The 72089-nt window shown below is 41.9% G+C and overlaps 2 protein-coding genes across 2 annotated transcripts in view; both read right to left on the minus strand.

The window, feature by feature from the left end:
- The window catches only part of REELD1 (reeler domain containing 1), a gene marked incomplete at its 3' end in the record, with an annotated part of 11775 nt that extends 4296 nt beyond the window's left edge, over window positions 1-7479 (minus strand). Inside the window, 4 exon segments of the mRNA XM_082837679.1 lie at window positions 2333-2549; window positions 4342-4385; window positions 4388-4543; window positions 7269-7479. Coding sequence (XP_082693805.1) covers window positions 2333-2549; window positions 4342-4385; window positions 4388-4543; window positions 7269-7476 — 625 coding nt within the window. The 5' untranslated portion in view covers window positions 7477-7479.
- A 21696-nt stretch (window positions 7480-29175) lies between these two features.
- On the minus strand, window positions 29176-54704 carry LSM6 (LSM6 homolog, U6 small nuclear RNA and mRNA degradation associated). The gene is made up of 4 exons (XM_082838023.1): window positions 54633-54704; window positions 41320-41435; window positions 32905-33018; window positions 29176-30396 (listed from the first exon to the last, which is right to left on the minus strand). Exons 2-4 carry the CDS (start codon window positions 41411-41413, stop codon window positions 30362-30364), a joined length of 243 nt encoding a protein of 80 aa, XP_082694149.1. The 5' UTR covers window positions 41414-41435; window positions 54633-54704; the 3' UTR covers window positions 29176-30361.
- Between the last annotated feature and the right edge of the window lie 17385 nt (window positions 54705-72089).

Below are 72089 nucleotides of genomic sequence, written 5' to 3' on the forward strand. Positions count from 1 at the left end.
TGGTACAGATGCGACGTGCGCTACGTGTTTACCACGATGATGAGTAAGGCGACCACAATGTTGTTCACAAAAAGGTGCTGACAGAAGTTTCTCTGGCCAGGGCTGCAGCTGGGTTGGACTGAATTCTTTCTTTCTCTCTCTCTCTCTCTCTTTTTTTTTTTTTTGTGACACTTTGTTCTAATGTCTTCATTACTCAAAAATACCAAGATTGAAGTGAAAAATAAAGAAGGCTTACACAGACATGCAGAATTTAGCAAAACTTCTGACAGTTTTAACTCCTGCCTGAACTCTAAATGCTTCAGACACTCTGCAGACCCACTGCGTGCTGGGCATCATTCCAGGCGCTGGGGATGCAGAAGTGATGCCGATTGCTAACTGTTGTTTCTGAAGTCAAAATCTAGGAGACAGACTCCTAGATGCCTAACCTTATAAATCGCAGTGTGATGAGAGCTTCAATACCAGAGCTGAAGAAAGCAATTACAGGGCTTCCCTGGTGGCGCAGTGGTTGAGAGTCCGCCTGCCGATGCAGGGGACACGGGTTCATGCCCCGGTCCGGGAGGATCACACATGCCGCGGAGCGTCTGGGCCCGTGAGCCATGGCCGGTGAGCCTGCGCGTCCGGAGCCTGTGCTCCGCAACGGGGGAGGCCACAGCAGTGAGAGGCCCGCGTACCGCAAAAAAAAAAAAAAAAGAAAAAAAAAGAAAGCAATTACATTTGCCTACCAAGAAGTAAGAGTAAAAGGCTCACAAAGGAGATATTTGAATCGCTCCTGGAAAGGTAAATAGTTCATCATGAGGAACAGTTCCATTTAAGGAAATGTCAGAAGGCAAAACATGGAGATATAAAAGTAGGTCATGCCTAGTGCGGTTGGGTAGGACCCCAAAGTGTTCCAAGGCTCTGCTGGAAAATAAGTTTGAGAGTTACAATACACTATCCTCCCAATGGGACAATTTGTCACTCACGTTTGCCAACTGAAGTCTTCTTACACTTAAAAAATCCATTTAACTTTGTTAGATGACACCTCCCCCAATGTGTGCGCGTGTACACACACACACACACACACACACACACACATTCGTTTTTCCCTTGGGAAGCGCTGGGGTTTGTGTAGAGGAATGGGTAAGAAAAGAGGCAGGGGCCAAGGGGAGGAGTGTGAGTAGCATGATGAGGGGCCCACTCTGTAGCTGCTCAGATTGGAGTCCGCCACCCCCCAGGGAACAAGGTGCCAGCAGGGTCCACCATCTGAGAGACATTACAGTATCAACGGGACCCATCTTCCTGAAGCCTCACTAATATTCATATTCATCTTAAAACAAACATGCCTGGGATCCGAATGCAACATTCACATGATTTATAACATGAAACAGGAGACTTCAAACCCATGTTGGATTTGCAGGGTCTTCTTAAGGCCACCCTCTCAGACCCTGAGACCTTTTCTCTGCTGGGCAATGTGGAGAAAACAAAGGTTTTGGTCACAGGCAGGGATGGAGGGTGGCCCAGGGTTGGTTCTGAGCCTGGGTCTGCTAGACTAGCAAAGTCAAGGATTCATATCGGATCCCGGCCTCACCCTGTTAGCCCGGAAAGGAAAGTGGAATTGAATGGATCAAAGGTTGGATCCTCTGTGCAGGTGATTGGATGCCTTTACGAAGGCATCTGTTCAGAGCACCTAACTAGATATAAATAACGAAAATGAGTTCCATTTCACCAGGAATTTTCTGGTGGATCAGACATTCTCTAGCTGGTTAGGGTTTTTTTCATTATCTGTTTTTGTTTGTTTGTTTTCTCAGAAGTTCATGGGCCAATGGAATCTAAAGTCCCTTGGTGAGCCAGGGAAAACACCCGTTCCCATCGAAACAGCCTCTCGTTCCTCATTCTGTTCTACAACCCAGGCTGCAAAGAGCCATCTACCTACCTCGGAAAGTAACAATCAAAACTGGATGAACTTACATAAAAGAAGAAAAAAGGGTTATTTCTTTCTGGTGCTGCCTGTGCAGCCTCAGGGGTCTGGGGAAAACAGCTGAAATATCGTGGTGATTTGTTAAGTGTGGGAGTGGGGGAAGGTGGTTGGCTAATTTTTTGGTTTTGCAGCTCAGTTCCAATGCTTCGTGGCCCAACTTCACCTGTGAGGTTGAGCCGGACAGAGTGTGTTTGCCGCAGCGAACCCTGAACTTGCAAGAGTCTCCCCGACCCACACCCATGGCTGTGGGATCACATCCCCAGGAACTGTTGACACTCCCAAGGCAGGTGTCTATTGGTTGGGTCCCAGGAACAGGAAACTGGCTAGAGTCACTCTTAAGTGAAAATTAGTAACTGTGAAAATAATGCTGCCAACCAGGCTGGTGAATGCAGCGGCAAGCTACGCCTGGGGCGGTTCCTTCCGTGCCCTCCGGCCTCTGCCCAGGGGCTGGCATAGGTGAGCCAGGCTCCACGTGGCTGTCGGAACTAGCTCTACTGTGTGTCTGTTGAGACACGACAGATGATTCGATCCTCGTCCAGTAAACGAAATATGACTGGACCACTGATAAACGGTGGAGAAAGAGAGCAGAGGGCTTCGAGGATTTAGTTTCCCTTAAATCGTACCTCGGGCCGTCCTGATAGAAAGGAGAGAACAAACAAAACGATAAAGAAGAGCCCAAGTCTACATGGATAGAACTTAGAGAGAGACGATTGTGTTACTCTCTCGGGTGACTATAGGAGACAATAGGTACAAATCAATTACCCTCCCGAATAAATGCAATCATTAAGAATCTCCTTTTGACTAAGAGGTGTCTTCTAGAACCGTGGACTCAAAAGGTTTCATCTTCAACTGTGATCATTCGCCAGTACTGGTATGTCATGAATTGAATTACACCCTTCATTGAAAATTTTAGAAATCTGTTATAAAATCGTATAATCCTATTGGAATTGTAAATGCTATTGAAAATGAGAGGTAAATCATTCATATTCTAAATAATATTTTGAATACATAATGCCTTTCTTCAGTAAAAATCATTTGCACCAACATGATCTCATTCATCCTCCCCCAAATTTCACCGAAGTAGGGATTATTGGCAAGTACCATTTTTCTCACTGTAAGTATTCAGAAGGCAGTTATAAAAATGTGATGAATTTAGCTGAGATCACCCAGAGAGTTAAGGGGCAAGTAAAAGTCATGGTTTGTTGTCATGTCAAGGTTATGGTGGGAAAGGATCCTGGGAGGTGAGAGAATGTAGGAGGACTTGAGAGATGCTTCTGACCAGTGACTCAGCTCCTTTTTCTGCCAAAGGGAGATAACAGTCTCTGAACTACTTCTTCTGTAGCACAGAGCAGCTATGACAGTAAATCTAAAAACACAAACGGAGGGGCTTTGAGGAATAAAAGTAACGTACAGATTGAAGGCCTTCAGGCACCACACAACCCTTGCATTGGAACCAAAGTCCTGGCAGGAGCCAGTTACACCAACAGTCGAGTGGGTCCTGGCCTTTCCAGATGGGCAAAGTCGTCAGGGCACAGTGTTGTCCTCCTTGTTTGTCCTTCCTGCTGTTTTAGGCCACCAGGAATGGATGGAAGGAAAGAGGACCCTGAGGGACAGGGGATGTACACCTCATCTCTCATGTTCCCCAGTGCAGAAGGGACAACCATGGGGTCTGGATGTCTCCACACTTGGGCACAACCTCCCTCTTCTGTATATGAGGGTGTAGGGGAAAGAAATAGAGGAATACATACCCTTTCCTAAAAACAAAAAAAAAAAAAAAAAGAAGTTCGCTTTCTTGGTACATGTGAGTGAAAAGAAGGACAAAGCCGCGGTCTCATTTTGAGGAACGATGATGCTTACAGTTACCGGGAACTGGTCCACGCAGTTGGCATATACTGGCTCCTTCGTCCTTATGCAACACTACGAGGTGGGTGCTGTCATGACCACACCCATCTGGGGGACAATAAGCTGAAGCACAGAGCCCTCAGTGGCTCTGCCCAGGCCCAGGAAGTGTCCACTGTCTGCCTGCTTCTGTCTCTCTCTTTCTGGGCTCTCTCCCGACTCTCCCACCAGCAGCTCTTTTGTCCCCTACTGAGAATTTCCTGGAGAGATTGGCCAAGGTTCATCTGTGCGCAGGGAGGAGGGACATCACACATTCCTGGACCATGGATAACAGCACAGAGGGGAGTTGGGACAATTTTTTTTTAGTCCCCCCCGTAGAGACACTCTAGTTGGGGCAGCCCCAGTGACCCTGTCCTTGTTATAAGGTGGAGGGTGGGAGGTAGGAAACGAGAAGAAAGGGAGGAGAAGCTCCCTGTCTTCAAAGTGGAAGCTCAGTTACCAAGAACCAGAACTTGACTCTCTTATAGGAACCTGACGTCCCTTACGGGGTGGGCGGGGGCCCGCCACTCAAATGACAGATTTCTCTTCCAGACTTGTCCACGTGGGTGACTGTGTCAGCCTCTTCAAAACAAGCCATCGGTTTGGAATGAGGAGGAATGAAAACAAAAGTGTCAGCTATCTGATGATCAGACTCCCTTTGGGCCTGAAGTAGAAAGCCCATGAAATCACGACTGCCCCTCACAGCCGCTTCCACAGAAAACATCCACTCAAGGTCAACAGACTTGAGGCAGTTCCACTTGATGACTTTACATGCGTATTTTCAAAATGAAAAGCTTAGGACCAGCCCAGTCCCCCAAAAGTACGCAATTCATTAGGGAAAAAAAAAAGGTTGAAGTGCTATTTCACACCCAAAATAAATTCCATTTGTAAAGATGGAATATAAAAGATATGTAAAAATGAAATACAAAAGAAGTAGAAACAAGTTTGGCTTTTTTTTTCCATTGTTTTTGTTTTGGGTTTTTTTTTTTGCTTTTGTTTTTGTTTTAATATTGGAGTTAGGAATGCCTCTTAAGCAAATTCAGTAGCCATAAAGGAAAAGATGATTTCTTAAAATTCTCAATATAGAAGAAATAACAAACGATAAAATGAGAAAGGTATTTGTAAGATACAACAGACAAATATACAAAGAGTTATGGTGAATTAACAAAAAGATAGCCAAACTGAAAATTATCAATAGACACAAACAGAAAATAAACAAGTTCAATCATAATTTTTAAAACAATTATAAATAAGACACTATTTTATACCTATCATGTTAACAAATTTCAAAATGTGTAATTATAACCAGTATTGATAGGCCAACAGAAAAACTAGGGCACTCATTCAGTAGTACTGGAACTTAAACTATGCAACTCTTTGAGGGGTAACCCGACAATATTTTCCATTTTTTTTTATTCCTCACACTAATCAGTAGAAAAAAATGATTGGATAAAACCATATACAGAGGGTAAATTTCATTTCCATTTATCGCTTCTAATTCCCATCAAAAGAGTTAGCATACATCAAAAAGGAATGGAGCCAACAGTGTTGATGTGTTTGAGTTCACTGTAGCTATTAAATAGATACTTTCCAGTCTACGCTTAGCTACCATCTTCAACATCAGTAGCTTTCTTTTTTAACTTTATATTTTATATTGGAGTATAGTTGATTAACAATGTTGTGTTAGTTTCAGGATGGAGGAGGAGTATTTATTGGTTGAGGGTAGCCCCCCCAGGGGTGTATATGTCTATGTATAACTGAATCACCTCAGTAGCTTTCTTTCTTTTTTTTTCTATCTTTTTTCTTATTGGAGTATAATTGCTTTACAATGTTGTGTTAGCTTCTGCTGTACAACGAAGTGAATCAGCTCTATGTATACATATACCCGCTCCCTCTTGGACCTCCCTCCCACCCCCTGCCATCCCACCCCTCTAGGTCATCACAGAGCACTGAGCTGCGCTCCCTTCACTATGTACCACCGGTTCCCACTAGCTATCTGTTTTACAAATGGTGGTGTACATATTTCAATCCCAATCTCCCAATTCATCCCACCCTCCGCTTCCCCCACTGTGTCCACCTGCCCGTTCTCTACGTTCACCTCTCTATTCCTGCCCTGCAAATTGGTTCATCTGCACCATTTTTCTAGATTCCACATATATGCGTTAATATACGATACTTGTTTTTCTCTTTCTGACTTCCTTCACTCTGCATGAGTAGCTGTCTTTCCTGCTTTATCCAGCTGGCATCTTGGGAGCTTGGTCCAAGGTGGGCAGGTGTGACTCTGAAGTGTGTGTATGCGTGTTGGGAGGTGGGATGGATGGTGGAAACACCCCTGGGGGGATACCCTCAACCAATAAATACCCCTCCTCCATCCTCCCAAGGGATGATTCACAGGTGTGTTTCCCGTGGTTTCTCAGAGGGTCCCCACTGGAATTGGGCCCCAGTGCGTTGCCCACGGCAGTAACCCACTCTATTTGACACCTCATTAGTGTTTCGTTATTCCCTGTCACCCTTCCCCCTCTCTCTCATCTATGCTTCCTGGATCACTCCCCAAATAAACCACCTGCACTCAAGTTCTCGCTCTGAATTTGTAGGCACCTGAACTAAAATAGCAGGCAATGCTCTTTTCACTCCTCAAATAATTTTAGTTTTAAATAAGGAGGAAAAAAGTCTATTTCTCACACATCCTTGATATGTGATGTTTGTTCAGGGTAACTATATTTATACCTTATAATAAAGACAAAATAAGTTTTTATTATAAGGCCATTTGTGCCTTCTTCTCTTATAAAGATTAATACCAATATAGAGATTAGTTATATCGTTTTCATGATACAAATATTTCATGCTTCATAGCTACAGCTAGGGATCATCATACTAAGTGAAATAAGTCAGAAAGAGAAAGACAAACACCATATGATATCACTTACATGTAGAATCTAAAATAGGGCACAAATGAACCTATCTACGAAAGAGAAACAGACTCACAGACATAGAGAACAGACTTGTGGTGGCCACGGAGGAGGGGGGTGTGGGGAGGGATGGATTGGGAGTTTGGGGTTAGCAGACGCAAACTATTACATATAGAATGGATAAACAACAAGGTCCTACTGTATAGCACAGGGAACTCTATTCAATATCCTGTGATAAACCATAATGGAAAAGAATATTAAAAAAGAAGGTATATATATGTACAACTGAATCACTTTGCTGTACAGCAGATATTAATACAGCATTGTAAATCCACTATGCTTCGATAAAAAAATTTTTTTTAAACCCACAAATATTTCAGGCTTATTTTTGGCTGCATAATTTCTTCTTAGGATTAAGCCCAACTTTAGCCCAGGAAACTCCTACCTGGGACAAACACAACTTGGAATTTGTCACTATGGCCCAGGGGCTCCTGGGGGTCTCTCAAAGCCTCTCCCATACATACCCGAAGCCGTGTCACCCGGTGAGTCGGAAGAGCTGCCAGTGAGAATGGTGATGTGGGGGGTCCTGGGGTGCTGAGGCTGGGCTGGAATGTGCTTGGGCTGCATGTCCACACAGGCCATGGAGCCGGTCCCATGGGAAAAGGTAGAGGAGCTGGATGCCGGGCAGAGAGCGGCACAAGGCCAGCCTGCGAGGGCAGCGGGGACCCTCATCCTGCCCTCTCCTGTGCCCCGAGAAACAGCAGCTTCAATGCAGATGCTATTGAGGAAAACAATACGACGTCCTTCTGAATGTGCCTGACCTGGATCCCACACCGCCTTTAAACCTGAAATACCTTTGGTATCACCTCCCCAGATTGTAAGCACTCAAGGTCAAGATCAAAAAGATGTGCCGCGTTACTATACATAAAACAGATGACCAACAAGGACCTACTGTAATAGCATGGGGAATTGCACTCAACATTTTGTAATAACCTATAAAGGAAATAATCTGAATAAAAATAGATGTATATGTATAACTGAATCACTGTGCTGTACACCTGAAACTAACACAACACTGTAAATCAACTATACTTCTGTTAAAAAAAAAGTATATCTCTTTAAAATGGCATTTAAAAAAACAAAAAAAAAATCAATGTGGAAATGATCAATAAATATAGCTAGAACATCTTTTAACTAAAAGGAATTTCAATTGAATTAAAGTTTAAATGTGAAAAATGAAACCACAAGAAAAAAAAAATGTGCCAGACTGTAGGAAGTATTTCATTTCTAAACCCTTTTTTTTTAAACCTCTCTTCTTGTAATCTTTTTGTAAGAATGTTTCTTTTTAAAGAGAGGCTATACTAATTACATCAAAGAAAAAAGACCAGAAAATGTTTGAATCCTAATGTGGACTCCTTACAAACTGCCTGATATCCAAGGACAACGTGAGCTGTAATATATTATTGCTGAAATGAGACACCCAATATTCCAATATGGGCAGGCAGCCTGACATATGGTGACTTGGTTTATCTCTCTAATTGCAGATTACAGAGTTAACTGCTCCGTATCTTCTGCCAACTATCAGTTATTTAGAGGAGACTGCTAAATTTGCAAGGCTTCCATAGCTCCTGTCCTTTCTCCTGTTGATGATTTTTAATTATTTCACTCCTTTCTCACAGAGAAAGTTATACCCAAGCCCATCCTCTCTATACATTGTTAAATATACTGGGGGGGGGGGGGGGAAGCCCACAAAAAAACTGGCTCAGAAATAGAATAAAATGTTTGGGCAAAACAACATTTATAGAGTAAATATTTTTGTTTACACCTCCGATGCCCATCCACAGAAAGAATTAAAAGTTGATTGTCAAAGAAGTTCACAGATGAAAGTAAAGTGAGAAATAGCAAATAAGACAGATGAAAAGCTCTCTGAGTAAAAATTCAGGACGAGTGGGCATTTTTTAAAAATAACTGTTTGTTTTTATAGTCCTATGTACATGTATTTTAAAAGTTCTGCTGATACTGTGATCTAAGGAGCAATGCAGAGCAACAACAGCTCTCCTCTCTAATAAGCTGGTTTTAAAAGGTACAAATAAAATGGAAACATTTGGTGAAGTTAGCTATGAAAGCAGTAGACTAAGGAGGTAAACCGTACAACCAAAGCATCGTGTCGTCTACTGCCATCCTATCTGCACACACCCTCGCCACCTTTACACTGACCAGACACAGGGGGCCAGAGTGCGATGGGAATCTCTTGGACTCGTCCTAAGGGTCCTCAGACAATACCTTTCTCTGCTAGGTTTGTTCTCCATAAGGCAGTAAAAGCCAAAACCCCTACGCCACAAGGGGCCGCTCCTACGATTTCCAGACGCGTTAGAAGATGATGAACAAGGATCTGTAAAAGCCTATTCTCAGCTGAGGAGACCCGGGGCCCTTCTCGTCTCCTTTCAGAGGGGCCACATAGACAGCCCCGGGGGGCCCTTGTGGATGGCGGAAGCTGGTCTCCTCCTCACAGAGGCAGCTTGAACACAGATGCCTACGGAGGAAGCGGGGTGAGGGCCACATGCCGCAGATCACCACCGAAGCCATACATTTCATCCCCCCCCCCCCTTAGATCTCGAAGTTTCTTACCCACCGGCACTTTGTTGTCTACCTGAACCAGAAACAACATCCACTTACCGAGGAATACACTTTCCTCCAGGATTGATGCAACAGTTTCCACTGTCAGAGCTGCAGAGACACATCCTTTCAACAAGTCCTTTCTTCCCCCTTCAGTAGCTCCTCCAATGGGCAGGATAACAGCTGTTCCCGCTAACCCTCAGCATCCCCAGGAACTTTTCTTCGGAGTCCACATCCAGCCTTAATCGCACTGGTTTCTTTAAGATCAGAGACACATCCTCATGTACAGTTTCCACATCATCATTGTTCAAACCTGTGTGAAGAGCTAGAAAGAACTGGGACTGGTTTTGCATACGACTTCCTTCGGCATTCTCAGCAGGAGCCGGACGCCTTCATCCTGGTCCCCCTGCCACGGGGAGAATGATCGAATCAAACAAATCTCAGAGATCTCTGCTTCTGGGTCAACGTGGGCTGAAGAAGTTGTCCCGGGTGAAGTGGGATTGAGGTCGTGGCCAGGGTGCAATGTTTGGTACAAAAATGTCCCACATAGCACACTCCCTCCCCATCAGTCGCACTTAAGCTGGAATTCACACCTGCGCATGCGCACAAAGATCGTTGGAGACGACCCTAGCGCAGAGCCGTAGATCGGCGGATCTCAAAGTGGGATCCCCAGAGCACAACACTGGCCTCGCCTGGAAACTTGTTAGAAGTGCGAATTCTTAGACCTCACTCCAGACCCGCTGAAAAAGAAACTCTGGAGTGGGACCGTGCAATCTGTGACTCAGGTGATTCTGACATGAGCATAATTTGAGAAGCTCCCCAGGTTTCTTTCCAGACCTGTGAAATCAGACTGTGCAGGAAAGAGTTCTGGAAATCCATATTTTTACTACACACCCAGGAGGCAGGAGATTCTTTGACTAGGCAAGTTAGGCAAACACTGAGTTGAAGAGTCACCACCAAACCTCTAGAGGCTCCATCCCACCTGGAGGTTTATTAATAAAGAGTCAGGCTTCTGAAAAGACACTGGACTCACTACAAGCATCATGCATGCATATGGGTTATCTGAACTCTAACTTGGTGTTAGGCACTTACTTAGTCGAAAATGAAGATGAATCAGACACGAATCCCAATCCACAGATATAGCAAAACGGAGGAGACTCACAAGGCTACGGAGTGCATGGTTCTATTTTATAACATTCTGAAAAAGGCAAAATTGTAGAACAGAAACAGGTCAGTGGTGGCCAGGGGCTGGGGTCAGTGGGGAGGGGTGACTCCGAAGGGCAGCAGGAGAGAACCTTCTGGGGGATGGAACTACTGTGAATCTGAATCAATTGTGGTGGTAGTTACACAACTGTACCACCTTGTTAAAACTCACAGACTGTGTACCAAAAAAAGTGGATTTTACTGTACGTACATTAAACAAGTAGAATAAGCAAAAACGAACGTGACAAATTTACACAAGTCACTATTAGGCAAATGACACGTGGGATTCCAGAAAGGACTTATGAGATTAACTCTAGGAGAGCCCAACATCCCTGTGGACCTTACATTTGAACTGCACCTTAAACAGTGAGCAAAATTTTTCCTGCCAACAAAGAATGGAGAACATTCTAGAATAAGAAGGATGTACTGAATACTGTTTATTGCCTCTCCTGACTACATCCTGTTGTAGAGTCTCACTGTTCAAAGTGTGGTCCATGGACCAGAAGCACCAGTGTCACCTGCGAGCCTGTGAGAAATGCAGAGCCACTGAGTCGGTTTCTGCATTTTCACAGGCTTCCCAGAGAACCTGCCAGATCTCAGCCCTTGGCAGAGACCCTTTATACTGTATGACGTTGCCCCCTCCCTACCATGACTGATTGGTCAGAGGCAGTCACTTTACCCAAGATAAGTCAATCACTGATGGGGAAGCAACCAACCAGGCTGCCTTGAGAATCCAGACTTTTCAAGAAACACATCATCTGAGCTAAAAGGATACAGAAAGTGAGGACTGGAACAGGTGACATGCCCAGCCCAACCAAATTTCACTTCTGAGAGCTCTCTCTCTGTCACGTCCTCCTTCCCCTTTCTTGGAACTATGTGAGAGCGCTTTCGTGTGTTTGCTTGTTTGTCTTTGTTTTTCTGCCTCTGAGACTTGACCGCGGAGTCCTGAGAAGGGCCTGGCACGTTTGAGACGTGCCCGGAAAGAAGGTTCTGAGGGAGAGGAAAGCAAGGCTGAGAACTGTGGTAGCAACCAAACGCTGAAGGGATTTGCACGTCATGGTATTAGGAGGTTCAACCGTATTCAGTGGGAAGTAAGGAACTTCCATGGCTGTTTGAGCAGTAGAGTTTCAGGCAGGCAGTGGGGTCCCTTAAGACAACTTGGGAAGAGAAGAGAGCCCAGGGGCTGTGGAGGAGGCCACTGTATTGCAGGTCAGTCAGAAAGGGTGAGGTGAACAGTGACAGTGGAGATAACAAGAGGGAGGGACTCAGGACACCATTTGGAGACAGACTTGGTAGCATCTGGTGACCGAATGAATGCAGGGTGTCCTACATAGAGAACAGACTTGTGGTTGCCAAGGGGGAGGTCGGATGGGGGAGGGATGGATTGAGAGTTTGGGATTAGCAGATGCAAACTATTATCCACAGGATGGATAAACCACAAGGTCCTACTGTATAGCCCAGGGAACTATATTCAGTATCCTGTGATAAACTATAATGGAAAAGAATATGAAAAAGAATATATATATGTATAACTGAGTCACTTTGCTGTACAGCAGAAATGAACACAACAATCTAAACCAACTACACTTCAATAAAGTTTATTTTAAAAAATTAAAAAATAATAAATGCAGGATGTCCTAGAGAGCATCCTAGAGCCGGCGGTGCCAGGTAACAGGAAGTAGGGCTCCAGAAAGGGCAGCAGTTGGACCGTTAGGCCTAGTCTCCACTCCAGGCAATGAAGTGAGTGACTTCATGGGCAAAGCACCAACTCGAAGACCACAGTTCCAGGCCCATAATGTCGGTTTGGGGGCCAAGTTGCTCAGGCCGTCACGGCAAGTGCAAGACCGTCTGCCCTGCAGACACCAGAGGAGGTCGAGCTCCCTCGGCCAGGACGCCGGTGCTCTCTGTGCAGGGTGAAATCACGTTGATAGAATCTGACTTCTCCAAGCCTCTGTCCCACCAGGAAGGAGGAAATCTCAATCTTCTGTTAAATCAGCAGAGACTCTGGGGGGCTCAGAAACCTAGGGTGAGGGTCTTCCATCGCCGCTGCTCACAAGGTCATTTGAAGGCTCTGGCTCAGATGCTCTGGTGCAAAGAAAGTCTCAAGTCTCCAGCCAGGCTGGGCTTTGACCTCCCCAGATGCACCGTGTGTCCTTTGCCCTCTGAGGGTCTCCCACCCCCTCTGCCGGGTCCCCCGTGAGTGGGGCACAGATTCCTGCTGCTAGGAAAGACTTCTTCACCCCACTCCCTTCCTAGTCTGGGGATAACTGGCTATCTCCCCTCCCCAGGCCCCTCCCCACTATCTCCAGCCAACTCCCCACCCCGGTCACCTGGTATAATCTACCTGCCACAGAGAGAGGGGTAAGGTGCCAACACTTCTGCTTTAGCCCCGTAACAAGTATGCCCTCTGATGCAGTGATTCTCAAAAGGCCAGCAGCCCCCAGGTTAGAGAGGGGCTGGCAAGCAGCTGGAGAGAGCCCACACACAGCTCAGTAAATAATCCTGCCATTCACCCAGGTACTAAGTGTTCCTGTTGGTGGAAACCAGGAGGACACCTTATCCGAGGCATGACCTTCAATGCCTGCCTCACTCACAGCCTCCGCTGGGTTGGCAGGACTCCCTGTGCCACATTCTGGGCATTTAGCCAATTAGCTCATGAACACTCACACCAGCGGAGGGCCGTACTACTGTTAGCCCATTTTACAGGGGGGGAAACCGAGCCCCTGTGTCTAACTTGCCAAAGGTTCTAGAGCTTCCAGGCTGTGACAGACGCAGTCTCTCCCCACAGCTCTGCCACTGACCCCCTTTATAACCTCCTCCAAACATGAGGACAACCGTCCTTCTTGTACCTGCATCCCCCTGTTCTGTGAGGTTTCAGTGAGGTGATAAAGAGTAAGCAGGGAGCCCTTGGCCCCGGTTGGACACAAAGGAAGGGCTCAGAGCATGTTCGTTTGCGGAAGGGCTGAGCTGCAGAGGAGAGGCTTCCTGCCAGGCAGCCCTCGGGGGGGTGGGGGTGTGAGGGGTGTGACTGTGAGGAAGAGAGCCAGAGTGGGGCTAAGAAAGAGGGTATCCAGCATCTGGGCTCCGGGGTGCACAGGGAAAGCAAGAAAACATTGCTTTTTGTTTGAATCTGCTGGAGTCATTTCACACTGGCAATCTGGCTGGACTTGATACATTAAGTGACTAAGTGGTTACATTAACATCCCATGGCCCCCGACTAGAAGAGTTACATTAACATCACACACAAGAAAATTCTCTTTCATGGTGGGTTTTATGGTTATAAATCGGCAGCTCTGTGTCCTTCGGTAAATCACTTAACTTCTCTGTGTTGCCTCTGGTATAAAATAAAAGGTTTGAATTAAATGATCCCTCAGATTTCTTCCAGCTAGAAAATTATACATATGTTTACTTTTATTTTAGTCATGAAGGCATAGAATGAGCTACCCTCAGAGCATCTTGGGATGACATGGACCAAGTCTGGCACGTGATGATGCCACGACCACACCACCTGCATCCTCCAGGTACGGGAGCAGCCTTGGAAAAGTGTTTCCCAACCTCCATGGAATCCTCAGAGATGAAGGACCTGCCAACTTCACCAGCCCAGTCCCATCCCTGGGACATTTTCTTCATGTTTAGAGACCTCTGAAAGGGAGAAATGGAGAACGTGCCTTTGGTAACTTATTTTTTTTAATATTTATTTAGGCTGCACCGGGTCTTAGTCGTGGCATGAGGGATCTTTTAGTTGCAGCATGAGGACTCTTAGTTGTGGCACACGAACTCTTAGTTGTGGCATGCATGCGGGATCTAGTTCCCCGACCAGGGATCGAACCTGGGCCCCCTGCATTGCGAGCGTGGAGTCTTACCCACTAGACCACCAGGGAAGGCCCTGCCTTTGGCAACTTATTAGCACCCTTTGTCCCTTTTTCATGCCTTGGTCGTGAATTTCCATTGACATTGATTGGTGTTTGTAGGTAGATATGGCTATTCTAGTATCGTTATTGTGGTGAGCATTGCAATATTCAGAAATAAAAATTTTACTAAAACTACAGATTTCTGAAGTTCTGGGACAATCAGTGTAAGAAAAGAGAAAAATTTTCACAATTTTCTTTGAACTCGACTTTAATTTACTTAAAAATGGGAAATTGATGGACATTTATGGAAATGTCGCAGGCTTGTCGACTTGCTTCCTTCTCCATGCTGCCATGCACTTTCTTCCATTGGAAAAAAGGAATCTTTCGGTGCTTTTTTTCTACCCAATTATCCCCTCCTGTATTCTCCCTGTTAAAGAACAATACAGACGAACAGGACTTTAAAACAAATCAATAGTTGCTTACTATTTGCAAAAGAAGTACTTACAGAGAGTTGGCTAATGTGAGAAAGTGTCAGCAGTATCTCTTCTCTCTAGGAGTTAACGTTTTACTTGGGGTGGGTGGCAGGATGTAGAAGAAAGAAGTCAGACAGCAAGTTAGTTGTGTGGCCTTGGCAAGTTAATTAATGTTGATGAACCTCAGTTTTCCCATCTGTGAGATGGGGAGATGATTAGGTTTCTCACATGGATACTGTAAGGACTAGGTGTCCTTGTATAATGATACATAGTAATAAATCACAGCTGTTATCAGAAGGGAGATTAAAGCCAGGCTACCAGAATTTAGAGCAGAGAGAGGTATTTCAACCAGAAACAAGAAAAGATGGTGGATCTTAGAGGTTAGGTGGGGTCTGGGTAGATAGAGAAGGGTAGCAGAACATTCAAAGCCGGAGAAAGAGATTGCACAATGGTGTGAAAGTGGGAAAAAACGGATCGCGTTAGTTGTAATTATCCGGAAATAAAATGAGGCATGCCTGATGTAGGGTGTTGGAGCTAGTGATGTTGTTGGGAGGAAATGGAAGTAAAGGGAAGAGCCAGGAAGATCTGGAGGCTGTCTGTATGGAGACAAAGGAGGGGTTTTTAAAAATTGGTATTTAGAAAGACTGAACGAAAAATATAACCTATATCTGAAATAGGGGAGATAGCGTTCAATCTTAGACATGCTGAAAACGCCCTCTTAGCATCATCCACTCCTCAGCCAACCTCTCCTAAATGCCTACTAAGTGCAGGCCATGTACACAGGGCTGGGCTATCAAGATGACTAACACAACATCTGCCTTTGTAATGCTGGAGATGGAGACTAAAGCATCAGCAGATAATCACGAAACTATGGGATAAGTGATCAGCGGAGATAGAATCACATACGACTATGGAAGTACAGAGAAGGAGTACCTGGGGGTTGGTTAAGAATTTCCTTTTCCCTTTTCAAAAAACCCAAACACTCCCATCTTGTGATTGGATGCCAAAAATCAGTCTCAAAGATCAGTCTTCAAGTAATGCGTTTATGACTGTTCTGTAGCCTTTTTTAAGTATCCTACACCATGTACACTCTTTATCCTCATGTGGCCACTTGGTCCCCCTCCCTGCCCTGCATGGCACCTGACCGGCGTTGTGTGCTTATCTTCTCTACCACCCAAGCGCTAAACCCCTGGAGGGTAGGATTCGTCTTAAAGTTGCTAAGCTCCAATACATAGCACAGTACCATGCTTATTGCGAGGCTATCTGTTCAATAATTTAGCACAGACAGAAGCTAAGGTGCATGTGTCTCTGTGTTCAGAGCTCTATGTGTTTCTTTTATTTTAATCATCCTCTTCCAACCTTCCCAGGGAAGGAGGAGTAATAGCTCCCAATTGTTGAGTTCTCACTATGTGCTAGGCACACATCTAACTCTACTTGTATGTACTCATCTAATCTTCACAACGACCCTATAAACTATGTATTAATACTCTCCCGCTTTACAGCCTGAGGCATAGAAAGATTAGGACAACTTGTCTGAGGTCACATTGCTCCTAAGCGGAGGAGCTCCGGAACCTGTGGCCCAACCCCTGTGCTGTTACAGCTGCCATCAGTGTTCCAGAAAACTGAAGTATACAGAGAGTGCGGGTTGTGAGGGTTCTAAAGAGTACATTAAGGGTGGCAGCGAGACTTCCATTTTCTGCTTCTTGGACCAGGGTTTGGAAGGCCCTCTGGGTAAGTAGGACACCCCGTGAGAACTTCCCCTCAGGGAGGAACTTGCATCCTGAACTTGCAAACCTAACATAAATGGGCAAATCCACTCCTTCAGAGGATGCAGGTAAAAAGCCCACAGCATAACTGCAGGTAAGGGCGCCTCAGTACTGCACATTGTCAAATGTTTTCCATCCTTCCATCCACGGCAGATGTTCTCAAATTAAAGAAATTTTAAAATTCTAAGGATGTATTTTCCTTTCCCCTTTTTTCTCTCCCTCTTTTAAAAATAAAGAACATGCTGATTCTAGTACCTAAATATCATCCTTCCCTTTCTCGTCCTTCACACTGCCTTTTTCTGTCCCATCACGGAAGCAGTCCCGACAAGGAGGGCTCTCTAAGTTTCCCCCTTACGGAAGTGATCCAAACCTCTTATCCAGCCTGCATCAAAAAGAAGCAGATTGTTTGATTAGCACCCTCCACCCCGCCCTCCCTTGCCAATGGAGAATACCAGGATCTTTGAACGTGAAGGCCCTTCATCAAAATTGAGAAAATTTTAAAAAACATTTTTCAAGGCACCTACAAAGACCAAACTCCAAAGATGATTCTCTGGTTCACTTTTTATAGACAATTTCTGAAGGACAAATTCCTTCTTTGGCTTTATGACCCTCAACTCCGGAGCCGGGTCCAAATTCCCCCCAGACCGACTGGAGTTCTGTCACATGCTGTTAACACAGCCCTTTCTTCTGCTAAACGGGCACCTGAAACGGACAGGCCTCGTTCACTGGCCTCCCGTTAAATCACAGTAGAAGTCAGCCTCTAGGGCAGTGCCGCACAGCCGCTAAGACTACACCTGCACTTGCTACCGGGAGACTGGCCAGTGTCTTTACGAATCACTGACGTCCTCTGCACACACCTCTAATACGTGAGGGGGGCGCACGTCTGCATGAGTCTGAGGCATCTTAGAGAAATGTGCTCATTTGCTTCCGAGCAGGAAAGCTGGAAGGAGAAACACCAGCCTTCCCAATTCCTAGGCCAGCACTTAATTCTCTCTTCACATGAAAACATTGCTGTGAAGGGGACAAAATCCGTGTAGCAACAGCACCCTTCAGTTAAATGAAAGGTCTACCTTGAGCTGAGCCAACAATACCACTTTAACGCCATCATTTCACTAAATCTCCTGCTGACTTGTGTGCTTATCTCACAGGGTAAGATGGCGCATCAGTACGAATTCCTCCACCAAAGCACCTCTATCTCCCTCCCAAAGCCAAGTTCACACGTGTGTTACCGAAGGATCTGTAGTTAAGCAGAAACTATTAATTATTAGAACACAGTTTTTATCTAAACAGAATTCAAATATGGCCGCTCCTTTAGTGTTTTGCTTTTCTGCGCCATGTGTATAAAAATAACTCTATTTGAAATATACAAGATAGGAACAGTCCCAAGTGGGATTTATATAGCCAGATTCTTTTAAATTACATATATTATAGAAGTACATCATTTAAAAACAAAAGCTTTTTACCACATATGTTATTAGTTTATTTCTATCGATTTTGAATGGCTTAGACCCATTGAAAATGGATCATTGGCCCAGGCTCTGAGCTTCCTAGAAGCTAAGTAAGAAACGTAAGTATAACCAGTTGCCTACTTATTATCTTTATGGACCATAAGGAGAAAAATGGGCTAAAATAACACAAGGATAACTAGAGAGACGATAAACTGGCTGCAGGATCTCCGAAAGGATACTTATTGTCGTCTCCTTCATGTCACCTGGCGAGGGGCTCCCTGTGGCCCCTTCCCCCAGTGCTGAGGGAGGGAGGTGTGGCGGGCATGTGACTCTGGCCTGTAGGTGACCAGCCCTGGGATGAGCAGGCAGACAACCCCACGACAGAATAATAATGAAAAACGATCTTGACAGGCCGCAGCAATGAGCTGAATCTAACAAGATGAAATTAAACAAGGACAAACGTTAAGTGCTTTTCTTAGGTCAGAAAAAAACCAATGGTACCAACCCAAGATGGAAGAGATATGGTTCCCCAGCAGGCATAAAAAACAAAACAAAACAAACAAAAAAACTTTAGAGTTTTAAACTACAAGCATGTCACTAAAAACAACCCAAAACTTCTTAGTGCAATTTTGTCTTTTGAACAAGAATATGTTCTTCATATTCTGAGATCACTAGTCTACATTTGGAATTAGATTCTGGGCACCCTGCTTTATTTCTGTGGAAGATGGGACTAAACTAACATTAAAAACAATTTTGATATCGTAAAGCAATTAAAATCCAATAAAGATGTTAAAAAAAAAACAATTTTGAAGCAGCGAAGTCCTTGTCCATAAGTTCCTTCACCCAACACGGCTATGTTCATTGCTTGCATGTCACTTTTCACGTTGCATACTTACTTTAAAATGAGTATACAGAAGAAAATAAATAAAACAGAATAAACATATGCAAACTGGAGTGCATTTAGAAGAGAGTGGCCGGAGTGGCTTGTGGACTCTGAACCCGCATTTCCGAAGTGCAGTTGGATGGACGGGGAAGAAGATTTATAAGAGGTGTTTTCAAATAGCTGAAGGGTTGACAAGAAGAGATTAGGTTTGTCCAAGGTAAACTTAAGGATTATGAAGAAGAAGAGCATTTAATCCAAGATATTTGGATATCTTGGATTAAAGACATAAAATGGTTTGAGCAAAGACCTTCTGGCCAGTATGTGGCAGGGCTGAGAGACAACGAATGTGCTCCAGCTCAGAACAAATTTAAATTCAACATTAATAGAAAAAATCCTCCTATGAGTCAAATCTGTACAAATACAAAGTAGAAGTCTGCAGATTTCATGTGGATAGTGTCTTACTTATGAAGCAATGAAAGAAAGGTATTTAAGAATGGGCCATAGCGGTGGCTTTCAAATTTTCAACCACAATCTTCAGAAAATTTTATATATATATATATATACATATATATATATATATATATAAAATACACAGTATATGTATAATGTATATGTTATACATAGTATATATAATACACTATTTATTAAATATTATACATAGTATATAGTATAGTATATACATATAGTAGATAATATATTTTATATCACCACAATATACATGCATACGTGATTGAGAATAAAATGGAGACAAAAGTCTAACTACTACTACTACTAATTGCTATGATGCACTTTGGGTTTTTCTTCCTATGTTACTTTTTTTTAAAAAATCTATTTATTTACTTATTTTGGCTGTACCAGGTCTTAGTTGAGGCATGCGTGCGTGATCTAGTTCCTCGACCAGGGATCGAACCCAGGCCCCCTGCATTGGGAGTGGGGAATCTTAGCCACTGGACCACCAGGGAAGTCCCTCTATTTTACTTTTTTTAAATGCTGAACTTCATCCACTAAATTGATTTCATCTCCAGTGCCATATCATGCGGACTGAAAAACATTGGCCTGGAGAACTATTGAGTGGGCTGCTTGGGTGAGCTAGAGAGCCAACAATTCCTTCCTACAATGAGATTCAATCATTCAATAATACAAACTGTGTTATGTAGCTTAAAAAAAACCCAAACCCTAATTGAACTGCTTTTTGTTTCCAGTTTATTGCTTTCCTTCTCTTATTCTAGATTATTAAGCTTTTCAATTCTTGATTCTATTTCTATTATCTGTTCCTGCTTATACTACATCATCTGAAAAATCTTTGATCCTTTTACCTGAGTAACTGATGAAAATATGAAACTGTATAGAACCAAGAACAGAAGATTGCAACTCATTTTAAGTGCAGTTGCTCAACCAGGTGTGTTTATTTATGTAGTTTCTTTTCCAAGAGTCAGTTACACATCCTTCAAGCATACCAACAACTTCTCTATTTTATTTTTGTCCACAAGGTTGAGAAATTTTGTTCAGTGTGGTAAGATTAAGAGACCATGGAAAGACAAATACCATATAATATCACTTCTATATGGAATCTAAAATACGACACAAATGAACATATCTACGAAACAGAAACAGACTCACAGACATAGAGAACAGACTTGTGGTTGCCAGGGGGAGGGCAGGTGGGGAAAGGAAGGAATGGGAGTTTGGGGTCAGCAGATGCAAACTATTATATAAAGAATGGATAAACAACAAGGTCCTACTGTATAGCACAGGGAACTATATTCAATATCCTGTAATAAACCATAATGGAAAAGAATGTGAAAAAATATATATATGTATAACCGAAATCACTTTGCTGTAGAGCAGAAATTAACACAACATTGTAAATCAACTATACTTCAATAAAATATATTTTAAAAAAGAGAGAGACAGAGAGAGAGACCGTGGCTATGCCATAGGGTGGTTGGTTCTGAGGATGAAATGAGGTGATGTAAGCCGAGTGCTCTAGACAGTGCCTGGCTGGATGGCTGTTAGCTGGGATGACATCGATGGTGATGATGGTGGTGTCACAGTGATCTTCCTCCAGTGTAGCTGCTCAGAACCATACTAATGTGGTCTTGGCATGCCTCCTTCAAGTGAACCCAAAGTGCCTCCTCAAAATCACCCCTTTTTTGCCTCTTTTTCTATTTTGAGTAACCTCAGAAGAATCTGAAAGGTTGCAACCTCAAGTCACAGATCCGTTGTTTTCCTAACCTTTTCTTCCTTTTTTAAGACCAGGGCACTTGCTCGCCTCTTGTTTTCTTGGATCTCACAGACTCCGAACAGTGTTTCCTCAAGGTCACCAGTAAGTTGTTCTGTGCGGGGGCACACAATTCAATGAGCTAACTTGGACGAGCTACAGTCTCCTGTATCTTGGTGGATTCTTTCTCTCCTAGGAATGTTTTCAGCTTGGAGAGTTGTTTTTTGTTTTTGAAGAATAAAGAGTAGCCTGGTCTTCTTACCACCTGGTAGCACCCCGTTAACAAGTGGCCTGTCCCTTGGTGGTTCACTTTATTCTGAAAAGCCTCAGCTCATTTGTGGTTTGGGCTTCTTGACACATTCAGGTGGTAGGTTAGAGTCTTTGAAATCAACTGCTGGGTGGAAATCCCACCCCTGCCACTTACTAGCTGGGTGAGGCCGAGCGAGTACCTCTTTGTGATCAACTTGCCCATTTGCAAAAGGAAGAATAATGTGTACCTCGTGGGGCTGCTGTGAGCTTGGAACAGTGGCCAGCATGAAATCAGCTGCTATTGGGATGGGTATCACGGGGAGCTCTCTGAAGGCCGATCCTTCACTTTCTCTTTGGAGTTTCTGTACCGGAAAAAGCTTTACGAAGGTTTCTAACCTTCTGGAGTCTCCTCTCACAAGATGATGTTTTCCCTGAACTTTTGGCTATCTGCCTTCCTAAAGGCTGGGCTACACGTCTGACTACATGCATGTTTATTTTATGTGACAAAGTCACTCTCCCCAGTTCCCATCACTTCTCTGTCGGTGAGCATTTCCTCCTCTGAGCCCAGTATCAACCCTCCTTGGTGTTTCTTCTGATTTCTAAGGGATGAAACTGTCACCCAGGCAAGCCAAAAATGTGTCAGAGGACCTCCTTGTAGCGGGATGAGCTGCCAGCCAATGTTAGGAAATGAAGGAACAGCACCGTACCCTGCCTTTGCCAGTGTTTTCAAACTTCCCAATAATATATAATAGTGGGCCTGATGGTGAGGATGAGAGCATGTCTATCTGGAAGCAAAAAGGCCTGCCAACGACCCAGGTAAATTATTTAAGGGCGTCAGGACTGTGTTTCTGTGTGGTTACTTGTCATCAGGAAGACAGCAAACAAACACCAAAGAGCCAGACACTTTCAGGCACTGGAAATACAAAGCCAAACACAGCCCTACCTGCAAGGAGCCTCCAGTCTACAATGGCTCTAAAATCCATCCAGTCTCCTCACTGCTTTCTGTCTAAACTGGAGTGGTGTGTCTCTCATGCCTCCACACGCGCCAGAGAGGAACTTCTTTCTTCATGTTTTGTTAAATTCCTAAAGCACCCACATCAGTGACACTCACGCACCAGCCCCCCAAGGGGTCACTACCTGTGGGATGGGTCCTTCCTCCACTGAAGGTCAGCCGTGACCGCGGCACATCTCCTCCCCCTGCGCGGAAAGCTCGAGGTAGGGTCAGCTTGTTCGAAAAATACAGAAATCGACATGACGTACAGAAGAAGGGCAACTTGGAGAGAAAGGATGCCTGTATAAGCTGGGAGGGGTGATGTCAGGAACAGGAACTGTAGTCTCAAGGCTGGTCTCTCCCACAACACAGGGGAGATGGTACGAGAAGAGAAGAGAACGCCTTAGTTTGGAGTTAAGTTTCACTCCGTTAAAGGGGAATGAATGACAATAATAAAAGGAATCATATTAAGAGTCTGTTCTGGGTTTTATTCAATAATAAAAAGAACGGTTTTTAAATTCTCTGTCTGATGGCTTGATTATTTATCCTAGTTTTCCTCTTCAGTTAAAACAATACTTTCATTTCTCTGAACGGGCAAAACAGGTTCATTTGGGAAAACACTGTTCCAATCAGGGGAAAAGCACCTATTCTCACTCAGCCTCTCACCCATTCTTAAGAAGTATTTTAAATAGTTCTTAAAATAAATGTTTCTCTTTTTCTCCAAAATGCAAACACAATAGGACATTTTGATGGAGGCCTGCTACATCTCTCGACATCCTGGACTTTTCCGTCACAATTCTCAGTGATCAGCTTCAGTGAAAAGTGTGTGTTTTTTTTTAAGTTATATAATAAAGTGAAAGATGGTAAGGAGAACAGCAAAAGAGGAGTCATCAGTAAACTTGTCAAGTAAAATGTATCTAACAGGAAACACAACACAACCCGGTTGGATTCTGAGCCCCATGTGTTGGGTGTGGCGGTTTCATGGGGTGGGTCTTGCTTCAAGGGGTGGGGGGCGAGGGACCCCTGAGCTCACACTGTGGGTGTGACAGGGTGCAGAGGAGGGTGGTCAAGGAGCACGGCAAATCTCACTCTAGAAAGGGCACCAAACTGTTTCAGTCTTTATTTGACATCTGAGCGCATGTACCTGTGACCAAGGACAATGGATGCAGCCAGAGTTGGGTTGGGGAGGAAAAGGAGATCCCATTGCACACTGTCTGTCTCCATCTCTCTCACGTACTTACTGGGTCCGACGATGCAGCTTCTAACATGAAGATGCAGCAAAGGGCTGCTGGGAAACAGCCTGGCGTGTAGAAATTAGGATTCAGGAGACTCCGGGGGCGGGCGGGGGGGAACAAATTCTAAAAGACAGTCATGTCAAAAAACTCAAGATGCAGCACCTGCAGACACAGCCCCAGGGCAGCTTGTACATCGGCCGGGGTGTAAAGGGCTGTTGGCTGCCTATTGATCTTTCCTGTCACACCCAAGCGGAGCGCCAACAAATCACTGTCAGCAACATCATCTTTGAACGCAGAGGACCGCACACACCTTGGGGCCTTCTTATTGCGACTACTGGGACGATGAGTAAAGAGAACATTGATTTATTGATTAAACGTACAATCAACAGAGAAGTCGACGGAACTCAGCACTTAAGAGCCTGATCACATCTTCTTTATCCATTCATCCGATGATGGACACTTACAATGGAATATTACTCAGCCATAAAAAGAAACGAAATTGAGATATTTGTAGTGAGGTGGATGGACCTAGAGTCTGTCCTACATAGTCAAGTAAGTCAGAAAGAGAAAAACAAATACCGTATGCTAACACATATATATGGAATCTAAGAAGAAAAAAAAAAGGTCATGAAGAACCTAGGGGTAAGACGGGAATAAAGACACAAACCTACTAGAGCATGGACTTGAGGATATGGGAAGGGGGAAGGGTAAGCTGGGACAAAGTGAGAGAGTGGCATGGACATATATACACTACCAAACGTAAAATAGCTAGCTAGTGGGAAGCAGGCGCGTAGCACAGGGAGATCAGCTCGGTGCTTTGTGACCTCCTAGAGGGGTGGGATAGGGAGGGTGGGAGGGAGAGAGACACAAGAGGGAAGAGAATGGGGATATATGTATATGTATAGCTGATTCACTTTGTTATACAGCAGAAACTAACACACCATTGTAAAGCAATTATACTCCAATAAAGATGTAAAAAAAAAAAAAAGAGCCTGATCAAATAGTGGGAACTGTTATTCTAGTCGCAGCCGCTCCCCAAGTGGCCCAGGCAAGTCTCGGAACTTCTTTGCTTCAGGCTTCAGCGTCTGGGAAAGGCGACTGCCTTGTTCAGTGACCACAGAGGGAGACTGCGAGGATTGCCCAGTCGGTTCCTGAGGTCAGGGCGGAGGTGTGATCCCGCACTCCCAAGGTGGGGAAATCATCCCAGAAATCTCTGCGTCTGTGCTCGTGCCAGAGAGACTGGGAAGAGGGTGTGAGGCAGGCTTGCTCAGCTCAAAGGTCAGGTCCTACCAACAGGACAAATAGGAAGCACATTCGCTTTCTCAGGGTAAAGATACTTAAAATGGGTCTCAAATATACTGAAAGTGAGAGCCATACCAACCCAATGTTTGAAAGGTGATGAGGTTCAGTTTTAGATGTAATATACCCCGTGCCTCTGAGACACAGCTGACACAGGGTATGGCTGTGAGGTACACGAAAGGCTCCATGACGCTCCACAATATGTGGACAGAAAACATATGTTTCTGCCTTGGGATCATGTCTACCTGCTCCATGGAAAGGATTTTCTTACCTTTTGCATTTTCTTTTAAATCCAGAAATATAGGGAACTTTTAAGTTATCCTGCAACAGAACCAAACCAACCTATCTACACCCAGCTTCAGAAACTATGGAAGGAACGATCACTACTTTCCTTTGGAATCTAGTGAAGTAGTTAAGGCACTAGGAACACAGGTCCCTCGACCCCTGTCAACGAAAAGAGGATTTTTTTCAAGGCAATAAAAATCTGAGACTTTTTGCAGTCTGTAAGAAAAGTTTATAATGCAAAGGATGTAGTTAACATTCTGGGATGGCTAATTTTATGAGTCAACTTGGCTAGGCCATGGTACTGAAGTTTTTGGTCAAATATTCTAGATGTTTTTGTGAGGGTATTTTTTAGATGAGGTTAACATTTAAATCAGCAGACTCTGAGTAATGCAAAATTACCCTCCATAATGTGGCCAGACTTCATCTAATCAGTTGAAGACCTTAATAGAAAAAAACCTGACCTCCCCAGAAGAAATTCTGCCAGACTGCCTTTGGACTCGAACTGCAATTCCTCCCCAGGTCTCCAGCCTACCCTGTAAATTTTGAAATACCAAGCCTCCACAACTGTGTGAGCCAGTCCTTTAAAATAAATGTCCCCTCCCTGCCCCCCATGGATGGATGGACAGATATACACCCCCCCCCATTGGTTCTGTTTCTATGGAGAACCCTAATACATACTGTAATAAATATGAACATTGTTCACCGATATTTCTGGTTTCTTCTCCGTCTAGGTCCATGAAAAGATTATACTTTACTGAAAACTTAAGGTAAACCACGGCCATGTAACCTCCTTTGGCTAATAGGATGGGAGTGGGAGTGACTGGTGTCACTTCTAAGCAGAAGCATTTAAGAGCCAGGGCGTGATGCTTTGCGCTCTTCTGCCAGGGCACCAAGCCTTGAGTCACGCTGAGATGCTAGAAACATAAGGTGCTGCCTCCCTCTGCCTGGGCCCCCAGGTGACCACATGAGCAGAGTCCTACCTACAAGCCCCTGTGGATGTACAGCATGAGTGAAAATCATTTGTTTCAAACCACTGAGATTTGGGTGTTGTTTATGACTGACACACCACCTGGAAAAAAAAAAAAGTTGTCCGGTATCCTAGCAACATCCACTCAACGTGCCGATTACCGATTTTTTATTTTTTCTTTATTACAAGTTCAGTAGGACTTCTATTTGATGTAAACACTGAATAGTAATTTGGAATGCTGCACATGATGGCAGTAAAACAGTTTCTCTAAAATTATTTTATGTAAACTTTTCACAAACTGGCCTCGCCTTTAATCCAAATTATTGGTAGAATATTTTGCTAAACCCTCCAGCATCCATTCCATTATGAAACTTGGAAGAAATGGAGTCCATATGGATTTGAACATTTTGTAAACAAGACCTATCTTGTTTACAAAATGTTCTATCTCAACTGCTCCAGTGTTTTATGCTTTTATGAAGGTCCTAGAATATGTCCACCTTCTATTTGCTATAACTCCCAAATTACTACTAAGAAGAGATAATCTTTCAATAAGACAGATGAATCGAAACCAAAAATCTGGCTTTTGCTAGATGGAAAAAAAAAAAAAGTGTATAAAGATGGGAGTTTGAACCATATGGGCCTGTGAGGAAATGGGATAAACAGATGGGGACAATCAGATTTCAAAATTATCTAGTCCTGAGGTTATCTGGAACTGCAAGATATGAACATACAGTTGAGATGATCAAATCCACCTCAAGTGTTCAGATTTTTAAAGGCATTCTCAAAATTTGTCTCAATAAAAAAAAAAAAAAAGGATGACACCGTTTTCTCCCACAAATACCTAAACCTGCACACTTCGTATGGAGAGCGTGAACAGGGTCACACTTACTTTACTCTCCCTACAGGACCTAGCACAGTGCCTGCCTACTGTTATCATTCCCTAAATGTGAAACTGATTTCTGCTACCACTTCCTCAAATCCCACTGCCTGGCCCCCTCCCCCATCCCCTAAACCAGGGAAGCAGGCTGAGAGAGGCGCAGAGTGTCAGGGTCACATCTACTGTCCCGCCACTTGGCATGTGCCACTCTTGCCCACCCACTTCTGTGGTCTCATCCCCACTTTGGCTAACTGGACTCCAACTGGTGAGTCAAAGCTGGTCGGTCAACAACGGAGACATGCGTGAGTGCCGCACGTCTGCTGTGTACTGCTGTGTACTGGTACAAACTGGAATAAAAGTAGCTGCTGGATATTCAGATCCCAGAAGTCAAGCCGAACTCTTAGGTGGCGTTTAGCTCAACAACGATGGGGGCAATCTTAGTAAAGGTAGTCAGAGCCATGCTGTTGAGTGCAGGCCCTCCAGAAACAAGGTCACGGGAGATAAAAACTGGAGTTTGTTTTCCTTTCACCAACAATTTCTTTTCGTGGAGAGAAAAAGGATGGTTAATGCAGTTTGGCTGTGGAGACCAGTCCTGGCCACAGAATGGGCCAGGATTTGCCTCTGAATAGAAGAGCTAGCCAATACTTTGAGGATCATTTTCTATGAGGACAAAGGTCAGTGTCAGCCCATGGTAAAGAGGACAGACTGACCCTTCGGCCTGGAATGCTGTACTAAGGTCACTTGTGAGTCAGTGTGATTATCGAAGACAATGTTTCCCCCCAGAGGTCACTTTTATTCTTATAAAGTAGATTATTACAGCCTCCCAGGTGATAAGCCATACACGCAAGTCATCGCCGCTGAGTTCTCAGACCTTACGGACACCCCTTAAACACTGACTATTTGTCACGTAATGAAGCACTCTCAGCATGCACTCCACATTGCCCTGGATAAAAAAGCTGAAGATGTAAACCATCTCTCAATAGCATTCCCTTCCTGAATGCTGAGATGTGAATGTGGAAATCACAGCACATGTCTGCCATCTGTATTTGTACTTGTCAACAGCTCTGTTTTGGGATAAACAGTTTTGAAGTAAGAATCAATTCGACTTGTTGGAAGATTAACCAAGGAACAGCTCAGAAGACCAAAACAGAACATGAAGTCAGATAGTCTAAAAAAAAAAAAAAATCAAGCACAATTTTCTGTTTCTCGCTAAACACTGTTTTGTCACAGCCCAAGAGACAGAGCCTGGTGGCCAGAGTTTGGGGGCAGAGAGACAGGGAAAAATGTATTTACTCAAGTGAAAAATTCTTCAACCCAGAACAAATGTCTTTGCTACAATGCAATTGGAAATCATTCACTGACCTCTAGGAGACTCCAGTTAAGAAAAAAAGTAATTTTAGCTTTTATACTTTGTTTCACGGTTTTACTATGTGAAGGTATACACCGGGGACAACTTGCATTGGTACAAGTGAATAATACAGTCCTTTATTACCATAAAAATGGTAGCATTTCCCAAAGCTGATCATGATTAAAAGTAGTTCCATGGTTGAAAACACTACTCCACCATACAGATATTAGAACAGAGAGACAACAAGGGGAAAATAAAGACACATACCGAAAGGGAGGTCAGGGGAAAAGTTAGTAAAAACAGGATGCTACAGACTGGTGGGAGATAACAGTGGAACTGCTTTTAGAAGCGGCTGATGTGAGTAAATGAAGGGATGCAGTAACCTGGCAGCCCCATATTCTACAAAACAAATGAGAACATGTATGCTCCACCTGGAGGGACATCCACTTTCCCCTTAGAAGAAGTCATTTATAAAAGAGCAAATTGGTGATTTGTACTTACAGACTGGACCCTTTTCAAGCCTCTGTCAAGGAGTGATAAATTATTGAAGCATAGTTTTATTTTTGGTGTGCAGTAATACCTTGTGAAATGTTTCTGTTCACCTTTCCTAAGTTATTAATTAAAAAATAATTGTTTCCAATTACTCTGTGACCTTTAAGCTAAAACCAGACAAAATACCACACATGCCTCTCCAGACCCAGCACCGCCCCTTCCCTCCCCTCCTTCCCCATCCTGCCCGCACATCCTTCAACCAGGAAACTGTTGAAACTCACACGGCGCTCCTGGAACAGGACTGCTGCTTAGAAGGGGGAGGGGCGGAGGAGGAAGGCCAACACGATGGTCACACAATTGTCTGGTGTTCGTTCAACCGCAGTGCCCAGATGTGTTTGTTGTTCCGAGAGAAAGCGTGAACTGTTCAGGGAATACAGCAGGGTTGTGGAAACGTCATGAATAGAGTGGGAAACCCTCTCGGCAGGAGCCACATGACACAGAGAGGCTGCCTCGTGCCAAGCAACGTGGACACTTGTGCTCTGATGAGGTCACATCAAACCCAGCTGGGACTGGAGAGAAAGGCTTCCCGGGAGCCCCTCCCTAAGCCAGAGCGCAGAGAAATTCTTCCAGTCATAGCAGAGCAACTGGAACCTGAATGAGTTTACAAACTCCAGGCCTCGCTTTCCACCGTGTTCACAAAGTGAGAGGACGGCGTGGATGGCCCGGACTCCATCACCCACCGCGTGAACCGCCCGGGGGAGATGTAAGATGAGTGCGCACAGACTTGGCTTAAAAGGAACGTTTACACCTATACCTAGCATGTTGGCACCTTTAGAATCTCTCCCCCAGCTCAATTCGGATTCCCACTCCTTTTGCGGAAGTGCCACGGTTAGATGCCCAATTCTATTTCCTATCAAGATAATGGAAACAGAGGCTGAGCATCTGGTCTCAGGGAACCTTTTCAGCCCGAGACTGAAACTGGATGCCTCGTGGAACATTTTCCCTCAAGCATTTTGTACGGTGAACAGAGCAGGAGAGAGGAAGCCGTCTCTACAAATGTTTTAATTGTCCTCACGTCCATCATTTCAGTCAGTCCCACAAGCAAAGCAGGCAAATCAAATGGTGTTGTTTGAGACTTCAGTTACAAATCATGTAGGGAGAAAAAGATTTTCTCTTTTTTGAAAATTCTTTTTGCTTTCTGCTCACTGACATAGAGGTAAAAGAAAATGACTGCAACTTAAATATGAAAGAACTCTTTACAATTAAATCCACAATTTTATACATTTATCTCACTCACGTGTCTGTGAAAAATCACCAACTATGACAAAATAGGACAAATTATATGACAGAAGAACCAAAAAAACTTAATAAAAAACATATCCGAGTGTGAAAAGTATGGCACTCTAGGTGTCTTCACATCCTCCTCTTCTGTGTACTTATGTACAACACTGAAAAGAAAAAATGAACAAATTGAAAAAACTTTTCTAAGTATCATAATAGCAAGTTTTAAAAGCGAGCAGATTTTAGTCTGACACCTCTGCATATTTCAAAGGAATTTTCAAACCACACAATAAATTCTAGAACTATTATAAGACTAATTTTATGACTCTAGACCTGGGTTTGATGTCTTAGAGGACTGTGTTCTGATCTTAGCTATACATCTGACTGGATTTGCAAATCGCAACCAAGGCGATAAAATAAAATGTATGTGAAAGTCTCTGGAATCTTCGAATGTTTTATAATTCTAGGTATAACAATTATGATTGGTGGTTAAAGCAAATTAGTAAATCTACCAGGCCAGACTTCAGATTCAAAATAAAGAATAAATAAAAAATAAATATTTTCATCCATCTCCTCAACATAATCACTAAACTTCCTGTTTACTTTTTTAATTGCATCAGTATAAACAAGAGCTGAGGAGTTTGTTATTTTGTCTTATTCTGAATTCCCTGTAAAGCATCAGCCTTTGGTTTATCCGAAGTTTTGCTCAGCTAGTCCTCTCGTGACCACCCACATGAACTCTTCAGGGTATACTGAATATGTAGTACATGAGAATCAGACCACATCTAATGTCTTGGTCACTAGAGACCAAGCTTTCCCCAGAGGTGTACCTCCCCTCCTACCACCCACGCCTACTCACACTCTGACAGGTTTGTGCAAAGTGAACATTAAGAGATATCCTGATCAAAGGACATAGCACAGATTAATTAAATAAGCCAGGATCCTCTTTAAGAGCCTAGGATGTGAATTATGGAGCCGATTACCCCATGGAAAAAGTTATATAAAGGAAAGCATCAGAATGACAGTAAAAACATCCCTAGGAAACTGGCCAAGTCCAAGATGTAGTCTGTACATGACAGGATGCATCCTATCACCTCTCACAGAACCTGCAGCTAGCTGACTGCTGTTATCAGCTGTACTGAGATGGAGAAAGATCATTTTCCATTAAATGGAAAGAGTCAAACAAGAACAATATTAAAAATAGGAAAAGAAATTCTACACATTGGAAGGACTAAAAAGGTATATATGTAAAAAGATATGATGTGACTCCAATGTTCACAGCAGCACTATTTACAATAGCCAAGACATAGAAGCAACCTTGGTGTCCACTGACAGAGGAATGGATAAAGATGTGGTACATATATACAATGGAATATTACTCAGCCATAAAAAAGAATAAAATAATGCCATTTGCAGCGACACAGATGGACCCAGAGATTATCCTACTAAGTGAAATAAGTCAGACAAAGACTAATATCATATGATATCGCTTATAGGTGGAATCTAAAAAAATGATACAAATGAACGTATTTACAAAGCAAAAACAGACTCACAGACAAAGAAAACCAACTTATGGTTACCAAAGAGGAAGTGGGGGGGGGAATAAATTAGGAGTTTGGGATTAGCAGATATAAACTACTATATATAAAATAGATAAACAACAAGGTCCTACTATATAGTACAGGGAACTATATTCAGTATCTTACAATAAACTATAATGGAAAAGAATCTGAAAAGAATATATATATTCAGTTATATATGCACACATATATGACTGAATCACTTTGCTGCACACCGGAAACTAATACAACACTGTAACTCAACTATACTTTAATAAAAAAATTTTAAATAAAATAAAATGAAGATATAATGTGAAGCAGCAATATGGTATTGTAAGGACAGGAGGTAGAATAACTACAATGAAAGTCAGGATGTTTAGTTCACAGCAAAGAGATCCAAGTGTTATGGGGGCTGAAGAAGTTATCCGAACTAAAGAATACACATCAATAAAAAACCCCAAATCAAGAGTCACAGAGCTCCATTTGGGGGATGGGACCAAAAAGTGGGGATGAATCAAGGGATAATTCCCACAGTTTTTATGTCTTCCCCGCCCCCACCCCAAAATTCAAATATGACTTTACTGATAATGTGTTTTTAAACCAGGTACTTGAAAGTAACCATAATAATCATATCAATAATAAGTTGTTAAAAAAAGCTGGGTAACTTCAGAACCATATTTCCTCTTTTGTCATTTCTGCCAAACTAAAGGATACAAATCTCCCACAGAATAAAAGCATCTGAATGCTTAATAGAGAAACAAGACAAGCTAACTGCCAAACCAAAGGTAGCAGGGAAATAGTGGCCATTCTCAGAGCACCAACCGCCAGTGTGAGAGGCCGCGTTGGGGGAATGTAACACACTGTATTCGAGAACAGAGCTCTGGGTCAGTGTACCGAGGCCCCTCAATTCACCATCAGCAAAGGGAGGGAAGAAGAGAATTTCTAGTTCCAAAATGCCATGAAGCATCCAAAAAAGAACTAGCCACACTGAAGATCTGAGATGTAATAAGAATTTAAAAACAAAGCAAAACTAAAACTGAACTTTTAAATCATCTAGAAAACATGCTGGTGATCCTGTTTTGGATGCGATAGAACTGTAGAGTGAAGGGCTGTTACCATTGTTTCCTCGGATAAATGCATCCCCGTACTTATTCTTCAGCTGTCCATTTACATACTCCTCTGTCTGCTCCAAGGCTATATTCATATAGCCATCCAGGCAAGCCAGGACCCCTGGAGATGGATTCAGACAAAGAGAAGACATACAAAGCAAAGAGTTGAAAATTACAGGGTATACCTTAGAGCTGACAATCTCTTTACTCATTAGCTCTTACATGCTTAATATAAAAACTCACACTGTAAATGAAATTCAATAGAGCGAAGCACAAAAAAGTCTTTGCGCTCTGCCCGTCTGAATGAAAGGCTAAGACGCGTACAGCACGAAGGCCGTCATGCACCCACTGCTGGCAGGGAAAACAATGGGCTGCCGCCTCCCTCATTGCATGTGTGGCAACAATGACAACTTTTAAAGCCTTCACAAAAGTAACACGGTAAGAATATTCCAAGTACGACACCATTCTTTACGCGCTAAAGACAGGAGTGGGCAATTATGCAGGAACAAATGATCCCTAGCCATGACTCCTCATGCCCAGTGGCATTTCTGACTTTGGGCACTAAGTGAAATACGGGTCTGGCAGATTGATCTCGTTCTTTCACAACATCTCCTGCAGCGGATGAATGTATTCCAAGGTTAAGAGGAAGGCTCCACAATCTGTCAGAATAATGGAAAAGAGGAGACAGCAGGTGCTCCTGAAAGAACATCTTAAAGCTGTGACTCCCAGTGAGGAAGAGCTTGAGAACACGGGCACCATATTGCTTTATAGCACATCCCTCTCTGCGCTGTTCCAGTTAGAATATTTGCAGAACCACACTAATAAGAAAAACAGTAAACGTTCCAGGCAGCTTTCGAGGAAACTGTTCAAGTGAACCTTTTTAATTGTGTTAAGATGGTATCAATTTTGCAAAATTGGACCTGATGATCCTTTTTTCAAAGAGACGAAGATATATAAACCATTAACTCTGAGCCTCTAACTTCAAGTGGTATTTTCTAGATAGACAACTTAAGTAAAAACAAATACTACAAATGTGATTCAATTAACCAAGTCGATAGCCCCATGTAGTCTCAACTTCATTAATATGCTTCTCACTCCCTGCCTCTGCCCCCATTATCCTCTCAACAAAAGTTTCTTTTCAAAATTTTGTGTGTGTGTAATGAGAGCTCAAGACAGTAAGCTAACAAAATTCTGCTAGAAGCTGCAAACTTTCGAAGCATCAGAATGCACTGTGAATAATAATAATTATTTCCTATCAAAAGAAAGCTGAAGCTACAACTTTAGTTTCATTCCTGCTGTATTACTTTATATCTAAACCACAATCATAAATGAGCAAGAAACTTCTGAGACATGATATGCAAATATTTGAAAATTAATTAAACGCATTTAAAAATGAAATGTTCCCTTCTAATAAAAATATTCTCATAGCAAAGGTTTTTTAACAAAAAAGGTTCTTGGAGGTTGGGATTATAACCCCCTCCCTTCTCTAAGGGATTAAATTACAATGAATAACAGAAAACAAGTTTCTTCAAACTTGAAGGGAAATTGCTACAGAGAACTGGGTTGTTTCCTTGTTTGTTTGTTTTTATTTAATCACATTCTTTATAGTAGTATGCTCTCAATAGTGTACAACGTTTTGCTTTAATAGTATAGAAGCCATGGCCAGACAATCATAAACGGAGAAAAATTAGGGTTACTACTACCCATGTGAAAGGTTGTTGAAACTTACTAGTAAACAAGGAAATATAAATTAAATGAGATATTACTTGTTGCCAATTAGAATGGAAAAGTTGACATTAAAGGCTAACACAAGGGTTGATGAGAACGTAGAGATGAATGAGCCACCTGCCCTGATGGAGGGTCATCTACACCCTCTTTGACTCTGAAACCGTACCCCAGGGAATTTGTTATAAGAGACACTTGGACAAGTGCTTGAGATACATGTTAAAGGAGCAGTCATTTACATTAGAAAAAAGATTGGTAAACACCTAAATGTCCATTAATAGGACACTGGTTACAAACAAAAACAAAACTGTGGTCCATCCACTCATGGTATTCCTATAGCCATTAAACACTCCATGTTGTCAGAAAACTGACTGCATTTAATGTTTTAAAAAAATCAGAATGCATGTACAATTAATTGATCCCACTTATGTAAAATTATGCTTATACAGAGACAGATCTAAATGGGTAAGGGTGATTATCTCTGGATGGTAGAATTTGGGGAAGATTTACCTTTCTTCTATATACTTTTCTCCATTATTTGCTTTGAAATTTCTTAAAAATATATATATATGTGTATATATTTCCTTTGAAAATAGAAAATGTTCCCCTAAAGAGTAGGCTGGTGGATCTCCTCAATGAAGGGGGTACTGAGAAGATACTGAACACATGTCGCCACCCTAATCAGCTGCTGGATATTCTCTACGAATCTATTACCTCCTCTGGGCCCAGCAAAAGCCCAGGGGTGAGAAGCGGCACACAGAGATGTTATAATATCTCAGTATTCAGTATAAATCCATTGATTCCACTGTAAAAGTCAAATTAAACTGGAGCTACATTATTAATGTCAAGAAACTAAAACAGTACATAAAAAGCAGAGTATTTTTTAGGAAGGCTTTTGAAGCAAGCTTGAGTTTGAGTCCTAGCTCCTCCCTTACTAGGTGGAGATAATCAACAGAGATCTCAAAGGATTTATGTGAAGAGAAAATGAAAATTAAAGTGATTCATGCACACGGGATCCACAGTAAGCTCTCAATAAAATTAAGTTTGCACATGTGGAAAGTGGAAAAATCTCAAGAGATTTCGATCATTACTCAGGAAAGAGACCAAGAATTATTCAGGAAAGAGGCCAAAAAAGGCTTTAAAACTTTGCTAATCAATTAGTTATCCATACCTGTGAAATATTCCCAGTAATTTAACATATCTTAATTTTGGAAAATTAGGAATTTAGTTACTTCAAAACTATGGAATTGGATACCATTCCTTACACAAAGTTAGTTTCAGTAGTGTCAAGCCTCTTAAAAAGAGCATTTCATTTTCTACAAGACCAGAAAGGTGTCTTTGGATACCCCACATATTATATGAGTGAGAAGTTTACGCTGAAAAATGATACTGTCTAAATAGTTGCTTGCCAATCTATTTTTTAACACTTTTATTACAGTATAACTGCTTTACAATGGTGTGCTAGTTTCTGCTGTATGACAAAGTAAATCAGCTATACATATGCATATATCCCCATTTCTCCTCGCACTTGGGTCTCCCTCCCACCCTCCCTATCCCACCCCACTAGGTGGTCACAAAGCACCCAGCTGATCTCCCTGTGCTTCCCGCTAGCTATCTATTTTACATTTGGTAGTGTATATATGTCCATGTCACTCTCTCACTTCGTCCCACCTTACCTTTCACCCTCCCCGTGGCCTCAACTACATTCTCTATATCTGCATCTTTATTCCTGTCTTACCCCTAGGTTCTTCAGAACCATTTTTTTTTTTTAGATTCCATATGTATGTGTTAGCATACGGTATTTGTTTTTCTCTTTCTGACTTACTTCACTCTGTATGACAGTCTCTAGGTCCATCCGCCTCACTACAAATAACTCAATTTCATCTAAGCAATATTCCATTGTAATATATATCCCACATCTTCTTTATCCATTCATCTGTTGATGGACACATAGATTGCTTCCACGTCCTGGCTATTGTAAAAAGAGCTGCAATGAAAACTGTGGTACATGACTCTTTTTGAAATATGGTTTTCTCAGTGTATATGCCCAGTAGTGGCATTGCTGGGTCGAATGGTGGTTCTATTTTTAGTTTTTTAAGGAACCTCCATACAGTTCTCCATAGTGGCTGTATCAATTTACATTCCCACCAGCAGTGCAAGAGGGTTCGCTTTTCTCCACACCCTCTACAGCATTTATTCTCTGTAGATTTTTTGATGATGGCCATTCTGACCAGTGTGAGGTAATTCCTCATTGTAGTTTTGATTTGCATTTCTCTAGTGATTACTGATGTTGAGCATCCTTTCATGTGTTTGTTGGCAATCTGTATGTCTTCTTTGGAGAAATGTCTATTTAGGTCTTCTGCCCATTTTTGGATTGGGTTGTTTGTTTTTATGGTATTGAGCTGCATGAGCTTATTCTATATTTTGGAGATTAATTATTTGTCAGTTGCTTCATTTGCAAATATTTTCTCCCATTCTGAGGGTGGTCTTTTTGTCTTGTTTCTGGCTTCCTTTGCCTTGGCTAAAACTTCCAACACTATGTTGAATAATAGTGGTGAGAGTGGGCAACCTTGTCTTCTTCCTGATCTTAGTGGAAATGGTTTCAGTTTTTCACCATTGAGAATGATGTTGGCTGTGGGTTTATCATATATGGCCTTTATTATATTGAGGTAAGTTCCCTCTATACCTACTTTCTGGCGGGTTTTTATCATAAATGTGTTGAATTCTGTCGAAAGATTTTTCTGCATCTATTGAGATGATCATGTGATTTTTCTCTTTCAATTTGTTAATATGGTGTATCACATTGATCGATTTGCGTATATTGAAGAATCCTTGCATCCCTTGGATAAACCCCACTTGATCATGGTGTTTGATCCTTTTAATGTGCTGCTGGATTCTGCTTGCTCGCATTTGTTGAGGATATTTGCATCTATGTTCATCAGTGATATTGGCCTGTATTTTCTTTCTTTGTGATACCTTTGGTTTTGGTATCAGGGTGAAGGAGGCCTCGTAGTATGAGTTTGGGAGTGTCCCTCTGCTATATTTTGGAAGAGTTTGAGAAGGTTAGGTGTTAGCTCTTCTCTAAATGTTTGATAGAATTCGCCTGTGAAGCCGTCTGGTCTTAGGCTTTTGTTTGTTGGCAGATTTTTATTCACAGTCTCAATTTCAGTGCTTGTGATTGGTCTGTTTATATTTTCTGTATCTTCCTGGTTCAGTCTTGGAAGGTTGTGCTTTTCTAAGAATTTGTCCATTTCTTCCAGGTTGTCCATTTTATTTTCATATAACTGCTGTAGTAATCTCTCATGATCCTTTATATTTCTGCAGGGTCTGTTCTTATTCCTCCTTTTTCATTTCTAATTCTGTTGATTCAAGTCTTCTCCCTTTTTTTCTTGTTGAGTCTGGCTAATGGTTTATCAATATTGTTTATCTTCTCAAACAACCAGCTTTTAGTTTTATAGATCTTTGCTCTTGTTGTCTTCATTTTTTTTCATTTATTTCTCATATGATCTTTATGATTTCTTTCCTTCTGCTAATTTTGGGGTTTTTTTGTTTTTCTTTCTCTAATTGCTTTAGGTGTAAGGTTAGGTTGTTTATTTGAGATTTTTTCTGTTTCTTGAGGTAGGATTGTATTGCTATAAACCTCCCTCTTAGAACTGCCTTTGCTGCTTCCCATAGGTTTTGGGTCGTTGTGTTTTCACTGTCATTTGTTTCTAGGTATTTGCTGATTCCCTCTTTGATTTCTCCAGTGATCTCTTGGGTATTTAAGAGTGTACTGTTTAGCCTCCAACTGTTTGTATTTTTTACAGATTCTTTTCCTGTAACTGATATCTAGTCTCATAGTGTTGTGGTCAGAAAAGATACTTGATACAATTTCAGTTTTCTTAAATTTACCAAGGCTTCATTTGTGACCCAAGATATGATGTATCCTGGAGAACATTCCATGAGCACTTGAGAAGAAAATGTACTCTGTTGATTTTGGATGGAATGTCCTAAAAATATCAATTAAGTCCATCATGTTTAATGTGTCATTTAAAGCTTGTGTTTCCTTATTTATTTTCATTTTGGATGATCTGTCCATTAGTGAAAGTGGGGTGTTAACATCCCTTACTATGATTGTGTTCCTGTCGATTTCCCCTTTTATGGCTGTTAGCATTTGCCTTATATATTGAGATGCTCCTATGTTGGGTGCATAAAGATTTACAATTGTTATATCTTCTTCTTCGATTGATCCCTTGATCATTATATGGTGTCCTTGTTGCTTGTAATAGTCTTTATTTTAAAGTCTATTTTGTCTCATCTGAGAATTGCTACTCCAGCTTGCTTTTGATTTCCATTTGCATGGAATATCTTTTTCCATCCTCTCACTTTCAGTCTGTATATGTCCCTAGGTCTGAAGTGGGTCTCTTGTAGACAGAATGTATATGGGTCTTGTTTCTGTATCCATTCAGCCAGTCAGTGTCTTTTCGTTAGAGCATTTAAGCCATTTACATTTAAGGTAGTTTTCAATATGTATGTTCCTATTACCATTTTCTTAACTGTTTTAGGTTTGTTATTGTAGGTCTTTTCCTTCTCTTGTGTTTCCTGCCTAGAGAAGTTCCTTTAGAATTTGTTGTAAAGCTGGTTTCCTGGTGCTAAATTCTCTTAGCTTTTGCTTGTCCGTAAAGGTTTTAATTTCTCTGTCTAATCTGAATGAGATCCTTGCTGGGTAGAGTAATCTTGGTTGCAGGTTTTTCCTTTCATCACTTTAAATATGTCCTGCCACTCCCTTCTGGCTTGCAGGGTTTCTGCTGAGAGATCAGCTGTTAACCTTACGGGGATCCCCTTGTATGTTATTTGTTGTTTTTCCCTTGCTGCTCTTAATATTTTTTCTTCGTATTGAATTTTTGATAGTTTGATTAATATGTTTCTTGTGTTTCTCCTTGGATTTATCCTGTATGGGACTCTCTGCACTCTCTGCACTTCCTGGACTTGATTATCTATTTCCTTTCCCATATTAGGGAAGTTTTCAACTATAATCTCTTCAAATATTTTCTCAGTCCATTTCTTTTTCTCTTCTTCAGGGAGCCCTGTAATTCGAATGTTGGTGTGTTTAATGTTGTCCCAGAGGTCTCTGAGACTGTCCTCAATTCTTTTCATTCTTTTTTCTTTATTCTACTCTGCAGTAGTTATTTCCACTATTGGACCTTCCGGGTCACTTATCTGTTCTTCTGCCTCAGTTATTCTGCTATTGATTCCTTCTAGAGAATTTTTAACTTTACTTACTGTGTTGTTCTGTTTTTTCCTCCTTAGTTTTTCTAGGTCCTTGGTAAATGTTTCTTGTATTTTCTCCATTCTATTTCTAAGACTTGGGATCATCTTTACTATCATTACTCTGAATTCTATTTCAGGTAGACTGCCTATTTCCTCTTCCTTTGTTTGGTCTGGTGGATTTTTACTTTGCTCCTTCATCTGCTGTGTATTTCTCTGTCTTCTCATTTTGCTTAACTGCAGCCTGCAGTTCATATTTCCCATTGTTTTTGGTGTCTTCCCCCAGTGGCTAAGGTTGGTTCAGTGGGTTATATAGTCTTCTTGGTGGAGGGAACTGGTGCCTGTGCCTGTGTCCTGGAGGATGAGGCTGGTTCTTTTCTTTCTGGTGGGCAGGTCCGCATATGGAGGTGTGCTTTGGGGTGTCTGTGAACTTATTATGATTTTAGGCAGCCTCTCTGCTAATGGGTGGGGCTGTGTTCCTGTCTTGCTAGTTGTTTGTCATAGGGTGTCCAGCACTGTAGCTTGCTGGCTGTTGAGTGGAGCTGGGTCTTAGCGTTGAGATGGGGATCTCTGGGAGAGCTTTCGCTATTTGATAGTACGTGGGACCAGGAGGTCTCTGGTGGTCCAATGTCCTGAACTCGGCTCTCCCACCTAAGAGGCTCAGGCCTGACACCTGGCCGGAGCACCAAGACCCTGTCAGACACTCGGCCAGGTACGTGGGGAGTTTCTTGCCTTTTGGGAAGTCTGAGGTATTCTGCCAGCGTTCAGTAGATGTTCTGTAGCAGTTGTTCCACATGTAGATGTATTCATGTATTTGTGGGGAGGAAGGTGATCTGCACATCTTACTCCTCTGCCGTCTTGAAGGTCCCTCCCGTTGCTTGCCAATCTTGACTGCTTCCACAAAAACAAATGCTGCTGGGCCAAGGAGTTCTTTAGTATCCAGTTATTCAAGCCTGGCTGTCACCAGGGGATGCAGGCACACCAATCTCAAAGCAAAGACAGGAGACAGGAGCCCCAGATCACGCAAGTCAGAGGAACACGCTCTGCTGTCAGAGTTGTCTCTAAAATGAACCATCTCAGAAGTAGAAAAAGAAATGGGTATAGGGGCATCCCTGGTGGCGCAGTGGTTGAGAGTCCACCTGCCGATGCAGGGGACACGGGTTCGTGCCCCGGTCCGGGAAGATCCCACATGCCACGGAGCGGCTGGGGCCGTGAGCCATGGCCGCTGAGCCTGCGTGTTCGGAGCCTGTGCTCCACAGCGGGAGAGGCCACAGCAGTGAGAGGCCCACGTATCGCAAAAAAAAAAGAAAAAAAAGGAATGGGTATAGAAACTGTTGACAACTAATGCTTTTTTGGTCTACTGGGTACTTCAAAGAGGTTAATAAAAAGCAGTTAAGTCACCTTTACTTCTTTAGTGAACACCAGTAAGGATGAAGCATGGAAATCTTACCTCGGTAATCCACTCCGGAATTTAATTTTACCACGACTGGTCGTCCGATGATTTGCTTCAGGAAGTCACTGGGTGTTTGCTTCCGCAGACTCATTTTAACAATCCTGATCAGAAATCTGAAAGGGAGAAATAAAGGTAGAGACAAAAGTTAATTATTCAACAAAAAAGCCTGGAAGCCCTTAATGTATTTATAGGAAATCAAGTGTCAAAGGACCACGTGCAAAGAGCCAACACTGCTCCACCACCACACCCAGAGCACGGCAGCTAACGTGATTCCAGTTCTTACCTGGAGCCAGATACTAAGCTAAGCGTTTGACACACATTACCTCATTAGGCCCACAAGAATCCTCAGACACAGCCTCACCACAGAAGAGTCCTGTGATTCCAGAGCCCCTGTTCTTAACCACTTGTCACCACTGTGTCCGCAGTCAACATACCCACGACCACCATGACCACCGCCACCACTTACCCAACGTTCACTTCATGCTGAGCGCTCTGCTAAGATCCCTAGAAATACTGTCAAATTTAATCTTTACAAGAACCCTGGGAAGAAGGTCTTCATATCCCCATGAAATTAAAGGCTGCTGATGAAATTAAAGGCCCAGAAGGATGAAATTACGTGCCCACAAATGTGAGGGGATCAACATTCAAGTTCTAATCAGGCATGGTTTTTTTTTTTGTTTTTTTGGGGGGGGTTCACAGGCCTCTCACTGTTGTGGCCTCTCCCACTGCGGAACACAGGCTCCGGACGCGCAGGCTCAGTGGCCATGGCTCAAAGGCCTAGCAGCTCTGCGGCATGTGGGATCTTCCCGGACCGGGGCACAAACCTGTGTCCCCTGCATCGGCAGGCGGACTCTCAACCACTGCACTACCAGGGAAGCCCTCAGGCATGTTTTAAAGCCACAGTTTACATAATGTTTATATAGTATTTACAACATCTAATTGTAAATACTATATGCCAAAACAGTATCTCCAGAAAGAATAATAATCATAACTGAGAGCCAATATTTGAGTGTACTACAGGCCGGCACTTATGTAAGCACTTTACATGTATTAATCCACTTAGAGCTCACTCATTTTACAGATGACTAGACACAGAAAGGGCTAAACACCCTGGTCAAGGTAACATAGCCAGTAAGTAGATGGCCAGCCCATGTCTTAATCACACCTTTATGCAGCCTCCTGAAAGCTGCTAATGTAGCCAAATATTTTTATTATATTATGTATATTATAATTATAGCAGATATACACTCCTTATAACAAAGAAAAAAATCTTAAAAATCAAGTATAATAGGAATCTAAAATACGGAAAGAGCATTACGTACCCAAATCAATCACAGACATACATAGCTACCCATCACTCCTTTCAAAACTCATCCTGTTTTGTAAGTTCTCTATCTCAAAATATTTTAATAAACAAACGTAACAAAACGTAACTGTTACTTAAATAAAAACTTTGGAAATTAATTATTCTGTTTCAGTCAAATTCAGCATCAATTTTATTTAGTAGCCATATAAACATTCACATTTAAAAATTAGTATGAATGCAATACTTGAAGGACTCTCCTCAAGAACTCAAGTTGTGGGGTTTCCCTGGGGGCACAGTGGTTGAGAATGTGCCTGCCAATGCGGGGGACACGGGCTCGAGCCCTGGTCTGGGAAGATCCCACATGCCGCGGAGCAACTAAGCCCGTGCACCACAACTACTAAGCCTGCGCTCTAGAGCCTGCAAACCACAACTACTGAGCCCGCGTGCCACAACTACTAAAGCCCACACACCTAGAGCCCACACACTGCAACAAGAGAAGCCACCGCAATGAGAAGCTTGTGCACCACAGTGAAGAGTGGCCCCCGCTCACCGCCACTAGAAAAAGCCTGCATGCAGCAACAAAGACCAAACACAGCCAAAAGTAAATAAATTACTTTTTTAAAAAAAAATCAAGGTTTTTCTTGTTTTGTTTTCAATCAAAACTTTCACTAAACATTCTTCCATAAATAGCACTGGTTATTTCACTCCAAGTCCATCCACTCAATGATCTGAATTCAGGTTTAAGATGATTGTTTGGAGATTTTCTCAATGTAAATCCATGCAGACTCAGCAGTTTGGATAAACTAGAATGCTAGATTATTGGCTTTTCATTTGTTTAACAATTATGTGTATGGACACACCCGGTAAGAAAATTTTTTAAATGTACACACAGGCTCTGACCTTAAAGAACTTAGAATCTAGAAGAACTTAAACTCTTGTTTAAAGGGCATGAGTAAACAAAAATGATCATAATTTAAGTAAAAAAATTTTCTTTAGGGCTTCCCTGGTGGCGCAGTGGTTGAGAGTCCGCCTGCCGATGCAGGGGAAACGGGTTTGTGCCCCGGTCCGGAAAGATCCCACATGCCGTGGAGCAGCTGGGCCCGTGAGCCACGGCCGCTGAGCCTGCGCGTCCGGAGCCTGTGCTCCACAACGGGAGAGGCCACAGCAGGGAGAGGCCCGCGTACCACAAAAAAAAAAAAAAAAAAAAATTCTTTAAACAAGAAAAGTCAATATCTCAAATTAAACAAAAGAAAATACAAATTTCAAAAACTATTCTTGAATGTGGGGCTGACATTTGGTCCATCCATTCCATCTCCTCAAGGTTTGAAGGATTTTTTAAATGTGATCAAATAATTATTCTGCTTGGCAAATTTTAATTTTTCCACTGAATTGCCAGTTTATTTGTTTAGCTACACTGTCTCAACAGATAAATGAAATTACGACTACTATTCAGGACAATCACTATTCATTCATGATTCAGACCACACAACATTATTTATGGTGTTTTGAGCTCACGAAGAAAATTACAAAGTAAATACTGTAGCAGATTCAATACCTTTAATGACATTAGTAAAAGGAAACACATCTTCCCATTTATCTACAAAGTGCTTTATTTCTGTCTTCAACATGCATTGTTCTGTAGTTGGACAGGTCGACAGACATGCTGAAGGCCCCACAGAGACTCATTCACTGAGACTTAGGTTCATTTCCCATCAGATGCTAAGTCCCATTGTGCCAGCTTCTTCATCTACAAACTTGAGAGAAAACTACTTTATTTTGTGCTAAAAAACCTACTAAGATGCATTCTGATGTGAAAATCTATTATTAACTACCTTGTCCAAAGTTAAAAGTTAATGACAGCAGATGACAGAGCAAGGTAAAAACCCAGCAGACCAAACAAATGAAGAGGAAATAGGCAGTGTAACTGAAATAGAATTCAGAGTAATGATAGCAAAGATGATCCAAAATCTTGGAAATAGAATAGAGAAAATACAAGAAACGTTTAACAAGGACCTTGAAGAACTAAATAGCAAACAAACAATGATGAACAACACAATAAATGAAATTAAAAATTCTCTAGAAGGAATCAATAGCAGAATAACTGAGGCAGAAGAATGGATAAGTGACCTGGAAGATAAAATAGTGGAAAAAACTACTGCAGAGTAGAATAAAGAAAAAGGAATGAAAAGGATTGAGGACAGTCTCAGAGACCTCTGGGACAACATTAAACACACCAACATTCGAATTACAGGGCTCCCTGAAGAAGAGAAAAAGAAATGGACTGAGAAAATATTTGAAGAGGTTATAGTTGAAAACTTCCCTAATATGGGAAAGGAAATAGATAATCAAGTCCAGGAAGTGCAGAGAGTGCAGAGAGTCCCATACAGGATAAATCCAAGGAGAAACACAAGAAACATATTAATCAAACTATCAAAAATTCAATACGAAGAAAAAATATTAAGAGCAGCAAGGGAAAAACAACAAATAACATACAAGGGGATCCCCGTAAGGTTAACAGCTGATCTCTCAGCAGAAACCCTGCAAGCCAGAAGGGAGTGGCAGGACATATTTAAAGTGATGAAAGGAAAAACCTGCAACCAAGATTACTCTACCCAGCAAGGATCTCATTCAGATTAGACAGAGAAATTAAAACCTTTACAGACAAGCAAAAGCTAAGAGAATTTAGCACCAGGAAACCAGCTTTACAACAAATTCTAAAGGAACTTCTCTAGGCAGGAAACACAAGACAAGGAAAAGACCTACAATAACAAACTCAAAACAATTAAGAAAATGGTAATAGGGATATACATATTGATAACTACCTTAAATGTAAATGGATTAAGTGCTCCAACCAAAAGACACCAACTGGCTGAATGGATACAAACACAAGACCTATATATATGCTGTCTACAAGAGACCCACTTCAGACCTAGGGACATATACAGACTGAAATTGAGAGGATGGAAAAAGATATTCCATGCAAATGGAAATCAAAAGCAAGCTGGAGTAGCAATTCTCAGATGAGACAAAATAGACTTTAAAATAAAGACTATTACAAGCAACAAGGACACCACATAATGATCAAGGGATCAATCGAAGAAGAAGATATAACAATTGTAAATCTTTATGCACCCAACATAGGAGCACCTCAATACATAAGGCAAATGCTAACAGCCATAAAAGGGGAAATCGACAGGAACACAATCATAGTAAGGGATGTTAACACCCCACTTTCACTAACGGACAGATCATCCAAAATGAAAATAAATAAGGAAACACAAGCTTTAAATGACACATTAAACATGATGGACTTAATTGATATTTATAGGACATTCCAACCAAAATCAACAGAGTACATTTTCTTCTCAAGTGCTCATGGAATGTTCTCCAGGATACATCATATCTTGGGTCACAAATGAAGCCTTGGTAAATTTAAGAAAACTGAAATTGTATCAAGTATGTTTTCTGACCACAACACTATGAGACTAGGTATCAATCAGAGGAAAATATCCGAAAAAAATACAAACAGATGGAGGCTAAACAGTACACTACTAAATAACCAAGAGATCACTGAAGAAATCAAAGAGGAAATCAAAAATACCCAGAAACAAATGACAATGAAAACACAACGACCCAAAACCTATGGGATGCAGCAAAAGCAATTCTAAGAGGGACGTTTATAGCAATACAATCCTACCTCAAGAAACAGGAAACATCTCAAATAAACAACCTAACCTTACACCTAAAGCAATCAGAGAAAGAATAATAATAATAAAAAAAAATTAGCAGAAGGAAAGAAATCATAAAGATCATATGAGAAATAAATGAAAAAAAATGAAGGAAACAAGAGCAAAGATCTATAAAACTAAAAGCTGGTTGTTTGAGAAGATAAACAAAATTGATAAACCCTTAGCCAGACTCATCAAGAAAAAAAGGGAAGAGACTCAAATCAATAGAATCAGAAATGAAAAAGGAGAAGTAAGAACAGACACTGCAGAAATATAAAGGATCATGAGAGATTACTACAAGCAATTATATGCCAATAAAATGGACAACCTGGAAGAAATGGACAAATTCTTAGAAAAGCACAACCTCCCAAGAATGAACCAGGAAGAAATAGAAAATATAAACAGACCACTCACAAGCATTGAAATTGAGACTGTGAATAAAAATCTTCCAGCAAATAAAAGCTGAGGACCCGATGGCTTCACAGGCGAATTCTATCAAACGTTTAGAGAAGAGCTAACACCTAACCTTCTCAAACTCTTCCAAAATATAGCAGAGGGAGGAACACTCCCAAACTCATACTACGAGGCCAACATCACCCTGATACCAAAACCAAAGATATCATAAAGAAAGAAAATACAGGCCAATATCACTGATGAACACAGATGCAAATATTCTCAACAAAATGCGAGCAAACATAATCCAACAGCACATTAAACAGATCATACACCAGGATCAAGTGGGGTTTATCCCAGGGATGCAAGGATTCTTCAATATATGCAAATCAATCAGTGTGATACACCATATTAGCAAACTGAAGGAGAAAAATCATATGATCATCTCAATAGATGCAGAAAAATCTTTCAACAAAATTCAACACATTTATGATAAAAACCAGCCAGAGAGTAGGTATAGAGGGAACTTACCTCAACATAATAAAGGCCATATATGACAAACCCACAGCCAACATCATTCTCAATGATGAAAAACTGAAACCATTTCCACTAAGTTCAGGAAGAAGACAAGGTTGCCCATTCTCACCACTATTATTCAACATAGTATTGGAAGTTTTAGCCACATCAATCAGAGAAGAAAAAGAAATAAAAGGAGTCCAAATCGGCAAAGAAGAAGTAAAGCTGTCACTGTTTGCAGATGACATGATACTGTACAAAGAGAATCCTAAAGACTCTACCAGAAAACTACTAGAACTAATCAATGAATTTGGTAAAGTTGCAGGGTACAAAATCAATGCACAGAAATCTCTTGCATTCCTATACACTAATGATGAAATAACTGAAAGAGAAATTAAGGAAACACTCCCATTTACCACTGCAACCAAAAGAATAAAATACCTAGGAATAAACCTACCTAAGGAGACAAAAGACCTGTATGCAGAAAACTATAAAACACTGATGAAAGAAATTAAACAGTTAGAGAGATATACCATGTTCTTGGATTGGAATAATCAACATTGTTAAAATGACTATACTACCCAAAGCAATCTCCAGATTCAGTGCAATACCTATCAACCTACCAATGGCATTTTTCACAGAACTAGAACAAAAAATTTCACAATTTGTATGGAAACACAAAACACCCCAAATAGCCAAACAATCTTGAGAAAGAAAAACAGAGCTGGTGGAATCAGGCTCCCTGACTTCAGACTATACTACAAAGCTACAGTAATCAAGACAGTATGGTACTGGCACAAAAACAGAAATATAGATTAATGGAACGGGATAGAAAGCCCAGAGGTAAACCCACGCATATATGGTCACCTTATTTTTGATAAAGGAGGCAAGAATATACAATGGAGAAAAGACAGCTTCTTCAATAAGTGGTGCTGGCAAAACTGGACAGCTACATGTAAAAGAATGAAATTAGAACACTCCCTAACACCATACACAAAAATAAACTCAAAATGGATTAAAGACCTAAATGTAATAAGGCCAGACACTATAAAACTCTTAGAGGAAAACATAGGCAGAACACTCTATGACATAAATCACATCAAGATTCTTTTGACCCACCTCCTAGAGAAATGAAAATAAAAGCAAAAATAAACAAATAGGACCTAATGAAACTTAAAAGCTTTTCCACAGCAGAGGAAACCATAAACAAGACAAAAAGACAATGCTCAGAATGGGAGAAAATATTCGCAAATGAAGCAACTGACAAAGGATTAATCTCCAAAATATAGAAGAGGCTCATGCAGTTCAATATCAAAAAAACAAACAACCCATCCAAAAATGGGCAGAAGACCTAAACAGACATTTCTCCAAAGAAGATATACAGATTGCCAACAAACACATGAAAGGATGCTCAACATCAGTAATCACTAGAGAAATGCAAATCAAAACTACAATGAGGAATTACCTCACACTGGTCAGAATGGCCATCATCAAAAAATCTACAAAGAATAAATGCTGTAGAGGGTGTGGAGAAAAGGGAACTCTCTTGCACTGCTGGTGGGAATGTAAATTGATACAGCCACTATGGAGAACAGTATGGAGGGTTCTTAAAAAACTAAAAATAGAACTACCATATGATGCAGCAATGCCACTACTGGGCATATACCCTGAGAAAACCATAATTCAAAAAGAGTCATGTGCCACAGTGTTCATTGCAGCTCTATTTACAACAGCAAGGACACGGAAGCAACCTAAGTGTCCATCAACAGATGAATGGATAAAGAAGATGTGGCACATATATACAATGGAATATTACTCAGCAATAAAAAGAAATGAAATTGTTATTTGTAGTGAAGTGGATGGATCCAGAGACAGTCATACAGAGTGAAGTAAGTCAGAAAGAGAAAAACAAATACCGTATGCTAACACATACATATGGAATCTAAAAAAAAAAAAAATTGGTTCTGAAGAACCTAGGGGCAGAACAAGAATAAAGACGCAGACGTAGAGAATGGACTCGAGGACACGGGGAGGGGGATGCGTAAGCTGGGACGAAGTGAGAGAGTGGCATGGACATATATACACTACCAATATAAAATAGACAGCTAGTGCAAAGCAGCTGCATTGCACAGGGAGATCAGCATGGTGCTTTGTGACCACCTAGAGGGGTGGGATAGGGAGGGTGGGTGGGAGACACAAGAGGGAGGAGATATGGGGATATATGTATATGTATAGCTGATTCACTCTGTTACAAAGCAGAAACTAACACACTATTGAAAGCAATTATACTGCAATAAAGATGTTAAAAAAAAAGTTAATGACAGAGAACAGTTCTGAAAGCTTCTGAGATGCTCTTCCTGGGTTAGGATCCTCAAATAAAATTTTCCATTGTTTAGAAAAAAGAAAAAAGTTAAAGACAGATGAAAGAATACAAACCTAGACTGATAGTTGCTTAACTGATGATATTAGTTATTTTTAAAATGTTACTATCTTTCCTCACCTTTTAAAAAAGCATGGACATATTCTTGTTCTAAACTCATCAAAGATCATGCCTCTGCCATTAAGTCTCATCTCTACCCCAATTAACATCAATCTCTTCCTGAAGGCATTCAACGCTTCAAATTTTTATGCAGCACCTACCTGTCAGGCACTTAGGCTGGGGATGTAGCACCTATAAGATGTGGCCTTGGGCCCTCAGAGTTGATACTCCAAAGGGGACGGAAACATACAAATGGCGAAGTTTTTAAAAAGCTGTATGCATTTGGATAAAATGGTGCAGAGAACAGCACCTACGGAAGAGTGGCTTACACCAGGCCTTGGAGATCAAAGGAAGATTTCGGGAGGTGAACCTGAGCTGAGTATGGAGGAAAAGGAGTCCACCAGCCTAAAAGGAGAGAAATCTTAGCAAAGGTATTAGACAGTGTTTGGGTTTGAGGGGAAAATGCCACCTTGGCAAGAAGGACACGCAGCAGCTGCAGAAGGGAGCAGGGCCACCATCATGGGATCAGAGCAAGTCAGGCTGAGAGAGCGCAGCCCTGAGCCTCTAGGCCAGTTTCCCAAAAGTGAATCATCTGCATCACTTGGAGATCCTGATTCGGTAGTTCTGGGGCAGGAACCAGAATCTGTCTGCAAAAGCGCAGGAGACGCCTATGAACTGGCAAGCATGGGAAATACTTGTGTCAGTGATGGGGACCCTGGGGAGGTCTGAAGCAGAGACTTGCATGATTGGAGACAGGCCCTCTCACTTAGTTCTGGCGTCAGAGTTTCCCATTTGGTTACCTGTCACTATTTACTCTCTTTTATATGCTTTACTTTTTTTAAATAGGAGTCTTTGCTCCCTCACAAGACTGGAAGCCACGTGAAAGGAGAGACTAGTACCAAGCTTCTCATTTACTCTCTAGAACATCGACATTGTGCTAAATCTCTTGAAAAAAAATTTAAGTTATTTGTAAAGAGGATGGTTGCTTCAAACACATTTTATCCATCACTTTAGGAGAGTGTATCTTTTACATTTGTCTTCATTAGGCTTCCGTGGTACTCCCTGTTACTTAATGACTCGTCCATAAATCCATTTTGTATGAGTCAATTGGTCTCGACACCACAATTTTTCCCATGACTTGCCTCATGTAAGTTTAAGTTTTCATCTTTTAAATTGGATAAGGCAGAAGGAACAGTTCTGACTGTTTCTGAAGGAAGAAAAAAGCCTCTTGAACCATAAACATATAAGAGGAAAAAGGCTTTCTTGCTTCAGGGTCACCTTGATAAAACTTCTCTTCAAAATTAAAGCCATAATCACCCTCTAGGCCTCCTCTCCCTTCCTTGACTCCTACTCGGGGTTTTAAATGACCTATTTTCATAAATGGCTATTAAGTCAAAAGCAGTATATTTTCTGGCAGAAGCTACTGAGAGGTCTGGTACAAGAACATCTGCCTACTGCCTTGCAGAGATTTTTTTAATTAGAAGAATGGGGAGGAAAAAAGAAACAAATTTTATTCATCCACTATGTGCCAGGCCACACTAGATTCCTCAGCAATTCACATAGCAACCCTGTGAGGGGGTGAGCAGAACTAAGGCTTGACCCCAAAGCCAAAGCCCTTTCAGAGGTTCAGCTGCCCTTCTGAATAGGTGTTAAACCTGGGGAATGGCCGTAGAGACAGTGAGAGATCTATCTGGAGGGTAGCAGTACTGAGGGGAAAACACCGAAAGTGACAAAGTCCTGTAAATTAGCCTGTGACCATATTTAAAAATGGTCAAACAGAAAGAAATATACAAGGAGACTTGCAAATCCTTGTTTCTTGGCAATGTTCACTGTAAACTTTCACCTACTCTTGAAGTATTTACAGTTTAGGGTGAAAAAAATTGAAAAGGAAAAAAACTGCAATGAAACCCAATACTACAACCCAAGTAGATGCAGCTGTAGACTAACACATCATTGTCAGAGAGGGCACGAGACACGGAGAAACACAGCTCTCTCTGTATCTCCCTTCCGAGACAGCGGATACGCTGCCCTCTTCCGAAGGCTGCAGACCAATCCCTCCTCCCCCCCACAGGGGGCTACCTTCCTCCCCTCTCTCCCGGGGGCACGCTGAGCTGGCCCTCTGCGCACCCAGAGCGCCTCTCTCCACTCGCAGTCACTGCCCTGGGCGGCTGTTTTGCAGTTTTCCTGTTTGCTGACCAGTCTCCCACACTGGGTTCTAAGCTTCTCGGGGACGAGGAAAGTGTGTTCCTCATTTAGTAACCCTGGTACCTAAGCACACTGCCCAGGCCTGAGGAAGCAGCACTTAAGGGCAGTGCCAAGGAAAAGCCCTGTCCCTTCCCCTCCTCTCCCAGCTATGGGCACAGGGATGAGTACAGCATCATCCATGCATGTGAACAGCTATAACCTAGTCATATCTCTATTACTGACCACCAAATTAAAGAGAGATGGAGAAAACAGAAACGTTTCTGTGTTGTCCAAGAAACAGCTGCACCCGAATCAACACAGATGGCTTGTTAAATGCAGATTCCTGAAGCCAACTCCCAGTCAGACTCTCTAGGTAAGGAACACTGTAATTTATGTTGTATAAAGTTCCCCAAATAATTTCCAAAAGCAAGTGGTTCTCCACCAGCAGCGCTTTTAAACCCCACCCTCAGGGACATTCAGAAACATCTGAAGACACTTTAGATTCTCTTGACTGCGGAGCGCGGTGCCACTGATGTCTAGTAGGTAGAGGCCAGGGATTCGGCTTAACACTCTACAAAGCACAGGAAGGCGGTCCTCCACAACAAAGGATGATCTGCCCCCAGATGTCAGCTGAGGTTGGGAAACTCTGTTATAAGCCCTACAACCATTGTTCTCTGATCTTAAGGCAACAAGTTTTTAAAAAACCTTCAAGGGTTAACAAATGAGAACCAACAGCTAAGTTCTAACCACATGACAGAGTATAAATCATAACTTATTAGATATTTTATTCCAACATATAAAGAATATGAAAACAACTGTCAAAAAAAATCTTGACGGGATTGCCATTCCAAATAATGCATTTCTAGTCCTGACCGTGAAAACGTCACTTTTCCCATTTTTCAGTGCTACAGATCACTGAGATGATTACAATCTCTGTTACCTGGCCCAAATCTGAAGCCGTAGAGTATGAAAATATATATATATATATATAATATATAGATACAAATTATATATACATAGCTGAATCACTTTTGCTGTACACCTGAAACTAACACAATATTGTAAGTCAACTACACTTCAATAAAAAAAATAAACTGTTGAATAATCCAAGTGATGTAAACATCTTTTAAAATTCTAATACTAAGAACGTCACAGTTCAGTGAGAGACCACCTGCTGCAGCATAAAGAGTACTCACTTGGGATGCGGGAACCCTGAGTTCTAATCCCAGCTCTGCTACTTAATTAGCAGTGTGCCTTGGATAACTCATCATTTCACCTCTCAGGCCCCAGGTTCCTCATCTGAAAAATAAAGGAGTTATGCCAGACGATCGCTTAAGGGATCATCCTGCTCTAACATTCAGTCAGGGCCTATGCAGTAACTCCAAAAATACAAATACACACACACAATAACATCCTCTGAAGAGTCCTGCACAAAATTCAAGCAAGTGGAATTGCCACGTAACACTATATTAAAAAAAAAAAAAAAATCCAAAGAGGCTCAACCTTGCCAGTTGATATCCTAGAAAAGAATTACTTTTGGTGAAAAAGGCACAAACGTGAATGATGGAAACTGCTAAAACTTTTTTGGCAAACAATCTGGCCATGTGTATGAAGACCTAAAAAAGACCCCACAAGATCACAGCATCTATTCTAATAATTTCACTCCTCAGAATCAGTCCAAGTTAATCATCTGAAATATTTTTTTAAAAAAATGTTTATCAAAGTATTACCTGGAATACTAAAATGAAGGAAAAAATTCACAAACACCCTAAATGCCCCACAGCCGGGAAATGGTTAAATAATGGGTAGGACCTAAACAATGATGATTCAGGTAGCCAATCAAAAGAAAATACAAAATTAGAAATTATACTTAGGAATGATTTCTAAATGAAAGTGAAAAACTAAATATACTGTTAAGTGATAAAATGGGTACAGCCTTAGCTCAAATACAAACTAGCCCAGAACAGAGGCTGTAGGCGCAAGGGTGCCATGAACGTTATTTTCTTCACTAAACGTTTCTGTATTTTCAATTTTTCTATAACCGTCTTGTATTAATAAGGGGCAGGGAAAGGACACACCAAATCACTCTCAAGATTATCTGCATCATCCCAGTTCTAGACACCTTAAACGAAAATACGGGCTGACCGCGCGCGCACACGCCTGCTCACAAAAGCCGTGGTGACAGGACTTAAAACCATGCAACTGTGGGCATCCCCACAACTCGGGAAGGTGGGCTAGTCCAGCTCTTAATTCCTGGGAGTCAGGCGCAGCCACCCCGATGCAGCGGAGGCCAAGCAATCCCAGGCGAAGCCTGGCCCTGTGTTCGGGTCCGCTTTCCCGCCGAATCCCCGGGCTCATGTCGGGCTTCCCAGCGTACTTCGACCACCATGAGCGGTCTCGGAAGCTACCTCGTGGGGCCCGGCCAATGCCGTTCCTCCCCGCGCGATCTAGGCTGCCCTCGGGGTGGGGTTCTCAGGACCGAGCTCGGGAAGCCCGGCGCCGGCGGTCCCAGATCTCCCGGGCACGACAGGCGCCGAGGACCGAGCGTGAGCGCGGGGACCCGCCACCCGCAGGCTCCGAAGTCCGCGCTCGCTCCCGGGCCCTCCAGGGGCTGCAGGCCCGGCCCGGGGATGCTGCTCACTAACCCTGCCCGGGACGACGGAACACTGAGGCCTCGGACTGCCCGCGCGGCCGCATGGCTCACCTCGCGGCCGGGATCAGCACCCCGACTCCGGGCACCCCACAAGCCCGGCCTCCGCCGACCAACCAGGCGAAACCGAAACTGAAATCGCCGAGGCTGCGGCGCTTTTCTGTCACAGCCAATCATTGCTTTCCATGACTACGGCAGCCCGCGAGGACCGAAAAGCCTCACTGCTCCAGAGCGCGCTAATCCCAGAATCCTGGTTTGCCTGAAGGTGAAGTTGGCGCCCCGGAGTCAAGGTGGAAAGCGCTGGGGCTCTTTTCTAACAGAAAGCAAACACCACCAGTCCTCCCTCCCCCACTCCCGCAAAGGAAAAAGCAACACTGGAAGGGATATTTTAACCAGGATTTCTTTTAGGCAGAAATGTTAAAAAATAACTTGAAGGCATAAGAAACTGGAATTCACTGCGAAAGTAATGTCTATACATACTCAAGAAAGGTCCTGAATTTGAATAATTAAATACAAATAAATAAATAAGACAAGCAGTCTCGGACCTTTAAATCCACTTTTGGATTTTGCTTAAATGTGTGAAGACAAAGTCTTTCTTAGCAAGAGATTGTTTCCATAGCGACGATAATCGACAAAAAAAAAATCAAAATCACTGAAGTAACTCGTATTATAAAGGCATAAAGTGCGTTGCATTACAAACTAGTTCTAACTGGAAATGGTGTACAGACATTATTTAAGTGCTGCTATGGGAACTTGGTTTGGAACTTTGCATGAATTCTCAATATTCTTGCTATTCAAGGGAGAGGAAAAAGAAGAAAACTAATATGCCAGGACTTGATTCCTTTTTCCCCTACACGCATACCCTCATCAGCTTAAAGTTTATACTTTACTTCTATTCCAAATTTGTAATGCTATAAACAAAGCGATGATATCTTTAAGCAGATCTTTAACCCTGTTTAAGTGTTACAGGATCTAAAATACAGATTTTTTTCTAAGGCAAAAATGAGTTCACCCTCTTGTGAGCTTCTCTTAGCTAAAGGCAGAAGAAATGAACCTTTGATTGACACAGGGGACAGACAATGACTAGGTGTGATTTGGTAGAAAGGAAGGACTTCCTTATATGCTTTTATAAGAGCTCCCTTCGGGTAAAGACCACATAATTGTAGATTTATTTAAAAGAGCTGTATTTGAAGTTCTTGCCATATAAAATATAATGTAAATTTTAAAAATTTAGGTAAAGTGTCATTTAAATAAATCAATTAGCTGCCCCAAAAAACCCCACAACATAATAGGATATAAAGCCCCATCCCCAAAAACCTTCACAGAAGACATCAAATTGTACTATATTCTGCACCGATTGTTTCAATTATTTAAAACAGAATTTTTTATTCATAGCCTCTTTCACTTTACCAAAGAGCCTCCATGGAGTCATTGTGACTGGTGGGCAGGGGACAAGGAAGAATTTTAAGGACACGTTTCATCTGCAGAGCAGCTGCAACATTTTCGAAGGGGCAAAGATTTGTAAGGGCCCAAGCAGATAAACAGGGTGGGCACCATGAATTAGTTCACAAGCCAAAAATGTTTACCAAAATGTAGTTGTGCCCAGAACCCCCTCAGCAGCTTAGAATTGGCTTTCACTAACCCACAAAGCAACCTTCCATATTTTACAGGGCTTTTTTCCCCCCAGCATCTTTTATTATACAAAGAAAACACGTGCAAGGCTTTTTCGGAATAGTAGTCCACTGAGAACACGTCTTCAAAACCCTGAACACAAACATTAATTTATTAAGGAGTTTTAAAGTCATAAAAATAGCGTGACAAGATTTAGTTTAGCTTACATGCTTTAGTTGTAAGAATTGATGAACCTACACTGACACATCATAATCACCCCAAGTGCATAGTTTATATTAGGGTTCACTTTGATGGCGTACACTCTATGGGTTTGGACGAACATATAATGACATGTATCCACCATTATCGTATCATACAGAGCAGTTCCAGGGTCTCCAAAATCATCTGTGCCTCATCTGTGTTTTTATCCTTCTCTCCCCACTGACCCCTGGCAATCACTGATCTTTTTCCTGTCGTCATGGTTTTGCCTTTTCCAAAATATCATTCAGTTGGAATCATACAGTATGTAGCCTTTTCAGGTTGGCTTCTTTCACTTAGTAATATGCATTCAGGGTTCCTCCATATCTTTTCATGGCTTGATGACTCATTTCTTTTTAGCTCTGGTTAACATTCCATTGTCTGAATGTACCACAGTTTATTTATTCGTTCACTCACTGAAGGATATCTCGGATGCTTCCAAGTTTTAGCAGTTATGAATAAAGTTATTATAAATGTCTGTGTGTGGGTTTTTGTATAGACATAAGTTTTCAATTCACTTGAATAAATACCAAGGAGCGCAATTGCTGAACTGTATGATAAGAGTGTGTTTACTTCTGTAAGAAATGGCCAAACTGTCTTCCAAAGCGGCTGTACCATTTTGCATTCCCACCAGGAATGACTCAGGGTTCCTATTGCTCCACATCTTCACCAGTGTTTGGTGTGTCCAGTGTTTTGGATTTGGGCCATTGTAATGGGTATATAGTGGTATCTCTTTGCAGTTTTAACTTGCATTTCCTTAATGACATATCATCATACGCTTATCTGCCATTTGTACATCTTCTTTGGTGAGGTGTCTTTTCCAATCTTTTGCCCATTATTCAACCAGATTGTTCATTTTTTAAAATTGAGTTTTAAGTGTTCTCTGTATATTTTGGATAACAGTCCTTTATCAGAAGTGTCTTTTGCAAATATTTTCTCCCAATCTGTAACTTGTCTTTTCATTCTCTTGAATTTATTATTCTTAAAATAGGCAAATGCTAGCATAAAAATACTGAGATGAACTTTTGCCACTCTGTTTTTTTGTTCCAAACTTCTATAGTTCTTTGTACTTAGGCCTTTGAAAAACCATGTCCTTCAGTGTTTCATGTGCATAAGAGAAGGTATTTGAAATCAAGGGCAGTCGTCAATTAGCCATTAATAAATAATAAACTGTAACCTGACTTCATTGATCAAACTCACTTTGTTTTTACAAAAACTTGCATGTCCTCCAAGCATCACGTAGCCTAAACAATAAGATGTTCGCCCAAGTTTTTTTTTTAGAAACTTGGAGTCACCTGTGTCTCCAGTTCAAACTCAGGTAGGTTAGGACTGGTTAGGACCACTGACCTTCCCATTAGGCTGTCCAATAATTGACCTGTTGACATCAGAGGATCCAAAACTCCACCCTCAAAACATGCTGGCACCGCCACTCTCTGAACACGTGTCCCATGTAAAAGCCTGTAGCATAGTTGCGCTTGCGCAGAATGATGATCGCCTCACCTTGTTCTTATCTCCAGGCACCTCTCTCCACGCTTCCTATGCCTCAGCTTTATCCCATAATATCCTGAGCCCCTCACCTTTGAAGGAGGCGGTTTTAAGATTTGTTCTCCCTTCTCCTCACTTGGCTGCCTTGTGAGTAAACTTTTCTCTGCTGCAAACCTCATCATCTGAGCATTTGGCTTGCTGAGCCTCAGGCAAACAAACCCAGTTGGGTAACAATATCACGTCTAGCTTATTTTATAAAACACCCAACAGCCCTGTGGACATGTGGGTGATTGTGTTATGCTCATGACACTGATGATGAGAAATGCAAACATGAAACTGGATTGGTCAACAGTCTCCAAAGCAGATTTTAATATCTAAATTAGTGTTATGCTTCTAGTAACTTTGGCCGTCTTGTTCCAGCAATGCATTAACTCTATGAAGTGCTGGCTTGCACTTGGAGCTTCAGACTGGACAGTAGAAACACCTGTCACATCCTAGATTTGGGTATTTGGACCACTGTTATCTACCTTTTATCATGGGATGTGAAAAATTTTTGTTAAAGACAACAAGGAAAAAGATACTCTTGTCGAATATCTTCTGAGAAGTAATATAAGCTTATTGACTGTGGGCCAAATTTCTCAGAAAAAACCGTGGTGTGCCTTTTATTTTTCCCAAAAGATGTGATATATTCTACATCATGGGCACTGGGTTTCAGATATAACATTTGAGATGTTTAAATAAATGTTCAGACGTCATCGACCATCATTTTTGGTATAACTTGAATTTCAGAAGAGATGGGCTCAGGGTCTGAACTCCTATGAGGAAAGTCTTCCAAATGCAGTGATGCTTTATGCTCCACTCTGAACTCTAGAAAACCGCTCTCAGTAGTAAAATTCAGTGAAATCCGTGTGACGCTGCTCTTGGATTTTCTTTTTTTTTTTTTTTGTGGTACGCGGGCCTCTCACTGTTGTGGCCTCTCCCGTTGCGGAGCACAGGCTCCGGATGCGCAGGCCCAGTGGCCACAGCTCACGGGCCCAGCCGCCCCGCGGCACGCGGGATCCTCCCAGTCTGGGGCACGAACCCGTGTCCCCTGCATCGGCAGGTGGACTCTCAACCACTGCGCCACCAGGGAAGCCCTGCTCTTGTATTTTAATCAAGATGAACTTGAAAGGTGAACAGTATAAGTAGGAGAAATTATTTATAATTTAGTAATAAAAGTTTATGTCTAACACTCCAAATTTCATACATCTGCTATGTGCTGGCCCTGAGATATAAAACAATTGAAGTTGCCTTTACATTTGGCCTTATATGAAAGGTCATAAATTAGAATGATAGCGTTCGTCTTCTTTCCTAGCTCACAAAATCTCCATATTAACATCTTCACCTCAGACATAAATGGTTACCCAGCCACAAAGAAAAGAGTTGTATTGGCCTTTTCTGAATTATAGTTTATGTTGGAAATCTGTGGTCCATAAGGCTGCTGTTCATCTTGCAGTGGAGTGAATCTACTTCAGTGATCTAATTCTACCACAGTGAAACTAATTAAAACTGTACAGCCAGTTGAAATAAACAAATTACAGTCTATAAAAATTCAGGAATAGTTTAGATATCAGCAAATGATTTCCAAGGTATGTGGTTCTTTTCTTTCTTAAAAATGCACATCTACCTCTCTGAGGGATTTTCTCTGCTTGAATACTTGACACCACATTTATTTAAAATAAATTCAGTTTTCAAAATGTTTCTTACTAACGTGGTTTTAACTGATAATGTGAAAATTTTGATCTTTTCAACTACAAAAAAACACCACAATCCATTTCTATTATGACACATAACTAAATTCATTCCAAAATATTAAATGAATTGGACCAGTGCTTTATGTTTAGACTTTCAAAAAATGTTTACAGCAAAAAAAAAAAAAAAAAAACAACAGGTGTCCTTGATTTCCCAGGGTGGGTTATCAAATCCATATGCTTTCTTGATGTAAATGTTTCTTTCACCAGCACTGTGGTGTAGTTAAAATACAGCATATTATAAACGAGCAGGGTCAAGTTCAAGAACAACTTCAGAATCTCGGGCCTTCAATACAGGGAGAAAGCAAAAATTTAAGAGCAGATGCTACCTCTCTGTAACTTTTTGCATTAGAAGCTGTTTTTCCCAGTTCTGGATTAGTGAACATAATACAGCTGGAAATTACCAATATGGTAGCATAAACTCTTTCCTTCCAATTTTGTTTTTCTTCAAACAAAAGAGAAAAAGTTGCCTTTTTCTCTCACTGAAGTTACTGCAATAAAAAACACATCTGTGGCTACCTAAAACTCTGAGTAGCAGACTGTCTAGTTCTTTCTGGTGTGACAAGACCTGCATCAACGTCTGGACACATTTCTAGAAGGTTACCCATAGGTAGAGGGTGATCAGCTGCCTCAAAAACACAGCACTGTCCTCATTTCATAACATTCCCAAAAAAGAATTTGGGGAACTGACAGCCATCTTATAAACTGTAACTAGAGCAAAGAATAATACCCTCTTTCCCTGAGGGTTTTCTACAGACTCAACTGAGGAGAATCCTTTCTGCCTTTTTATTTATTTATTTGGCTGTGTTGGGTCTTCATTGCTGCACACAGGCTTTCTCTAGTTCCGGCAAGTGGGGCTACTATTCCTTGCGGTGCACGGGCTTCTCGTTGCAGTAGCTTCCCTGTTGCAGAGCAAGGGCTCTAGGCATGCGGGCTTGAGTAGTTGTGGTACGCAGGCTCAGTAGTTGTGGCGCAAGGATTTAGTTGCTCTGCGGCGTGTGGGATCTTCCCGGACCAGGGTTCGAACCGGTGTCCCCTGAATTGGCAGGCGGATTCTTAACCACTACGCCATCAGAAAAGTCCCTTTCTGCTTTTTGTTAGAAGGAGAAACAAGGCCTTCGGATTTACGCTGAAGAATTGAGACGAATAGGTCGCAGAGGACACAAAACATGGTGAGGACATCACAGCGTCCAATTTAGTCAAGAGCCAGGATGTATATTACAATTGCTGGATATACTCTTCTCACACCTGGTGGGGGGAGATACTGAAAAATTAATGTAGGCATTTGCTAGATTAAGATCCATCCTAACATTATATCCAAATGACAACCTGTTCCCTTTTAAAGTTTTATGTCTTTGTTCAGTGCCTGGCAAAGAAAAGGTACTCCTAAATATACATGGATGAATAAATGTGACTACGTGGACACATCCTCAGTTGGTCCCAGAGTAAGACCCTCTGAGAACCACAGCTTGAATAAATATTAAATAAAATATGAAAGAATATGAAGTTCCTTGATATGAACTCTACAGGAATCAGAATTTCAACACTTCTTGAGCCTTATTCTCCCATCCCCAAATCACACAATTAGTTAATAAACATTTCTTCATCAATGATTAAGTACCTGAAATGATTAAGTACCTGATTAAGTATCTGACTTTCTGCATCCGTTCCTCTTCAGGGGCAGCAAAGATCGCAGAACCTTCAATGAAGCTTACTTTTCACTTTCCTAACTGGATAAAGACCACGCCAGTGCCTCCTTCAGCACGTAAGTTACTTCCTAACTACATGTGAAGGAAAACTAGAGTCTTACGGATGCCAACTGCCCCACCCCAAATAACTTAAAAAGGCTTTTCAAGAATAACTTACTGTGAGCAAAGTTCAATAGTACACTCCTAAAAATTCAAAAATCAAGAGAAAAAAATATTCTGGAGGAAATCTATTATAGAGAAAATTGATTGTTCTTTCAAAATACAAAGGTAGATGACTTTTGTATTCTTAGAGTGTATGCATGTGTTCTAAACAATAATATTTTATTAGTCTCCACTAGCAAAGGAAGCCTTGGGTAAGCTCTGTGCGTGGTCTCTCTCCATCATTGAAGTTCCTTCATTCCTAAACCTCTGGCAACTTGTCATTGGCCCAAGAGTACTCACCTAACTTAGAGGTATTGATTGACAAGGTGTGAGGCTGTGAATTTCACACAAACCTGCACCAAGTGCCGTATTAGAAAGAGTGAAACTTTTCGCCTGGAAACAGCTGCTGGACAAAACTCGGGCAGGGATTAATTTTCGCCTTTGACCATTTGCAAGACTCATCCCAGTACTAAAGCTGAATATTTGCATCTGACAGGGATTTGCAAGGATGGCTAGAAAGGTGACAATCGTTAGGTAGGGCACCATAGCTCACCACCCCTCAGTCTGAGAGGGACCTGGCAAGTCAGATACGGTCCCACAGAACAAGAACGTCCACTGGAAGACACACTAGAAGCAAGGTTTCTGTAGAGAAGGGCATGAGGAAGGGGTGAGCCTTGCCTCTCAGTTGGGGAAATAAGCCTCTAAGATGACACCCTCAGCCTCCCATGTGAATAGTGAGTGCCAAGGGAAGAGCTGTCTGAAGAAAGTTGTTGTCTTTGACATCTTCCCAAAGTTTCCTTGCCAAGATTCTCCTCCTTCTGGTCTCCTAGGCCATCCCCTGACAACACTGGAATTCTTATCGGGCTGTTTCTCTCAAGTGTCCCCAGGAACTGAGCCTTGGCTCTGAGTTTGCACTTCTACCCTCTAAATGTGCCCCAAGGTAATTCCTGTGCTTTCGGTCTCTTCCCCAGGTTTTCAGCTGAACGTCATCATAGCAAAGACCTTATAAGCTCATTTTTGATAAAGTGATAATAGCAGATCCAATATGTGATTTTGCTCGTGTGCATTTGTAAGGTGGAGCTCTTTAATAGCTTAGAGTCATAAATCTCTTAGGAAGCGTTGGCATCAGTGCCAGGTGTGGGGTCAGTGTGCAGGTATTTATAGGTGCAATGCTTTCCCGGACAAGCAGGAGACGAGCCCACTTGCCCAAAGACGCAGAGCAGCCTGACTGCCTAGCCCTCCTGTTGTATAGGGCTAAGAGTGGACCACATTAGACTCTGTCCATCTCATTCAAACCAAGGAATAAAACAGCACCTGTTTGCAAAAAAAAAAAAAAAAAAAAAAAGAAGGAGGGGGTGGAGAGGAAGGACATGAAGGTGGCATGGAATATAATTTATTTAACTCGAACACTTTCAATATTTACAAGCCCAAAGATTTAAGCCTCTTATTCCATCCCTGAAAAATGAAAGGCTTCTACCCCCCAGTTAGAATAGTGGCAGCTGTCACGAAGGTGAGAGCCGCAAAGATGATCGAGATGAACGTGCCTGATTACTTCCAAGGAAGTCGATCCAGTTAAACCACAGAGATGATGCGTTATTCTCTATCAATACTGTTAGCATTTTATATCACACTTCAGATTTTAGTTACGCTCCATTAGTGAATCTGGACGTGGAAGCGCAGAAGGTCGTCCAGGAAGGGCGTGTGTTTTCTTAGCTCATGTCCGGTCCTGGCTAACAAACTTGCACTTCACCTCCTGTTCCAATACATCTCCATCCAAGCCAGAAGGTGATTCCAAGTCTGCAAAAACTAATGCTTTATCAAATATGTGTTTTTATTTAAGGTGGACCAAGAAATGAGGGCAAATATGAATATTTAATGAGATGGGTTTGTTACTCTTCAAGAAAAAACACTGAGTGAAACGTAGTCATTCTTTTAAAAAAACACAAATATGACATGTTTTCTGTAGATAAATACAGATGAAAAAGAGAAAACTCAAAATTTGCCTGTTATTTCACCACTTCCGAGCAAACCAATGTGTGAGTACAGAGCTCCCCTGGGCCACTGCCATTGTCTGTGTCTCTCGCTCTCTCTTACTCCAGATGACACTCACTCTTGTATAACTTTTTTCTCATTTAATTAGACTTAGTGAAGATCTTTCCATGTCAGTGAATATAAAATCATTTTAATAACAGCATAACACTCACGTCACAATTTAGTTAATCCTGTCATTATTAAACAACTTTGTATTTTAAATTCTTTGCTACAATAGCAACATATATTTAAATATGTGTGTGAGGTTTTTTGTGTTTTTTTTGAATGCTTATCTATTTCCTTAGATAAATTCCGCAATGTGGAATCAGTATTTCCAAAGATTTGCGTGTTTTAAAGGATATTTTTCTACAGCTGTAGCCAGATGTGTCTCCAGGAAGACCAATTTATACTCCTCAAAAAATAAATGAGAGTGCCCAAAGATAGATGTTTTCCAAAATAATCTGACTCGTTTGTAAATTTCTGTTTATTTTCCTGCCTTCCCTTGTGGTGTATAAGCTCCTGGAAGACAGCGAGAATTCCTGGTTACGACTATGTCCCTAGCTCCTGGAACATGCCTAACCCTGAGTATGTCTAGTATTTGTAATTTTATGTATTTGGGATTAAGAGAAACCAAATTGGGGCTTCCCTGGTGGTGCAGTGGTTGAGAGCCCGCCTGCCAATGCAGGGGATACGGGCTCGTGCCCGGGTCCGGGGGGATCCCACATGCCACGGAGCGGCTGGGCCCGTGAGCCATGGCCGCTGAGCCTGCGCGTCCGGAGCCTGTGCTCCGCAACCGGAGAGGCCACAGCAGTGAGAGGCCTGCGTACCGCAAAAAAAAAAAAAAAAAAAGAGAAACCAAATTGTATATGCTTCAGGCCCCTATATAACCTGGACTTCTCCTACTAACACTTACTCTTTGCCAGGCACTCTCCTATGCATTTTATGAATATGAATTAATTTAATCCTCACACAGACCCTGTGAAGTTACTACAGCTGTCATCCCCGATTTGTAAATGAGTTGACTGAGGCTCAGAAGAATAATTTGCCCAATATCACACAGTTGTGGATCTGAGATTTGAACCCAGGTTCTTCAGAACCTGTTTTTTTTTTTTAGATTCCATATATATGTGTTAGCACACGGTATTTGTTTTTCTCTTTCTGACTTACTTCACTCTGTATGACAGACTCTAGGTCCATCCACCTCACTACAAATAACTCAATTTCATTTCTTTTTATGGCTGAGTAATATTCCATTGTATATGTGTGACACATCATCTTTTCCATTCATCTGTTGATGGACACTTAGGTTGTCCTGCCTATTGTAAATAGTGCTGTAATGAACATGTCCTGCCTATTGTACATAGTGCTGCAATGAACGTTGTGGTACATGTCTTTTTTTTTTTTTTTTTTTTTGCATTTCGTGGGCCTCTCACTGTTGTGGCCTCTCCCGTTGCGGAGCACAGGCTCCGGACGCGCAGGCTCAGCGGCCATGACTCACGGGCCCAGCCGCTCCGCGGCAAGTGAGATCCTCCTGGACTGGGGCACGAACCAGTGTCCCCTGCATCAGCAGGTGGACTCTCAACCACTGCACCACCAGGGAAGCCCTATGTCTCTTTTTGAACTATGGTTTTCTCAGGGTATATGCCCAGTAGATTTCTTTTAAATTGCAGATACTAATCTGTGCAGTGCAGTAGTCATGGGCCAAATAGCTAAGTTCTTTTCTGTTATCTATTGTTTTATAACAAATCACCCCAAAACCTAGTTATTTAAATCATAATCATTTTATCTCCCACAGTCTCTGTGGGTGAGAATTTGGGACAGACCTGGGTGTCCCTAGCTCAGGATCTCCCTCGAGGTTGCAGTCAGATGGTAACTAGAGTTAGAACTACAGTGGGCTTATGCAGCTGGGGATTAGCTAGGTACCTCTCTCTCTCTTTCTCCATTCATGTGGTCGTGAGTCCACTCTATAATGGTCTCTGAGCGTGAGCTAATTGTGCTTCCTTCCAGCATGGCAGACAACTTACAAGGTGGTTAAAGACTTTTTGAGTGAGTGTTCCAGCAAACAAGGCTGAAGGCTTTTATGAACCAACCTCAGAAGTCACAGAGTCAGTTCTGCCGTAGTCTATTGGTCAAAAGTCACAAAGCAACTCCACTTTTAAGGGAGACTCCTCCCCTCAGTGGGAGGTATGTCAAAGTCACATCGCAAGAACACATGGGATGGGAAATCTTGTTGCTGCCCTCTTTGAGTGATTTGTAGTGAGGTGGATGGACCTAGAGTCTGTCATACAGAGTGAAGTAAGTCAGAAAGAGAAAAACAAATACCATATGCTAACACACATGTATGGAATCTTAAAAAATGGTACTGATGAACTTAGTGCCAGGGCAGGAATAAAGACGCAGGACACGGTGGGGAAGGGGAAGCTGGAAGGAAGTGAGAGAGTAGCATTGACATATATACACCAGCAAATGTAAAATGGTTGGCTAGTGTGAAGATTCTGCATAGCACAGGGAGATCAGCTCAGTGCTTTGTGATGAAGACCTAGAGGGGTGGGATAGGGAGGGTGGGAGGGAAGTTCAAGAGGGAGGGGATATGGGGACATATGTATACATATAGCTGATTCACTTTTTTATACAGCAGAAACTAACACCACATTGTAAAGCAATTATACTCCAATAAAGATATTTTAAAAAAGTAAATTTAAAAAAAGGGAAATACAATCTGCCACATAACTAAAAATTTCTTTGCCCATAAGACGTGCTTTAAAACTCAAAGGGCTGATAATGTGGGCGCTGATTCATTCTTGTTTGTCAGCAGCCCGCTCTTCTGATTGATAAAACACGCCTATAAAATGGCAAATTGGCAGAGTATATTTACAGAATGGAGGTAGAGTTTGCGGCTCTGGACCAAAGAGAAATGACCAGACTCTATATAAATTGAGCTTGGGACCCTGACCTAATGTCCAGGATTTTAATGCAGAATTTCAACTAAATGGGAAAGATATACTTTTTCTGCTTCTAAGAAATTATCCTTATTGCCAAACTGTTTTTTATTACATACACGAATTAGATTCAGTGTAGCTGACTTTACTGTGCTGGGCTTTCTATATAGGGTCACCGGTGTCCAGGCAAGTGCTGGCCTCTGGCAGCAGGCCAGCAATAAAGGGCTGGGAGCAGAAGGGCGAGGGCAACTTGACCCCCTCCCCATGCAGTGATGTCAACTGCGACGGCCTGTCCCCTTTCAGCTGTGATTTCATTTACCAAACAAGGCTGATTTAGGAAGTCGTTCGGAGGCCCGAGTAGGGACAGCTAGAGATTTCAATCCTATTTACTTCTTGGCTGTAGGTAACAAAGTAAAAGTCCCCCCAAAGGAAACCAGCTCGGAGTGATTCAATCAGCCCTCCATGACGGCCTTGGGGATATTGGGTGCTTACGGTTGGTTGGTTTGTTTTATAAAGCCTGTCATTGATTTCAAACTGGTGGAGTCTGAGAACACTGCGTTTCTGCGTAGGTTAGTGTCTCTGGTTGGTAAGTCACTACGGCCTGTCTGTGCTAAATTGTCCCACTGTTCTGGACAAGTCCAAAACACTCTAGTGCGTGACTATGTTCAGTGGCACAAAGTAGCTTAGGTCCATTTTATGTGAGCTTGTGATTATGACTTCAAAAGGAACCGACAGCCAACATCTGTGAGTACAGACTGCCTGTAGCCCAGCTAGGGAGAAAAGCGTCCCAGCCCCAAGCCAGACTCCGAGAAATTCCCAAAAGGCCAAGAGTCTTTCCCCCTCCTCTTCTTCAACAGAAGGATTATAAAGTAAGGGATCCCCTTAAATGCTCATTGGATCTGATGATGAGTGAAGGCTTGGTCTCCTTTTGAATTGGGACTGCCCCTTGGCACAAGGCACACCGCTATTGGTGGGAAGTTGTTAACTTTTGTAACATGGTCTAAATTTTCTAAGGGCGAGGGTGGAGAAACGACAGAACTTGCCCTTGAGAATTTTGCTGATAACTGAAAACATCACTTCGCTTCACTAGATAGTCGAGTGCCCCAAATTCCTTGACTTATAACATTGCCGGAACCAATTCTTTGCCACTAGGAACGACAGAGCCTGTTCCCTGACTTAGTTTTATGTCTAGGCATTTGCAATCACTGACTAATCTCAACTAGATTTCCTCCTCTACCGAGAAGGCCACAGAGCAGGCCCCAGCAAGCCAGGCTGGTGTTGAGACACACTACACAGAACACAGCAAACAGGGGATGTCTGGGCTTCAGCCACTTCCCTGGAGGTTTTCCTTTTTCTTCATGGTAATTGGATAGCTTTTCTCACATCCAAGCCTTTCCTGGGCTTGTTGAGTCTGGTTATTTTCATTTGAATTAATCCATAGAAAGTCACCAGTCATAGGGCCTAGACTTACTGAATTACAGATAAACACATCCATAAAATCATTTCACGGCTTACCTTGGAAAGTGATAATGTACAGTCCACGGCATTGTGTCAAAAGCAAGAGAGGGAGCGTTGTGGCATTTCTATTCATTTGTCAGTGGGATGAATATAGAGATATTGATATTTTAGCCTTTTATGAATGAAAGAGGAGTTAATTCCAACCTATGAGAAGTTTTTGATTTGTCAGCTTTGAGAAGCTGAGTTCTCTGAGTCTTTGTGAATCCACAGAGTAGCTGACAGCCAAACACAGCTGTGCCACTTTTTTTTCACTAATGGGATGCCCTGAATAACCGGCATTGATCTTAATGGTCACTTCTGCAGAGAGAAGTAATAGTATCTGAAATCTAAGTTCCTCTTCACGAGCTACCAAGGAAGAATAAACTTCGGAGATGAACCTCAAAACCAAATTGAGAATCATTAGTTTGCTTCACAGACAGCTGATCAAACCCCACTCCTGAATGCAGCGGTGTTTGAGAGTTTAATTTAGGTCTTTGATTGTAAGACCTTTCAGAAAATGCAAATGTCCCTGCCTGGAAAGTGTTAATTTGGAACCTGAAGCCTCACAGAGGCAAAGGTTTATACTGTAGTTTCCTCAACCATTTTTCTCTATTTTATGTGTTTAGGTAGAAAGGAAACCCCACCTTCCATGGATAATGCTCCCTAAACTCACTTTTGTCAACTGAAAAAAAAAAAGCACAACATAAGAGTTGTGAGTTTGCGGAGCACAGGCTCCGGACGCGCAGGCTCAGCGGCATGTGGGATCTTCCCGGACCGGGGCACGAACCCGTGTTCCCTGCATTGGCAGGCGGACTCCCAACCACTGCGCCACCAGGGAAGCCCGTGAGTTAAGTTTTATTGGGGAAAAAATGAGGACAATAGCCCAGGAGACAGCATCCCAGATAGCTGTGAGAAACTGCTCCAGAGAGGCAGGGGGGAAGGTCAGTAAAGATGTGATTTTGGTGAAGGGGGAGCACATGCAATCAATCACATAGTTTTTGCAGGTTTCTGCCAGTCTCGTGAAGGTTACTGCGAGTCACGAGGAGCAGACGTCACCATGAAGGGTTTTAGTGCTTTTCTATGTACAAGGAGATTGCAAGAATTGGGCTCATAAAATCTTCCCTTGAAAATATCTAACTATCTAAAGACCTGTTCTACCAGTTTTTCCCAGAGCACAGAGGGCCTCATGTCTGATCTCCACCCTGAACTCCTTACGGGGTTGTTGAAAGTCAGCAGCTGCAGCGGCTCATGATTTAATCGTTGTAGAGGTAGATGACAAGTGCCATTCTGTAGTTGGCACCATCTTTTTCCCTGTGCTGGAGAGAGGCCGTCGTCAAATAAGTTCTACGAGCAAGAGATGATTTGGCAAGTCTTTAAAAATGTTAAGGAAAAGCTTAAGTCCAACACAATGGCTACTTCATTTGTGAATTACAAGTGACTGGTGGGTTAAGTATTCTTTGGTCACTTTCGAGACTGGACAACAAAAAAATGAAGGGCTAAAATCATTGAAAACGTCTAATGATTTACTCTAAGAGTAAGTGTGAAAAGCATGCATTAATAAATCTTACTCCAGCTATATATCCTATCTGAGCTATGCCAGTCCGCTTTCTAAGCCTGAATTTTTAAAACTTAAAAAAAAAAGCGGGGAGGAGCTATCTTTTCCAAATGTGCTCCTATAACACTCAGTTAAGAAAATGTATATTTATTTTTTAAAGTAATGTCATTACCAGAAGGCTTACCTTTTCCCCTTTGACAGGAAAACAGAGTGCTTATCTTTGTATTTTCATAATGAAAACTCCCCAAGCGCAGGCGACTCTGGCAGATTTACAACCTGTGAGCAAGAGAGCTGACAGGCATTTTAATATGAAAGGAGATATGATGTCTTTAGTGTACAGTGATGTCACTTCTAACGAGGGAGAAGCCGCTTTCTGCAGTGCCATCACCATAACAAGGCCGACCTGGCTGCTTCCTAGGAGACCTTCTCACCTAGAGAAAGGTCACAAATAAGACAGAAGGAAGGGACTCTCCAGATTTAGGTGGAAGGGCGCCCTGCGAGGTCCTGGGCACAAGTCTATTGTGAGTGTGCTTAAGCTACCAGAAGTTGAACTGTCTAGACAGAGCTGACCTTGAGAAGGGAAAAGGTAAGTCCTGATACTGAAAGGGTAATGAAAATCCTCCGGGGAGGATTTCAATGAAAGCTGCATTGCCTGTTGACCATTTCCTCTCCCTGCTCTCCTATCTGGAAAAGGTCTGTCACTTGAAAATGATATTGACAGCTCCTCTGTCATTAGGAGGGTGCGTGATTATTGTGGCTGGAGAAACGAAATGCTAGAAACTCGCAATCTTTTTGTTTGCAAATGAGGCCTTCAAGGTATAGCGTTTGGTGTAGAAAATACTGGTTCTGATTTTGAAAAGAGCATTGCATTCTCAGAGGCAGATATTCAGGTGTCCTTGTCCTAAGTCCTCTAATTAACACTGCTACCCACTCCTAACTGAGCAGGAAGGATTTTTATCAAATCAGCTGAGAACTGCTATGTTGCTAAATCCCGTGTACCTGGGAAAGGGGAGAAAGGACCTCCTGCAAGCTACTTCCCCGTGAAATTCTGAAAGCACCCTCCATCACATCAGAGAAAAGTCTGGTGCGGCTTAGCAAGGAAAACCCTAATACTGTATTCCAAAACCAGAGGGGCTCTCACTATTCAAATCAACTTTCATTCATTAAGCAAAATTTCTGGGAGTCCGAGGGTTAACTTAAGAACTTAGGAGGTTTTGCCAGAGGATAGCCGAGCATTTAAACTTTGCCAGCGCAATGAAACGTACTTCTCTTTAATTAAATGGAGGTACATTCAGCCATCTACACACTCAGAATTAAGTATCAAAGATTTATCGTGTAAAGGAGCCAAACAGTAAAGGCAAGGGTTAGAAATGACCAATATCACAAAGGGCTATAAATTTTTTTAATATGTTATTATCTAATTAATTTTACTGCAGTGAAACAGTGGTTATGAGCCTGAGCAGGCAGTCCTGGGCTGTATTCTGTCTCTGCCACTTACAAGGTATACGATTTGGAAAAGTTACCTAATTTCTTTAGGCCTCAGTTTCATTATATGTGAAATGGGAATAATCGTTTTACTACCTCACAGTATGTGTGAGAATTAATTGAGATAATCACTGAAACCCACTTACCGCCATGCCTAAAGCATGGTTAGACACTCATGGGAGTGCGTAGGAGTTTGAGATTGACGTGTACACACTATTATATTTAAAATAGATAACCAAAAAGGACCTACTGTATAGCACAGGGAACTCTGCTCAATATTCTGTAATAACCTAAATGGGAAAAGAATTTGAAAAAGAATAGGTACATGTATATGTATAACTGAGTCAGTTTGCTGTACACCTGACACTAACACAACATTGTTAATCAACTATACTCCAGAAAAAATAAATGATAGCCCCTATCACCACTATTATTATTATTAAAATAATTAAATTAAATATTAATTTAATGTTAATCAATTTTTATTTAATTGTTAGATATTTAAGTTAAATTATTAAAATAAGATAGTTATCCTAAGTAAAAAAGATACATATAATAAGATATTGATCTTAATTAAAAGAAGAGAAATATCCATATTAGTCATGTGTCTTGCACTAAGAGCTCATTTGTAATACTTCAGAATATATAAAATTACCTTATGTATATAGTTTGTAATGGAAATTTTTTCTTCATGGTTGCTCAGAGGATCATACTTCAAGCTCTAAATGACTACATGTGGCCCTAGGTCCATGGGCTACTGATCCTTGAATGATGACTTTGACATAAAAATGTGTACCCATTCAAATATTAATGGCGACTACTACCCCACACGCCTGCCCTTCCACCCCCAGGCTACTATAACCTAGTGGTTCTCAAACTCTGATGTGCACAAGAGAATCAAGGGAGCACGTTATTAATGTAGACATGCCGGTTTGGTAAACTTGGACAGAGGCCCAGGCATGTGCGATTTTAGTAGGTAGACCATTGATTCTGAGGCAGATGGTATATAG

The sequence above is a fragment of the Leucopleurus acutus genome (assembly GCF_964270905.1).
Source record: "Leucopleurus acutus genome assembly, chromosome: 4".
Classification (NCBI taxonomy): Eukaryota; Metazoa; Chordata; class Mammalia; order Artiodactyla; family Delphinidae; genus Leucopleurus; species Leucopleurus acutus.

What these genes read in the sequence shown, in the direction of transcription:
- LSM6 (XM_082838023.1), bottom strand. Translation starts at nt 41,413, where the DNA reads ATGAGTCTGCGGAAGCAAACACCCAGTGACTTCCTGAAGCAAATCATC. An exon ending in TTCCGGAGTGGATTACCGAG is followed by an intron (nt 33,019 to 41,319) that starts GTAAGATTTCCA and finishes ATCCATCTCCAG; the next exon opens with GGGTCCTGGCTTGCCTGGAT. An exon ending in ATTTATCCGAGGAAACAATG is followed by an intron (nt 30,397 to 32,904) that starts GTAACAGCCCTT and finishes TTTTCTTTTCAG; the next exon opens with TGTTGTACATAAGTACACAG.